Source organism: Phoxinus phoxinus (assembly GCF_949152265.1).
Source record: "Phoxinus phoxinus genome assembly, chromosome: 6".
In the NCBI taxonomy this organism is placed as follows: domain Eukaryota; kingdom Metazoa; phylum Chordata; class Actinopteri; order Cypriniformes; family Leuciscidae; genus Phoxinus; species Phoxinus phoxinus.
The window spans coordinates 19389953-19447197 of NC_136881.1; the positions used below are offsets into that span (position 1 = coordinate 19389953).

Sequence of the window (57245 nt, forward strand, 5' to 3'; positions counted from 1 at the left end):
CGAACTGATTAAATAATTGTATTATTAATTCTGCTACAGTCAATTCTTAAACTAATCCAAATATTTATAATTAATTAAACATTTTACTTCTGAGCTAATTTGCTACACAAGCATGTTTGTACTTTCATGTTTACCATATCTGGTCAACTCTATGTATGCGAGTTATTCAAGGAGTAAAAGCCTTAATTTGGTTCCGTATTCTTGATTCATATGGATTACTTTTAAGGTATCTTTTCGAAGTGTGAAATTTTGGTTGTGTGGACTTTCAATTGATGGAAAAAAAAAGTAAAAGAGGATAAAAAAATATATTGAATAATTTCTGTTCCTAAAACGAATGGAAGAGTAGTCTTCTATTTAACAGCTTTTATTTCATCTGTACTACTTAAAGTTAATTAAGATTCAAAATAGTGATCTCTTTAAGTTAGTAGCACTGTTAAAACTTGGCAAGGAGAGCAACATTCATATGGAGTCAATGCCAGTTTGGATTCAAAGTCAAGAAGAAGAAAAAAGAAGGTTGTGTAGTTTAAGTGTAGAACATCTAGACCCACGGTTTAGTAAAGTCAGACATAATAGAGAGACAGATTAAAAAATGAATTGATTTTTTCTCAGTTGATTTGATGTACTATAAAGCAAAACATATTCCAGATGAGAGACTTATAACATTTTTAATATGTTTTCTATAAGAATGTTTTTTAAAAAACAACAACAAACAAAAAAATAAATTTATACCATGGTGTCTTATTTTCTTAAGTGTCTGTTAGTTTCAGTTTGAGGTTTATCCACCACGGAACAGGTTGTTTAATCTGTCCAGCTCTTTGCAGTTCTCCATGGTCATGAGCTCAGCCTTTCGCTGTAATCTTTCATCTCTGTAGACCTTAGCAGCATACAGCAGGTCTGTTTCTGAAGGGGATGACATGATGAGAAAAATAATTTTATTAGGACCTCAAAGCATATCCCTAGGACCAAACAAAGCATATAAACCCATAGTGGAAAAATAAGATAGTAAAGATGAAATAATGACACATACTTGTCTGTCTTTCCTTCCAGCAGTTGTTGCGCACATTAGAAACATAATCCTCCTCTACATTCTTCTCAATCTTTAGCAAAGCTGAGCCCTTATATTCTGATTTGAAATCTCTGGTGACAAAATAGTCCACATGCAGGTTCTCTGTTTGTCTCTTAACAGTCTGTCCTGTGGACCTATATGTGAAGGAGCAGAGATAAAAACCATTACACAGTTTTAAGGAACAGTATGATTAGAGTTTAAGGGTACAAGTGTATAAATTGTTATAACCATAATATATTTATTCATTTATATATTCTTTCTTAATATTAGGGTAACATGGGGTAAGATGCCAATAACTTAATTCTGTCTGTGATGTTTTTCGTTAGACAATAATGGCCTTTTAAGTAGTGCATTTTCTTAAATTTTGCTAATTTCCTGACCAATAATCTGTGGTTAAGACAGTTAAAAGTGTTTAGCCATTTGGGGTTTTTTTGCCCAGTGGAAAATATACTGCATATGTAATACACACAAACAGTTGTGAAATTTTGCACAAAGAAAGGGGAGGGTAAAGCTTCAATATGACTAAGTCCGATAAGAGTCAGCCTTTTGAACTTTCTAGCACTGCAAAGTGTTTAAAAACCCCATATATAAAGAGTTATTACATGCTGCCTGAAGTACAGTTTGTACGGTGTTGTGAGGCATGTATCAAAGTATTATTGCAAATGATCTAAAGCAGGTTTTCTCAAACTCGGTCCTGGAGGGCCACTGTCCTGCACAGTTTAGCTCCAACACTGATCAAACACACCTGAGCATGCTAATCAATGTCTTCAGGATCACTTGAAACTCACAGCTAGGTGTGTTTGATTAGAGTTGGAGCTAAACTGTGCAGGACAGTGGCCCTCCAGGACCGAGTTTGAGAAACCCTGAAAAAGCATAGATTGTACTGTAGTATGAGGCATGTATTGTAAGGTATTATGACATACGGTCTGGAGTAAAGGCTATAAGGAGGTGTGGACACCATCATCTGGCTGAGGACTGAGACCAAGACCAGCACAACTATCGGCATCAGCTGAATAAACATGGAGTACCCACCCTGAAGAATAGACACCGGCATCAGTCATTATCTGTGAGTTACTTCAAAACAAGAACAACAGAATGAAACATTCAAATAGGGCTGGGTAAAAATTTAGATTTTGATATTTATTTGAACAATCTTGATATTGAATCTTAAAACACCATGGTCAATATTTTATTTTTGGCTATTATGAGTGGCTGTGTAAAAACATATTTCTACAACACTTTCTGTCTTTCAGATATCAATTTGCACTACTGAGCTAACTTCTCTTCATAATGTACCAAATAAGGTTATCTTTATCATTTTTCTCCATTTCAGAGCAACATTGAATCTTCAGTGCTATTATAAAAGAAATCATATTTTTCCTTGAGTTGTGAAAAATAAACAAAACTGTATGTTTGTTTATTTTATACACAAAATAAATAAACATACAATTTGACGTTGAATTAATAGTTTTAAAAGTTTTACTGGTTTGAATCAGCCTGAAACACTGCTCTGTGAGATTTACAGCTTAATCAGCGAGAGCTTTATTTAAAAATCTATTTCATTTGCAAGGAAAACGGACGGGCATTGAAAAAAAGCTTGTGAAATGGAATTCACTCCGTGCACAATATGGCGACCGTTGACGTTCGAACCCTGAGTGTGCGGGCCAGTACTTCCGGTGAAAATTTCCGGTGATCTGACAGCGAGAGGGGGAGACAGCGAGAGCAAGAGATAACAGCGACCGAGTTCCATTACCAGAGAGATAATTTTTCACAATGAATGTTTTTAGGATTCAAGAGAGGCGACTTGCCTTTCAGATGGTGAAAGCCTCAGCACTTCATTGTTGTGTGCCGTTATGTACCGTTTCGTCACGTTACAACAAAGTCAGCTTTCATGCATTCCCCGTTATAAACCTCAATGAACTGAAACAATGTCCAAAATTCCTCCACAACGATGTGAGAGACTGATAAAGTCATACAGAAAACTGCTAAAAGTGGTTCTACAAGCTATTGAATTATTTTTTCACACATGGCTTCTCCATTTTGACTATTTTTGTAAAATAATGACACTGTAATATGTCCTGTGGTGTTGTTCATCTGAGGTTGTATTTACCTAATTTTAGGACCTGCTAAGGATCAAGGGCATTCTAAGAATCCTCTCAGAAAACTCCTAATTTAGCTTAACTTCTACGTAGGAGTCTTAGCTTAAGATTGATTCGGGACTGATCTGAGAGCAACTCTGAGCAAGGAAAATAAAAAAAACTTTCATCTAAGTGAGGAGGCGGGGCTAACCCCGTTGCTATGTATGACAAAATCTTTTGAAGACTGTGATTGGTTGTTTGTCCAAGAAGGGGGGAAAAAAAGAGCGATTTTAAGTATAGGGTCTACACACACACTATATATATATATATATATATATATATATATATATATATATATATACATATATATGTATATACGTAAATATGTATGTAAATACTTTTTTTTCTTTTTTTACCATGCTGTTAATTTCCTATAAGGTATTTGATTACCTTAGAATGATACAAATTGTTCCACTCTTTCCAATTACACTGATTGCTGTCTATTTAAGTGATGGTTTGAATGTTGGTTTTAATGTAGCAAACATGGAATAAAAAACAAGAAGGACGAGAAAGCCCAACTGGACAGGAACAGCGTTTACTGTAAGCCCAGTTAGTTGATGAACACAAGGCCATCCTTAAAGGAAAATGCAGGCCGGGTGTCAAAGCACAGGGCAAGAAGCAGACGTGGGAGCTTATAGCCAGCGCCGCCGCTCCCACCACGCGCATCACTCGCTGTGCGTAGGGCACCAAGAGCTGAGAGGGCACCAAAAAAATAGCCTAATGAAAAATCAATAATTACAATGCCGATATTATTTCAGTATAGAAATACAGACATCCCAAATCTCCCGGAAGTTCCGTGAATCTCCCGCATATTGATAGCGGCTCACTGATGCCTGCGAATTAGTTAAAATCTCCGGAATCTAGAGCGAGTGCGCCCGCGAGACAGAGACTGCTCCAAACCGCGTAGCGCGTGCACGGCAGAGTGGGAGAGAGACCAAGAGACCGCGCACGTGTGCCTCATGAAGCGCATGTAATATCATCCTCTTTTAAGGGTTAAGATGATTTCTGAATTACTTTTTTCTTTAGTAGGATTTTTTATTTAATTTTAAGAGTAAACGCCCTTCACTATATATGGGCCTGATATTCACTAATTTCACTAGGAGCTACTCATAAGATTTTTTATGAATATACGGGCCCAGGTGATTGTTTTTTATGTCCTGATGCCTAAAACCATATAATTCAAATAGGGTGTACTTTCTTTTTCAGATGACTGTATGTTAATGCATTTACACTCGCTTACATTTTAAGAGAGAGAACATCATGTGAATGAATTACTTTGTTAGCGGCTCTTCAACACGACCCCGTCCTAAACAAGTGCTAATCTGTGTGCATTGGCCTGTGTTGTGCATGTCAAATAAAATCAATCATAATTAATTTCTTATGTTTTTTCTATCAGTATTTATTTATTGATCCTCCTTATTAATTTAAAAATACCATTTCTGATTGTTATTAACATACAAAAATGCTTATGTTGTTCATGTTAATTAATATCGTATTTTAATGGAAACTTGCTTTCAGTTATTTGCTTGAGGCAAAAGAAGTTAGACATAAGGACAAACTGAAATTCACAACATTTCAACCATTTCTGCTCATGTATTTGAAGGCTGCTATTGGATCACTGAGGGTAAACGTTGTATTATGCGACAATGCATTACTTTACAGAGAGCTTACGACCTAACAGAGTTAGTTAAAAACTAACCAAGTTAAAAACTAGCTAGTGGTTACCAAGTCTCTAATATTACTGAGAAAGACAGAAAAAAAGATGTTCATACCTCTCCTCTCTCCTCCGTTCTCTCTGCTCTGGTTTGGTCCGTATGGTGACTGTATGTTCGGTCATTAGCGAATTCTTGTGCGTTCGCTGAAAAAACACAAAATCACATATTCAGTTTCCCACACACCTAACCAGACCTGACATATTAAAGGGGCAGAAAGCGATTCCTGAGAAGCACTGTTAAAAGTGGATCGGACCGAGCACCACAACACACTTAAAGCCAATCAGCAGTAGGGGGCGAATACACTCATGATGGGGGAAGAGGGAAAGTGAGCAAGAGGGAGATTTTAAGAAAGAAAGATGGCTGAGAGACATTACAAAAGAGAAAAGGTCAGGGAATATCACTGGAAAAAGAAGGTTTATGATCAGGCAAGAGCTTAGGGAAGAGCATTAATACTACACTGTAAAAAAAATTGCTGCGATTATTTAGCACAACTTAAAATCCAACATTGTTTCAACTTTAAAAAGTATGTGTTCAAGCTTGACTTAAAATATTAAGTTTAGTTAACTTAAGTTTAGTTTGGTTAAGTTGGATATTTAAGTTATCTCAACAAATTTTAACTAATCGCAGCCACATTTTTTACAGTGTAGAAAAGCTTTCCAGGGGGCCAAGATGGAGGCATGAGAGGTGGATGCATTTGCTGATGCTCCTGCCTTATTCAATAAGATATTCCTCATTCAATTAGTGGAGTACATAATGTAATACATTTTGGCAATGTAACCTGAGGTACAATGTATTTAGAAACTTTATGGCCTGATTCTTTAGTAAAAAAAAAAAAAAAATGCTGAAACCAGCGAAGACACTTGAGAAAAAGGATCTACCTGCAGACTATTCAAGCCCATTCGCAACAACTTGAACAAACGAAGGGCAGACTTAATGAAGCCGAGAACAGAATTGCTGATGTCGAGTCTACAGTAGATACAGAAAATGCGCGGATCCAGACTCTCGCATGCCAAGTTTCTTCACTCACCAAACACTTGGATGATCTAGAAAATCGAGGTTGGAGGAAAAATGTACACATCATTGGTCTGCCTGAAAATGTTTAGGGTCCTAACACGACCACGTTTCTTCAGACTTTGATACCAGAGTTCCTCGGTATTGAAACTAAGTCTGGGATGCTTAAGCTGGAGAGAGCTCATCGCATCTCTATGCCGAATGCCGACGCCAAGGGTAGGCCTTATACAATTATTGTTCGCTTCCACAACTTACAGGATAAGCTGCGGGGTTGTGGATCCTAGCAGATGTGCTTATTGTTATCAGGACTTTTCCACAACTGTTCAACGCAAACGGAAAGTGTTCTACGCGGTGCGGCAAAAGCTAAAGCAGATGGAGCCCAGTATGTCATGCTTTACCCAGCTAAACTTCGAGTCACCTCCGGTAAAGTTCCTATAGTCCCCTGAGGGGGTTCTGGCCTTTATTGATTCGACAGATTGAATTCGAAGGAATCATTTTCTGTTGAAAGGAAGTGGAATACCAGATGGTCTTAGGTAGGCCTAAATAGCTTAAAGGGTTAGTTAACCCAAAAATGAAAATTCTGTCAGTAATTACTCACCCTCATGTTGTTCCAACCCCGTCAGACTTTCGTTCATCTTCGGAACACAAGTTAAGATATTTTTGATGAAATCTGAGAGCTGGCTCACTCCTTCATAGGCTGCAAGGTAATTTCATCTGCCAGCCCAGAAATGTTAGTAAATACATCATTAAAATAGTCCAAGTGACTACAGTTTATCAAGCGACGAGAATCCTTTTTTTTGCGCAAAAAAAAAGAAGACTTTAATAAATAAACTAATTTTCTTCTGTGTGGGCCTCTGTCGTGAGTTCACGAGAGCGCCTTGACGCATGTGCGAGAACTAAGAAGATAACACGCACGATAATTTGATGGGAAAGTGTGAAATGTAAGCCATTCATCTTGCGCCATTGGTAACGTTTTCTCGTTGGTTTCTCACGATTCGGACATCCAGGAAATGCAGCTTTAGAACCATTTTAAACACTACATCGAGACCCATCTGCGCCATCTTCTCAGTTCTTGCGCATGTATCGTGGAGCTCTCGTGAACTCACGTCCGAGGCCCACACAGAAGAAAATGAATAAAGTTATTTTTTGTTGTGGTGTTTTGCAAACAAAAAGTATCCTCGTCGCTTGATAAAACTTAAGGTTGAGCCACTATAGTCACTTGGACTATAAGGAGTGAGACAGCTCTCAGATTGCATCAAAGATATCTTAATTTGTGTTCCGAAGATGAACGAAAGACTTATGGGGTTGGAACAACATGAGGGTGAGTAATTACTTAGCAGCCATATCACCCTGTAGCCCAAGACTGGTTGCCCACTGAAGCCAAGCAGGGTTTAGCCTGGTTAGTACCTGGATGGGAGACCTCCTGAGAAAACCAGGTTGCTGCTGGAAGAGGTGTTAGGGAGACCAGTAAGGGGTGCTCACCCTGTGGTCTGTGTGGGTCCTAACGCCCCAATATAGTGACGGGGACACTTCGGATGAGACATTATACTGAGGTCTTGACTCTCCGTGTCATTAAAAATCCCAAATTTGCCCCTAGGCCTCTGTCCATCATGGCCCCCTAATCATCACCATATACTGATTGGCTTCATCACTGTCTCCTCTCCACCAGTAAGCTGGTGTGTGGTGGGCATTCTGGCGCAATATGGCTGCTGTCGCATCATCCAGGTGGATGCTGCACATTGGTGGTGGTTGAGGAGATTCCCCCCTTCCATATGTGAAGCGCTATGAGGTCGCAGAAAAAAACGCTATATAAAATGTAAAAAAAATTATTATTATTATTACTGACAGAATTTTCATTTTTGGGTGAATGGACTTTATGCACAGCTGCACTACTTCCTGAACTTTAGCCAACTCCTTTGTTTCCTGTCTGCCATTATTGGACAAACTGATTAATCCAGGTGGGCCTGACCAACAAAAATAATCAGACACACCTAGATTAATCAGTTTGTCCAATAATGGCAGACAGGAAACAAAGGAGCTGGCTAAAGTTAAGGAAGTAGTGCAGCTGTGCATAAAGTCCATTAACCCTTTAAATATGAAACTAAAACCGCCAGTAGGTGGCGGCAAGTCACTAAGTGAGTTGAGGGAGTCATTCATTAAAACATTTTGTTCAAACAGCTGATTCATTCGGGAAAGAGGGCCATTGAATCATTAAATTGATTAGTTTAAAATGCAGATTTCAGTGAAAAAATCATCACTGTCTGTTGCATTAAGACTCTGCTAAGTGTTGTGAACTTTTCCTTCGCAGCAGAGACCAGGAGACGTTGGGATATCTTTCAAGCAGAAGTTATTCTTTATTGAGGACTTCGCTGAGCGTTGCTGTAGTCATCCAACTCAAGTCTAGTCTAAAACAGTATATTGTAGATTATATACATTCCAAGGGGGAGGGATCTACAGAGAGGTGGCATGTAAATGCAGTAGCCTATATGAGTCAGTTCGTTTACAGAGATTTCCTGATCTCATCAGCATAACAGTGTCATTCAAATGATCCAATCAGCCCAACTAGTCAACGACTGGGCCAGGGACTCCCAGATCCATTAAAGACAAAGGGTGAGATTTAAGTAATCTGACTAATTTAACTTACAATAGAGAGAACAGGACTGGCAGGAATCTCAGCTGATATCTCAACTCAACTCAACTCAACTTTTATTTGTAAAGCACTTTCAAAACCATTAAAATGGACCAAAGTGCTGTCCATGAGCATTAATAAGTTACACAAAAATTACAATAGCTCTAAAAGACACACTAAAAGACACACTAAAAGACATGACACCATTAAATCAAACATATAATCACTCGCAGTTCTCAGACCCATTCAAACGTCATAAGCTTGATGGAATAAGTAAGTCTTCAAGTCCTTTTTAAAAGTATCTATGCTTGGCAAGGATTTCAAAGATAGCGGCAACTCATTCCAAAGTGCAGGGGCCGCCACAGAAAAGGCGCGATCTCCACTGTGCCTCAAGCGAGATCGTGGGACGGTTAAAAGCATGTTCTGAGAAGAACGTAGATGACGTTGAGACTGATAAGGGATTAACATATCCTTTATATATTCAGGAGCTCGATCATGTAATGCTTTAAAAACAAACGTTAACACCTTGTATTGTATTCTAAATTTGACAGGTAGCCAGTGAAGGGTTATCAATACAGGTGTTATGTGATCTCGTTTTCTGGTATTTGTTAAAAACCTCGCTGCAGCATTTTGAACATACTGAAGACGAGTAACCAGTGATTCACTTATGCCTAGATAAAGTGCATTACAATAGTCCAATCGGGTTGAGACAAAGGCATGCAGAACAATCTCCAAATCCTTGTATAAAAGGATGGGTTTTAATTTAGCCAATTTTCTCAACTGAAAAAAAGATGATTTCACGACGCTATTAACTTGACGATCAAAGCGCATTTCAGAATCGAAAAATACTCCGAGGTTCTTCACATAACTCATCTTATTGGACAATAGTCCAGAATTTCCAGCCAGACTATTCCCAAGCTGTTTGTTCCCGAACATAATAAACTCAGTCTTATCTTCGTTTAACTGTAAAAAATTATTTGTTAGCCATCCCTTTACCTCAGTCAAGCACTTGTAAAAATTAGTGAGAGATAAACAACCATCACACTCCAAAGGAAAGTACAGCTGTAAATCATCAGCATACAAGTGATATTTAATATTATGTTGCTTAAAGATGGAACCAAGGGGTAACATATATAACGAAAACAAGGTCGGACCAAGGATTGAACCCTGAGGAACCCCCCAAGAAATATTCGCGGATGTGGAGACATGATTTCCAATTTTGACAGAACATGTCCTGTCATGCAAATAAGAGGAAAACCACTTAAGGGTCACGCCATTGATCCCTACATAATCTCTTAGGCGTTCTATTAAAATTGTGTGATCCAGAGTATCAAAGGCTGCACTTAAGTCTAACATCATTAAGGCGACATTTTTCCCAGAGTCAATACTTAAAAAAATATAATTTGTAACCTTTAATAATGCTGATTCTGTGCTATGTTTGGTCCTAAATCCAGACTGAAAAATATCCATTATGTTGTTTTCCATCAAAAAATCTGTAAGTTGATTATGGACAACTTTCTCTAAGATCTTATTCATAAAAGGCAATTTTGAAATAGGTCTAAAATTTTTCAAATCCTGTGGATCCAAACTCATTTTCTTTAAGACTGGCTCAATAACCGCATGCTTAAACCCTGATGGTACAGTTCCATGATATAGACTACTATTTATAATCAATAGTATATTGGGACCAATAACGTCGACAACCTCTTTAAACAATCGCGACGGGAGAACGTCATTAAGTGAGGTAGTCGGTTTTAAAAGCAGTATTATTTTTCCCAACTGAGCTAGTGTAATAGATTTAAATTTACTTAAGCAATGAAAAGGATTCATTTTATGGATTATAACATTGCCTACAGGCATAATGTTCAATCGAATGAGAGCAACTTTATCAATAAAATATTTTAAAAAACTCTCACACAGATCCTTAGACTGGGTAGGGAAAATATTAACAGACGGACTCAATACCTTATCTATGGTTGAAAATAATACCCTCGGGTTACGTGCATTATGTGATATAATTCGCACAAAATATAAAGATCTAGCGGCTCTAACAGCGTCTTGATAATTTGATAGAGACTCTCTAAGAATATCGTAAGATACTTGCAATTTATCTTTCAGCCACTTACGTTCTGCGTGCCGACAAACCCGCCTCAGATTCCGCGTAATATCATTAAGCCACGGTTCTTTTTTAACTTTTTGACATCTCATTTTAAAAGGAGCAACATTATCCAGGATCTCAGAACAAATATTATTAAAAGAATTAACCAATTCATCAGGTCCCACAACGGGCAAAGCTGTGGGCTCAGTATGCGGGGCCAATTCAGTAAAAGCAGTTGAGAACGCACTGGGTGTAGAAGTAGTGATAACCCTAGACAAGCATGATAAGGAAGGATAACAGTCCATTTGTTGCGGAAGAAAAATTAAACCTTATAGGCATGTGGTCAGAAATGACTATTTCTTCAACACATATATTTTCTATCGTTATCCCCAAAGAAAACACCAAGTCAAGTGTGTGCCCATGATCGTGAGTTGGTCCAGAGACACATTGGGATAAGTTAAAGGAATCTACTAAATTCATAAATTCTTTAGTCATAGGTTTACCAGGACAACAAACTTGAATATTAAAATCACCCATAATCAAAATCCTATATCATCATAATAATCTTAAATGCTAAATTCAATGTACAGAACTTTATCAGTTTATATACTGTTGTATTGGAATCTAAATTAAACATTTAATACATTTGTAATACAACATTTCTCCCTTTGAGAGTTCTAATAACACTCACAAAATAAAAATGTAGACACTTAAAAGTTCATTCTTGTAACCTGTGATCGTTACAGGCACATATATGAAGGTAAAAGAGTAGCACAACTCAAAGAGCACGTAGATGTGAATTTGAGAACTTGTACAATAAATATTCCTACTTCTATGTGAACATTTACACTCACAGCTCCAATGTCATAACCTGTAAACTAATCTGAAGTTGAATGTTGAAATTTGCACTTGCAGACAATAGTTGCAAGTGCACAAGTCAGTTTTGCACCTCATATATCGCGAAAAAAGTAGCAAAAGTCAAGGCGCGAAATTTGAAATTGCAGTGACAGATTTGAGGAGTTGCAAGTGCCTAATTGAGGCTGTACTGCGAATGTGAATGTAAGAATAAATGCAAATATATATTGCATGTTTGTGTCTGTCATTGTATTTCTGTGAATGGCATTTTAAACATTTGTGACTACTTGTCTGCAGCTTCAAATTCAGAATGCAGGTTTGTGACTATTGTCTGCGAGTGCAAATTTCAACATTCAACTTATTTTTTTCAACATTTTTATTTTACAGGTTTTCACATTGGAGCGGTGAGTGTAAATGTTCACATACAAGTACGAATATTTATTGTACAAGTTCTCAAATTCTACGTGCTCTCTCAGAGAGCTCTCTTTTACTCCCATACACATAGCACATGCTCTGTGTTGATTTTCTGTAATTGCATGCTGACACAAGGTAATAGTCTTTTCTGGTTGAAACTGTCATTTTCTCGTGAGAGGCGTGAGTCATTTGCTGAATGAAAACACTTGATACTGTGGATGCATAGATAGTACGCCAGTAGGAGAAACAACAGCAGAATTGCTATTTCTTTGATCCACAGCCAGGGTTTACCTAACAAGTTTTGCTAAGTTTTCATTTTGAAATTCTTGACAGTGAAATAAAGGTAAAACAAACAATATTGAAAATATTGTTTATAAAATGTAACTCACAATGTTAATTTATTGTTAATTTACCTGTTGTATAAAATAAATATCGCATTTGCAGTTGTGCACGGGATAACGGCACTCTTGCTCATGGGATATATTTATTTCATATTATGTTGTTATAATACAATAAGACAAAAACTAATTTGGAGACATACAACTACACACCACACAGTGAAAGCATGAGTGACAAATACAAAGGGTATATAACAAAGTATTGAGATAAACTTTGTTATAGACCAAATCCATATTTTCCACCATAATTTGCTAATAAATTCATTAAAAATCCTTCAATGTGATTTTCTGGATTTTTTTAATCATAGTTGAAGTGTACCTATGATGAAAATGGCAGGCCTCTCTCATCTTTTTAAGTGGGAGAACTTGCACAATTGGTGGCTGACTAAATACTTTTTTGCCCCACTGTATCGCACACCTCTACGCACATAAAGAATGAACTAACAATTAAACTGACATTTACCCATTTTCTTCTCTCATCCTTTCGCATGCAGGAGACAGACATAATATGCTGCCGCGAATGACAAAAATTGTCACATAAACAAGCAAATCCACAAAGAATAATAACAAATAAAATGTACTCAAATTAGATCGTTTTAATTTGGAAAGCATTTAGAAATGTCTAAGGCAAAGTGTCATATAAAATGTAAGACCTTTCATATGTAAAAATAAGACTTAAAAATCTAAATTAAGACTTTAAGGATCTGTGGGAAGCCTGCCGTAACCACTAATTGCCTCAGATCTACACACCAGACAGGGCCGTCCACTTTCGACATTGTTGTTTGCCCTTGCTGTTGAACCCTTGGCAGAAGCGATGAGATATAATTAATTGATTAGAGGGTTTACAATAAGTGACAAACAACACAAGATTTCATTTTATGCTAATGATATTCTGATATTTTTGTCAGATTCAAATACATCAGTTTCACGACTGGTTGAGGTTTAAACTCCTTTGGAAATTTTCTGGTTATAAGATCAATTTTACTAAATCGGTTGCTTTACCATTGGGCAGTCTCACTTCAGGCACAAAATGCTCTCCTCTTTCCCTTTTAAATATTCCATGTCAGGTTTTACCTATAGGGCTTCATATAACCCCTACATTCCAACTTTTATTTAAAAGTAACTTTGCTCCTCTTCTGGAGAAAATTAATAACAATTTACAAAGGTGGAATGCTCTTCCCGGTTCATGGTTGAGAAGAATTGCTATAATCAAAATTTAAATTTCACCTTGTTTAATGTATCCTTTGATGATGATGCACATTTTATTTCAAGCAAAGTATTTAAGGAGCTTAAAGTGTGTATGTCCGGTTAATTTTTTTTTTTAGATATATTAAATAAGGTTTAGATGTCTGAGTGAAAATGTAATTATCATTAAAATTATTACTGTAACTGCCCTACAATAGGCTTTATAGCCATTTCTGTCAAGATCATATTTTTAAAACACAGCTGAGCTGTGACGTCATATGAGGGAGACGTGCCAACAAAGTTCTATTCAAGTATGGAGAGTTTTGAGTCTGAGGAGATCCAAAAAAAACCTCAAACCTACGATGGCCCACAGCCATACCATTTTGAGCCTCCCAGGCGGGAGACAGATGAGGAGCCAAACAGAAATGTAAATAATTCCTATCGAAGAAACATAAATATCTGGTGTGAAGAGAACCAGTTGAGAGTTGGTCAGGTGTCTGGTAAGTATAGGCATAACTTAGAGGTGGAACGGTACATGTATTCGCATTGAACCGAAACGTTACGGGCGTCACGGTTCGGTGCATGAATATACACGGAGAATACACGGCATAATAATAAATAAAACTTGCGTGCAAATTAATTAATGCGGAACTACTGTTAGATACGCAGGTTATTTAGGGACACCTAATCTGTAGCTCTGAAGCTCCGTGCCTATAATGAACAGGCTGCGGTGTCAAGATTGCAATGCTGGAATATGCTGGTTTGTGTGTTGTGTCTGTGAGGGAGAGAGAGAGGGGCGCGGGCGCGATCGACTGCTTCTACTACAGTAGCATACACCGTAGGCATCGCATCAGCTACCAGTCTCACTCGGGTTTTAAATCCCATTTTATAACTCATGAGATCTTCAACCGCGTAGTCCTTCTCATTGAAATAGGCGCTGCAAATGACCGAAGTCTTGGATACCGAAGCAGCACTGAAGTCAGCGCGTTTGGTCCGAACAAAGTTGAACCAGGCACGGAACACAGACCTGCTTTTTGGGAAAAAGTGGACTCTGTGACCGGTTTTAACGGTGTTTTTGCACCCAGCACAAACGCAGTAATTCACCATCGTGAAAATACGCCTGCGTATACTAACTACCTAACTTAAATAACTAAATAAATGTCCTAATCACTCATTCTCTCGCTCTATCACTCGTACAATTATCAACACAACTCAGCGAGCTGGGGAGACGTCTCCCTCATATGACGTCAAACGATTCGTTTGGGGGGAGGGGCAGTTTTAAGTGAGGACTGAAAATAACAAACTTTTTCATCTTATATTCTGACTTTAGGTATCGAAAAACATACAAAACAATACATCAACTTGTCAAACGTGTATTTCCCCTAACTATTTTGTGTTAAACATAATTACAAATTTAACCTGACATACACATTTTAATGGCTGGCTTTCTCGTTTTTTTATGGAGTAAAAGGAAACCAAAATTGAAAATGAACAAATTACATCTCCCTAGTCATAAGGGTGATACCCAATATAATGGTAAATGGACCATCTTGGGTTAGGTGTCTTGCTCATAGACACCACGACACTTCGTCAAGTGGAACCGGGGATAGAACCACCAACCTTCCGGTTTGTGGACAACCTGCATGAACCACTGCCGCCCCATATACAAGATGGTCTCAACTGGCATGTCAGCTTCTTTTTGTGACAGAATGGTTGAAGACTGATCCAGGTTCCTTTTGGCTTGATCTTGAAGCCTCTTCAGAAGCTTTTGTTTATTAGCAATACTAAAAATTTATATATGATAGTCCGATCATACAGAACACTCTTCAACACTGGGTGCTGCCTGAAATAGGATGTTAAGGTTGCATTGAGGTCCACTCTTGAATTGCGTGTTTGTGCATTTTGGGGACGGAGCACTGAAGGGAGGGTGTTTGTTTGTTTTCTGCTGATACTGCACGTACTGCACTTTCAACGGGATAAGAGATTAAAGACATATTTTCAACCCTGGAAAAGGAGGGAGGGTGGGTGTATGGATGGTTCCAGTGCCCTCTAATGTTCTCTAAATACCCACTGGGATGCACGCTACCAGTGCCCAGCTACCACTCCCATCCCTTCTTTTCACAGCCATCCACGCCCATTTAAGTAGTATTTTTCAAAAAGATTACGGGCTAGACTTGAGGGGGGTTTAATGACCCTTTAAAAACACATGCAAATAAATTTATGTGACAATGAATCACTGCACCATCACGTGTGTAAACGCGGGGTAGAGAAAATAATCTAATTTATAGGCCCTACCAGTTTTCAAACTTATACAGGTTTCTTGTGTGTAGCAATATATCAGCCACCACTCCTATATCCCACCACACCTTAAAGGGACACTAAGTATCTTTTTAGGTATTTTATTATCTAAAATCAGTATTTTTATTCATAAATATGTCCTCAATGGTGTACAAATACCTCTGCTAATTATCTGACTTATCCTTATAAATGAAGAATTTATTATCTTTATATACATGGGACGGGTAGGTCCACGGAGGCTTCCATGTAGTTCCGCCATCTTGCAAAACTATAATAGCAGAGAGGGACAAAAAGTACTAAGCCAACGCGTTTTCGTTCAGAGCCAGCCGAAACCAGCAGAAACGCAGGTGCAGCGCAGTGAGAGGCGCTTGAAACTGCACCGGCAAGTTTAAAAGTCTGGATTGCATTGTTATTATGGACCATACATATGCCAAGCCACAGGAGAAGAAAACATCGTCGCCAAAAAAGTCAAAAATAGAACGTAAAATGCGTGGGATTTCCCCCTTTCTGGTCAATGTATCCCTGCCTCTGCTTAATTATTTTTATCCCCGGTGGGGATAAATTTATCCTCCCCTCAAAGTGATCATAGTGCTACTACATAGTGGCGAGACGGATCACAAAACTTATCACGGATCCGTGGTTTGATTAAAGTCAATTTTATTTTAAAATGATTACTCACTCACTCTTGAGCGTCTGGCGCGAGTGATTTCAATGTAAAGACGCGTTTATGCGCGTCTAGAGGTCCTGCGGCACGGTGTTTAGCGCGGCGCGGTAGACACGAGCCTCATTCTACTCCAGTTTGCACGAATGAGGCGAATTGCTACACAGATAATGTATTTTCTATCATTTCACTGTAGCTCAGCATCGCGATGTAAAGTTAACGTTATTGCATGATCACAGTTCATATGTGTGGGGAAAGATAAGCTATTAGAGTAAAAATATTGCGTTAGGCTACTTCAGTTAATAAGAAAAAAGATTTTACAATTCCTGCAAATGCAGTGAAGTTCATGTTCTCATGATTTATTTTTATGAATAACAACGTTTCAAAACCCCCCCTCTGTTTTTTTTTCACAAATCGCACCCTGGGCATAACTACAATATTTCATGTTTTTCACAGTCAGTAATTCATACTGTAATAACATTCGTTTGTTTTTTTTTGTAATGTTGCAGTTTGTTTGAAATAACCCACCTGTTCACCTGAAGGAAAACTCGACGAAGTGCTATTAGAAGACATCCTGTCAAAGCTTTTTGGTACATATCGCCTACCGTAGATGCAACGCGCATTTGAAAAAGCGAGGCGCTGGAGAGCAAAATTAGTTTGAATGCAAAATACAAATTCACCACTAGATGGGAGTAATTCCTACTTATTGTCCCTTTAATGCAATACAGTCCCTCATACTAACCAGAATTTATAAAGTGAATGCTGTGGGAAAAAATAAAAAATGCAAATACAATACGCAAATGCAGATTTTACATGATCTATACAAAATGGCTTACATGAAGGGAAGCCACCTCCAAAGAACATGTTAAAGAGATCTTCAGGTGTAATATCAGACTCAAAGCCTCTATGGAAATCAAATCCTCCATGAGTGCTGCTAGGCTCCTCTCCTCCACATACATCATACTGCCTCTTCTTCTCAGGGTTACTGAGCACTGCATAAGCATTTCCAATCTCTGGAGAAGAACAAGAACAGCATTTTTTGTTTTAGATTTTATGTACATCAATGTATTGAAACAAAATTGGATATGGTGTTTCAGGGACAGCATTACTTTTAAAGGCCTCGGTTGCTCCTGGCGCATGGTTTTTGTCAGGGTGGAATTTCAAAGCCAGTTTTCTGTAGGCCTTTTTCAGTTCCTCATCATTGGCATCTTTTCTGATAGCCAGTACCTCATAGTAATTCTTACACTTCTTTATCCTGAAGACAACAAAAAGCAACAGGGTTTCACTTTATTCTGATAGTCCCTTAACACGTTCTGTTGTCTATACAGTCATGGTCAGAATTAATGGCACCCCTGGTAAATTTGATCAAAATTGGCTGTAAAAAATAAATATTCATTGTTTATCCTTTTGATCTTTCATTCCAAAAATTGCCAAAAATCTAACCTTTCATTTAAGTAAAATAATTGAAAGTGGGGGGGTAAATCACATTATGAAATAAATGTTTTTCTCCAAAACACGTTGGCCACAATTATTGGCACCCTTTTATTAAATACTTTTTGCAATCTCCTTTTGACAAGATAACAGCTCTGAGTCTTCTCCTATAATGCCTGATGAGTTTGGAGAACAACTGACAAGAGATCAGAGACCATTCCTCCATGTAGAATCTCTCCAGATCCTTCAGATACCCAGATCCATGTTGGTGCTTCTCTTCAGTTCACTCCACTCATCAGGTCAGGGAACTGGGACGGTCATGGCAGAAGCTTCATTTTGTGCTCCATAACAAATTTTTGTGTTGATTTTGATGTTTGTTTTGGATCGTTCTCCTGATGGAAGATCCAACCACGGCCCATTATAAGATTTCTAGCAGAAGGCGTCAGGTTTTGATTTTTTATCTGTTGATATTTTATAGAAACCAATCTGAACAAGAAGTCCAGGACCTCCAGCAGAAAAATATGCCCACAACATTAAAGATCCAACGGTATATTAAATTCTACACATGGGGTACTTTTTATCCTTGTGTGCACCAAACCCATCTAGCGTGTTTGCTGCCAAAAAGCTATTTTCTTTTGGTTTCATCTGACCACAGAACCCTGTGCCGTTTGAAGTTCCAGTCGTGTCTGACAACTGAATTTGCTGGAGTTGTCTGACCCCACGACTCAACTAATCTCTGCAATTCTCCATCTGTGATCCTTGAAGACTCTTTGGACACTCAAACTTTCATCCTCACCTTCACCCTCTGCAGTCTGAGGGGTTTTCTGGGTCCTGGAGGTGTTCTGACATGCTCTAAAATTTGTGCTTATTTCTGTTACTTGTGACATTTTCATGGCTAAAGTCTTATTACACTGTATTCAACTCTACTACAATAATATGTCAGCAGCATGTATGTACAATTTTGTAGTTTTGAGATAATAACAACATTTATGCGTGGTTTGTGAACATGACAAAAAAAATGTCACTGAAATAAGGTCATGAAACCCAAACTGATTACAGGGTTCTTGCAGGTTTCAGTCAAATTTAAGACCTTTTTAAGACATTTTAAGACCATAAAGATTTAAATTTAAGACCTACATGACTCATTAATCAGCAAATAACAAATAAAATTAGCATCAATGTGCACTTTTTGTTTACATAAACATTAAAATAATAACATAAAAAAATGATGGTTAGATTTTAAAAGTGTGTCTTGCAACATGTTATCTACTAACATGTACAAGTTCAAATAAAGTTTTGATAAAAAAGGTTTTATAAAAAGATAAACCTCACGTATTTCAGCCTTTAAATTTTTTTTTATAGAATTAATGTGTCAAAAAAAAGATAAATTACTGACATTTACAATGCAGATTAGCTTATATTTTATTATTAATAGTAAGATTTGGTCCGATTTTCCCGTTGCGTCTGTCGTTGCCAGTGGCGGACTGGGACAATAATTCAGGCCGGGAATTTGACTCCACTGCCAGGCCACCTCTGCTGCTGCAGTCACCACCACCATATTCATGTAATCTACTGATAAACTTGTAGGCTAACCCTATTAATGTAACAGGTAGACTACCAGATGCAATATAAATGAATAAAAAAATAACCCTTAAAAACTCACTGTCCACCACCTCTAGCTCAACAGCAGGAGCATTTGCAGCTCTAGTGCTACTGTTGCTTCCTTCGTCACCTTTTCAAAATAAATAAATAAACAAACAAACATTGTAGGCTACATATTGTAGACTAGAAATTAAAAATCTAAATAACTAACACTGTATTATTTTCCATACCATCTACTTGATTGATTTATTATTTAAACAATTTGACCCACTAACACTATTCTGTCTACGTTTTATAAATTTTTATTTATTATATAAAAAATATGTAGACGAAACGAGACTTGAGCACCACTTGCATATTGTTGCTCGTTTGTTGGTTTAATTTTATCTATTGTGATTATCTAAGTGATTTGTATGTAGTGTTCATTTTGTCACCTATTTTTAATTTAGTCTTAGTCTTGTGCCAAATGTCTTAGTTAGTCTTAGTTTTAGTCAACTAAAAGTCTCGTCATTTTAGTCTAGTTTTAGTCAAAAGAAACTCAAGGTATCTTAGTCAAGTTTTAGTCGACTAAAAGTCTCGTTATTTTAGTCAAATTTTAATTAGTCGTCTAATTTTAGTCAAAAGAAACTCAATATTTCTAAGTTTTAGTTAAAACATTTTAGTCTTTTTTTTAAATAACAAATTATTTCTGAGATTATTTCTGATAACCATTTCAGTCAAATAGTGTTTCACACATCTCAAATATTGGTTAAATGTCATAATTACCTGAAAAAAATGTAACAGATTTTTTTAATGCAACTATTTTTTAACATTAATCTGTTCACAACAGATGAATATTCTATCTCCTGATGATGGCAAGTAGAGACGATTGGAGACGAAAATGAAGAGAGATTTTATCTTAGTTTTTATTCTATGCAAAACATTCTCGTCTTTTTTCGTCAACAATAATGCATGTTAATTTAGTCTTAGTCAGCGTTTTTGGACATTGGCGCAGTCTCGTCATCGTCTCGTCTTAGTCATGGAAAAAAAGGTCGTTGACGAACATTTTTAGTCTCGTCTCGTCTGACGAAATTAACACTATTTGGATGAAAGCGTTCGTCTGCCAAATTATTACAAATATAATGTAAATGTAATCTTGACCGACCTGTTCCCTTACTGGCGAACATGACTCGCCAGTAAAGCGAGTAAGCTGCGTCTGTGGCCAGGGCTTTTTTCCTTTTTAAACGCTCTCTCTGCTCCTCCTTTGCGTTTACGCTCCATTTTTTGAACTATTTAGTCAGATATTAGGCAGTGCTTCGTGACGTTGGGTGGGATTGTCATTTTCACTCCGCCATTATGATTCGTCGATTGAGAGATCCGTCAATTAATTCGTAGTTGCACACCAGCCTATCACATGCCAGGCTGATCGTCTGCACCTTTTTTTTTTTTTTTTTTTTTTTTTTTTTTTGGCGGCCGGCAGGCCAGAACGACCGTCAGGCCACCGGGAAATGTCCCGGTGCTCCCGATGGCCAGTCCGCCCCTGGTCGTTGCTATGCAACCATGCTCAACGACAGTAGCTAGCTAATGGATTTCCACTAATAAACGCTTGCTGTAGCCATTATTTATTTACGGAGAAGAGAAAAACACCTGTAATGTTTGGGTGCACGGTGCACCCCCATCCTTCATGTTGACTGAGGTTTCAATGTTGTTACGGAAAGGGTGAAGCGGATTGGTTGGTTCTTGTCACACGACCTGCGGTACGCTTGCAGAATTCTGAAAAGTTGAGCTTTTTTTTTTTATCTCGCTCCGCCTGGAAAAAACGGCCGCATTGCTTCTAATATGAGTGCGCTTGCCGCGCGCCTAAATTTGAAATAACGAACTTGAGCGCGCAAAAGACGCAATATGTGAACGGCCTCTTGGCTACCGCCAATCAGGGCACGAGCTACTGGTAGCTCGCGAGCGACGTGTTGGAGACCCCTGCTACAGCTCCACTTTGTAGGCTACGACTCGATACTTTTTTGCTACTTTGTAATAACTTTGTGTGGCCAGCATTTCAGGAAATGAACGAGGGTAAAACCTTTTTAAGACCTGACTAAATTAAATTTAAGACCTCGGATGAAAATCTGGCCATTTTTAAGACGTTTTAAGGCCTTAAATTTAAAGTTCAGAATTTTAGACTTTATAAGACCCCGCGGGAACCCTGGATTATTGCTTTACAAGACTTTTGAAAATTGTATCACGTAGCCTAGAATATTTGCTCCAAAACTATGTGAAAATCACCCTGAATAATCATTCAGATCAGACAATATATTGATTTAAAATTTGTAAGACATGTCTTGTGTAAGAAAGCTTTATGCGAGTAGGCGTAAACCACCCCATGAATATTGAGTGTTTCACACCTGAGAGAGACAAAGACCCTCCCATAATGGCCCTATTAGGAGCTCTCAGGCACTATCATTTTGAGGAACCTTGCACAAAGAATGAGGATTTTAAAAAATATTTAAAAAAGAATGGCTTTATTTATTTACAACACAAGATAATCCAAAGATACATAACAAATGGCAAAAAAAGCACATTAGGCTATTTAACACACTGAACTAAAGACAGAGACTTAACCAGTCACACACCTTTGTGCCATTCCTGAAACATAGTGCATACCTGTCATTTCCAAGGTGTTTGATTTTTCACTTTACCATGTTCTGCTCATGTGTAAGTCAGCAGGACTGGTACCTAAAAAAACCGAAATAAAAAAACCTGTGAACATAGTGATATCAAGAGAAACTAGGGCTGCACGATTTTGGGAATACATTTTAGATTTGTTCTGGTTAAAATTGCTTTTTAAAATTGACAAAATACACACACACACACACATATATATATATATATATATAGAACACCAGGTTTGTTGTGCCTTGTATGCATATACGTGCAGGGCTGAATAAAATAATAATAACAATAGCAGGCATCATTAAAAAGGAACACTTCAGTAACACTACACTAGAGAAAAATATATTGATTATCATATGTTACTTCAAATGTTTACAATCGATATGACGTTATGAAATGAGATTGGAGTAAAAACCATGAATGTTTGGTGCGTTTTGCTTTTCAAACGCACGTAGCGCGACTGACTCAAACTCAGCACCGAGCAACAGTTCAATGGCAATGTGAAGTTTATGCAACAATAACTATCTAATAAAATTCAGAATTATTTCTTACCTTAAAATCTTTTTTGTCTTCAAATCACGTTCTTCTTCTTCTGATGTAAATCCAATGTAAGCTCACAGCGTGTCTTCCAAACTCGACGACAGTAGAGGACTGATGAAGTTTGCCGCTTTGTTTTTGAGGTAATGAGCGCGTTCGCGTGGCATGTGGACGATGTGCATGTCAATATATTTTGCGCGTGTGGGTGTGGTCACATTAAAACTAATGAGCAAGCGTTAGAGAAACTGGATATCTTGTTGGTTTTATACAAATTACTTAAACAGAAAATATTTGTTTTTGTTTTGAATCAGATCATTTAAAACTACACACTTAAATGTTTATAAAGATATAGAGCTCATAAATGTGTGACAAGTATTCGCTGAGTTTTGTTTATGTTTAGAGATGTGCTCAAGAAAAAAAAGTTCACGAGACGGAGAGGCAGAAAGCACACCCTGTTAAATTTCTTTATTTTACAAAAGCACAACGTTTTGTTTTGATTGTAAGTGGACACATACAAAAGTAGACATCTCACAGATTCTTTTTTCATATTTATTAAGTCTGTATGACCATAAATGACGGAGTATTTTAAGTCTATTCAGCTGCTATGTGAAAAAAATCATGCAAATCACGCCGGCCTGATTGCCGACCCCAGAGGGTTGAGGCAATATAGACACACGTCCTCTTCCTGGCAGATTCGTAACATCTTTAGTTGATTGGAACTTCTTAATTATTGCCCTGATGGTCAAAATGGGGATTTTCAATTATTTAGCTATTTTCTTACAGCCACTTTCTATTTTGTGATGCTCAACAATCTTTTGATGCACATCAGAACTATATTATTTGGTTTTACTCATTGAGATGGATGATTAAGCAGATGCCCTCTGGTAAAGCCCCAGGTTCTGATGGCATTCCAAGTGAGGTGCTGAAGGAAGGTGGACTATCTCTTCTGTGCCTTGTCTTTCCATTCATCAAATGTCCTTAAAACTGGTTATCTTACCAAGACAACTTCAGCAAAGATCAATTAGCTACATTCTCTGAGTAGTAAAGAGTGTCTAACCCAATACAAGGAGGGTATACTAATAAAGTGGCTGGTGAGTGTATACTGTACGCTCCTAGTTTATGGACTGCAAAAAAAGGGGTGATGCAAACCTAACCCCAGGCCTAAACATGTACTACCTTTTGGCTGACTGCGCAAAATTTCATGAGACGCAAGCATGTTAAAGGTCCCAAAAACAACCAGATCTTAATAAAGATGCATTAATTAATAAATAATAGTCCTTAAGAAAATAATAGGAACCATGGCACATTCAGTGCTTTGGCCCTAATACTTTATACACAAGATGACTTGCCTTTGTACCCCTTCAGCTTGCTCCTTAGTAAATCCTTTTGTTAAATCTGCAGTGGAGTCCTGTTTCTGTGCCTCATGTTGGGTTTGGGATCCAGGGTCTGTTCCATTTGATGACTTCCTGCAGTATGCAGTGCTGTTCCCTGCCGAAGTACCATTCCTCAGCAAGGCTTCCAACAACACTGCCAACAAAACACAACAAGGCTGAATATCAGATATTACTGGGAAATTTAAATCCAATTTATGAATAAATAATTACAAATGTCTTATTACATTAGACTAAGAGTTGACAGTCCTCTTTCATGTTGGTGTTCATTAGCTATTCAGCTTTGAATCACAGTAATAAATAACATTGTAAATGCAAATAGAAACATTGTTTGATCAATATGTCTCATGCTCAACCATTAAAGTAGTCTATAAAATAACTATTCTGTTTATTATGAAAATTTCCATTTGCACTGACTCGTTCACTAAGCTGAACAGCCAATCAGAGTTCCATCTTTCACCGACGGTTGATGCCAAAAAAACACGACGGCGTCAGACTAGAGCCAACGCGAAAACTACGTCGGCCGACGCTCAATAACGGTCCGACGTTGCCCAACGGGCCGATCGTTGGCTTGGTGTGTCCCGGGCTGTAGTTATATCAATTACAAAATTTATTATAGATAATTTGTGTCTGCGTGCTGTGCACAGAAACCATACAACAGTATGCATATGTGACAAGTATGCAAAATATAAGTTGAATGTGACAAGTACGCAATTTCGGATGCAGCCGTTGTTTTGATCTAAGCCATTCGTTGTAATCCTGAATAAAACTCCAGTGAGTGACATCAACTTTTCACTGCGGGTGTTATGGTTTAACTGGTGATTATGTTAAGGTTGTGACAAACGGCAGATGTGAACGATCAACCGTAGATCCATCAATTCCGAAAAAATTGCACAATGTTTTCATTACGATTAAACTTTCTTACTACATTATGTTGGTATTGTTTTAAAGCTAACTGTAATGGCAGAAATAAGTTTAAAAAAATATTATATAGTACGACTGTGTTTTAGTCTAAGATTATCTAAGATTACGAGAATAAGGTCATAGCAAATGAGATTTTGAGAATAAAGTAGCCTACTTTGCGCAGGACCGGCACTGGGACAAATTCCTGTGGCCTCATTTGACCATATTAGGTGGATAGGCCTGTAGTGAAGTTGGTTTTAAGTACTTTACGTGAGTTAGCAGGGCTCAATGCTAAGGATTTTTTTCTACTGGCTCGATCGATCCAAAATGTTCACTGTCCCCACCAAAAAATAAAGTAATAAATAAATAAATAAAAATAGGGCTAGATATGATTTAAGTTGTTTTTGATCCATGTAATCTTAATAAATACGGTTATGACACCAAAAACTACTAGCCTAACTCATATACATTTTAAATTTTGTTAAAGACAGTCAGTAATAAAATAAGAACAAAATATCAAATTACAAGCAATAGCACAAATAAATACAACAGAACAAACATATACAAATGAAATAAACATTTCTTTTCAGGTTTTTCATGTAGGTCTAAACTATATTTCCAGGTACATAAATAGTACCGGTACTCATATTTAAAATATCACTGCATAGTCTTCATTGTATAAATATAAATGAACCCTTATTAAAGTTATTTAGTCAAGAGCAGTGAGCAATTTCTTTATAATCTTTAATATTTTGTTTGATTAACATCAAAACAGACATATTAAGTGGGAATATTAGCAGGAATATTAGGCTGTCACTTTAGGAGCCGCACGGATCCTACTGTTACACATGCATTTTATTTCTCACGTTTACGTTTACTTAAGACATAACGGCCTATGTTTATGAGGATACGATACTCGACAAGACAGGCATTTGGACAATTTTGGGCCCTATTTTAACGATCTAAGCGCATGGTCTAAAGTAGGGATGCACCGATATGAACATTTTGGCCGATACGATAACTTAAATTCTTTACATTTGAAAGCCGATTACCGATATATTGGCCGATATGTCTAAATTCAAATTGTGCTATACTTAGACCATAGAAATCTCGAGTATATTCGCTCTGCCAAGAGATTAAATGCTCGACAAGCTCGCATGGCACTGTTCTTTGGTCGCTTTGATTTGACTATTTCCTACCGTCCTGGTTCTAAGAAAAACGTTAAACCCGACGATCTCTCACGTCAGTTTGGCTCGTCAGAAGTCTCTTCAACCAAGGAGGAAATTCTCCCGCAGAGCTGTGTGGTTGGAGCGACTGTCTGGGGGGTCGAAAGACCTGTCAAGCGAGCTCTTTCCCACTCCACCGTCCCACAACGCTGTCCTAAAGATTTACTGTTTGTCCTCGTCTCAGCGCGTCCGGCCGTCCTCCAGTGAGGCCATTCGTCTAAATTGGTTGGGCATCCCGGGCTAAGGGGTACTCTTGCCTCCATCCATCAGAAGTTCTGGTGGCCCACAAGAGAACGTGATATTCGCCATTTTGTTGGGTCCTGACCAAGTCCAGTAATTCTCCGTCCGCCGGTCTCCTCAGACCCCTTCCTATTCTCTCCGTCCCGTCCGTGGTCTCACATCGCCCTAAATTTTATTACGGGACTTCCTCTGTCGGGGGGAATACAGTTATCCTGACGATCATTGAACGCTTCTCTAAAGCTACTCCATGGACACCCCTCTGATGTGGTCTCAGATAGGGGACCCCAATTCGCTTCCCAGTTCTGGAGGGAATTTTGTCGTCTAATCGGGGCGTCCGCAGGTCTCTCATCGGGTTTTCACCCGCAAACTAACGGTCAAACCGAAAGGGCCAATCAGACTATTGGTCGTATTTTGCGCAGTCTAGCATTCCGGAATCTCACATCCTGGTCCGGCTTGACATAATTTCTTACCATCTTCCGCCACAGGGCTGTCTCCGTTTCACGGCTACCAACCTCCTCTATTCCCGTCTCAAGACTCCGAGTCATCCGTCCCGTTCAGGGTATCTGCACATTTTTTAAAGTCAAATTTAAGGCTTTTTAAGACCTGAGGAAATCAAAATTAATACCGTACATTAGGGGTGTGCAATATTAACAAAAATATATCTCGATATTTTCAAAGTTTTGTTGATAATAATTAGATGATATTTTACTGATTTTGTACTGGTACCATGGCTGGTTTAGGCCTGTTGTTTACATTTACATTTACATTGTTGATAGCAGACTCACGAAGATATTCATATTTAACATATTCTATGCAGTGGTCAGTTTACAGTAGTGACTGAAATTAAAAATGTTATTAAGGGGCAATATTTGCCACCTTAAATTGATTTCCAGGGGCATTTTCACCTAAATATGGAAATTATGTCTAAACGTATTTAGAGGTATGCATTACCTTTTATGTCAAATTCTAACATTCTATTAGAATAACACAGTACCACTGTCAAATTAAATAATTAAATTAAAATCCATCCTTGCAGTGCAGAGGTGACACAGAAGCTGCATCCGAACTGGCATTACTATATTTACACTTAATTTGCAATTGCATAAATAAAGCTATTCAATATTTAAATATGAAATTATTTATAATTGTAACATTTTAATTAAAGGGTACTTTAAATATGAAACTAAACCCGCCAGTAGGTGGCGGTAAGTCACTGTCTTAATAAGCGAGTTGTTGGAGTCATTTATTCAACAGATTTGTTCAAACGGCCGATTCATTCAATGAATCAAATGATTCGTTCAAAACGCGGATTTCAGTTAAAAAAATAATCGCTGTCTGTAGGACTACAGTTTCATTATGAAATGCTCGTCGGCGAAATAAAGGCGGAAACAAACAATATTGACAATATAAAAAGTAACACACAATGCTAACTTTATTGTTAATTTACTGTTGTATAAAATAAATAGCACATTTACAATTGTGCACAGGAAAACGGCACTCTTGCTCATGTGACATTCTAATATAACAACATAAATATGATATAAATATAATGAGACAAAAACTCATTTGGGGACATATCTATAACTGCACTGACACATCATGCAGTGAAAGACAAATGCGATGTCAGCTCGCACTCGCAGTGCCTCGTACGTAGTTTAAACAATGATTACAATATCATCATAGTTCATAGACAATCCTAAACACAAAGAATGAACTTACTATTGAACTGACATTTACTCGATCTCTTATCCTCTCGCGTGCAGGAGACAGACGCACTGACGCAGGCTACGCTGCCGTAAATGACGCGAATTGTCACGTGAACAAGCAAATCCACAAAGATAGAATAATAAAAAATAATACGTACGCTAATTAGATAGTTTTCATTTGGAAAGTATTTAGATATGCCTAAGTCAAAATGTCATCTAAAATTTAAGACCTTTCATAGGTAAAAATAAGACTTTTCATAAGTAAAAATAAGACTTTAAGACTTTTTATGGCCTTAAATTTGAAAAATCGAATTTACAACCTTTTAAGACTTTTTAAGGATCCGCGGAGACCCTGCCGTTGGTTCAGGCATTTATCCAACGCTGCAACCGCACATGGAAGAGGGTGAGATCAGCTCTTTGTCAATCAAGAACACGCACTCGACGAGCCGCTAACCGACGTCACGTCAAGAATCCCAAGTATGTTTGCGGTCAAAGGGTGTGGCTTTCCACCCATAATTTGCCTCTCCAATAAATTGGCACCTCGATTTATCACCTTTTAGGACCTTTTCGCATCACCAAGGTCCTTAGCCCTGTTGCTGTAAGACTAAAGTTATCCTCCAATCTCCAACCTCCAACCTCCAATCTATCCTCCAATCTACAGTGGTCCATCCAGTCTTTTCACTTTCATGCATCAAACCCGTTATTCGCATGCCTTCTCGTCCCTCCCGTTCTTGTCGAAGGTTCTCCTGTTTGCAAGGTCCGGACACTGTTGGATATCCGCCCTCGGGGTCATGGTCACCAGTTCCTGGTCGATTGGGAGGAGTATGGTCCTGATGAGAGAAGTTGGATTCCCTCCCGGGACGTCCTGGACCGCTCGCTCATTGAGGATTTCTTCCGCACTCGCCAGACTCCACCCTTAGGAGCGCCAGGAGGCGCTCGTCGAGGGAGGGGTGCTGCCATGAACCAGGGTTAAACTCTCTTCTTTTCTCTCTCTCCCCTGATTACGCACTCACACACACTCAGGCACACATGCACTCACTCACACTCATGCACTCTCTCAGCTGTTTCTCATTACTATCAGTGATTGCGCTGATCATCTGCTCACCTGTTCTCTCTTTCCCTTTGATTATGTTTGATATTTCTAGCTACCTCTTTTCCTGCTTCTTTGCCAGATTATTGTTGTATTGTAACCTTGCTGCTGAAGCCTGTCTCCGGTCCTGCTTCCTACCTCTCGACTGCAGCTGGTTAACGACTGTGACCACTCGCAGACCACTGCTACTCAGCCCAGGGACTCCCTGCTGTTTTCGTTGGATTACTATTCAAGAAAACTTTGCCGTTTACCAGTCTTTTCCCATTTGGTGGCCTACTGCCTTTGTTTCATTAAAGACTGATATTTTACCTGCATTCGCTCTTTGGTCCTCTGTTCTCTCCGTGACACAAATAAAGTAATGGTTTAAAAATATATGAATATGTGAATATAAAGGAAGTAAACACTGTAACAGGGCACTGGTAATTCAGTGCGCACTGGAAATCATATTTTTTCAAATAAAGATAAGGTAACGCTAATACAGCACACAGTGAAAACTACAGTATATGAATATGACACAGTGGGCAACTGGATATAGCACAGCATATTTTAAAATGAAGGATTTAAAGTTTTTCGATCGCGTCTCCTGTGAAGCTGATCTTCTGTTCGCATTCACTCACTTCGCACGGACCGACCGTAACTCTCCGTAATTTATGTAGGCTACAAATGCACACTTCACAAGATATCACAGCTAGATTCGATTAAATCTGCAAGGTTTGTGAAATTAAATGTTTATTAGATATTCAGAGATTTGTTTGAATGATGTATATGCGCATTTGCTGAATGTTGACGGTAAAGGATGAAGTATTTTAGCCTGATTGTTTGCCTTTTCTGTTACAAATAATATAAAAGCAATGCTTTACTTTTTCGCATACCATTTACTTTGTTTACCAGTTCTGTCTAACAAAGTATTAGATATGACTGACAAAGATCGTAAACTAATGAAGACGAAGAACGTGAGTGAGCGTTGTATGATCAGGCACTGCCGTTCTCTTCTCAGGCGCTGGTGTTCTCAGTGCCGCCCGTCAAAATAATAGTCCGGAGCGCCGTCAATTAAATTAAAAGTCCCACTTCCAACACATCAGCCAAGCAAAAAAACTTATCGGCCAATGCCGATGTTTTAAAAAGGCCAAATATTGACCACTAATAATAAGGTTTAATTTTGTTAGCATTAGATAACATGAACCAACAATTAATGAACAATACTTCTACAGCATTTATTGATCTTAGTTAATGTTAAGCTCAACATTTTATAAGACATTTTTAAGATCCAAAGTTGTATATGTTAACATTAGTTAAAGGGTTAGTTCACCCAAAAATTTAAATTATGTCATTAATGACTCACCCTCATGTCGTTCCAAGCCCGTAAGACCTCTGTTCATCTTCGGAACACAGTTTAAGATATTTTAGATTTAGTCCGAGAGCTTTCTGTCCCTCCATTGAAAATGCATGTGCGGTATACGGTCCATGTCCAGAAAGGTAATAAAGACATCAAAGTAGTCCATGTGACATTAGTGGGTTAGTTAAAAAAATTTGAAGCATCGAAAATACATTTTTGTCCAAAAATAACAAAAACTACGACTTTATTCAGCATTGTATTCTCTTCCGGGTCTGTTGTCAATCTGCGTTCACGACTCCGCAGTGACACTGCTGACGTAAGACGCTGCTGATGTGTTCTCGTCCGTGTAGTATTCGGGTTCAAATAAATATGGATGGGCAAAAAAATGCAAGTCTTCCTCTGTGTCGAAATCCTTAGACATGTTTGCGAAGATTGTTTTGTTTACATCGTGCGTCTCCCTCAGACTGTAAATGAAGCTCGGGCGCACCAGATAACACGTCAGCAGCGTCTTACGTCAGCAGTGTCACTGCGGATTCGTGAATGCAGATTGACAACAGACCCGGAAGAGAATACAATGCTGAATAAAGTCGTAGTTTTTGTTATTTTTGGACAAAAATGTATTTTCGATGCTTCAAAAATGTCTAACTAACCCACTGATGTCACATGGGACTACTTTGATGATGTCTTTATTACCTTTCTGAACATGGACAGTATACCGTACATACATTTTCAATGGAGGGACAGAAAGCTCTCGGACTAAATCTAAAATATCTTAAACTGTGTTCCGAAGATGAAAGGAGGTCTTACGGGCTTGGAACGACATGAGGGTGAGTCATTAATGACATAATTTTCATTTTTGGGTGAACTAACCCTTTAATGCACTGTGAACTAACATGAACACAAATATTTAAATACCTAGGTTATTGCTCTTTTTCGTTTATGTTAGTTTAATGCATTTACAAATGAGACCGTATTGTGAAGTGTTACCCAAAAAAAATATTGCCAAATAAAAAAATGTAATAAAACACCTAAATACTGTAAACAAGTCATTGGATAACATAGGGCTGCATTTAAAAGGGTGGTAAAAAAAGTGTGCTTGTGAAGTTTTGGCACAAAATACCCCACAGATATTTTTATATAGCATGTTAAATTTGTCACTTTTTGAGGGTTTGCAAAAACGCACCATTTGTGCCTGGCCCTTTAAATGCAAATGAGCTGCTGCAGAGGGCAGGGTTTCAAGAGCTCGTGTGTGTTAGCAGCTGCTATTACCTCACGCAGACACACTAAAATGACAGAAACCTTTCTGCCTTTTATGTTTAAACGGGAGTCACACAAAGATGGACAGACTCAATTGATGTAGAATGCAACAGGACGTCTCTGAATGGTTAATTGATGAATTTATGTTGCTGATGTGGAGTTAACTATCTTCAATTAGGATATTCTGTCATGATAATCTATAGATTGCTCGTATATGAACTGTTGTGAGATGCACACAGAGTGACTTTCTATTGCAGAGGGCAGGGTTTCTATTGCATGTGAAAAGATGGATGCTAAAGTTTGAGCAGACTCACAAATGTACTCATACAACAACTCTTTCTCTTCTCCACATGGACTGCGTGTTCCCGGGGGCGGGGTTTATGTACTTTTTAGGGTTGGTGATGTCACTAACCCGGGAGGAATGTCGTGTAGTCCATACAAGCCGTTTGTTGTAGTCTTTTTTTTAAAGCAAATATCTTCCTTTGCTTTGAACTTTGAGCGTTGTAACTTTGCAGATGTTGTTTATGCTCAAACAGCAACATTTCACACCAACTAAAGTTAGAAAAGGGAAATCATACTTAACCACACCTTTAAAGCGAGACTACAGGTGAATAGGGTAAAAATTTTAAATAATAGATATCACCATATTTTTTTTATTAAAATGTCACATAAATCAGGCCAGGCAGAAATGATTTATTAACAAATCCTTCTGAAAATATCTTCAGAATTCTGCTAAGTGTATAACTGGAAAGTTTGGTGTACATAGGTGTTACATAGGCTGAGATGTTTATACTGGAGAATGACAAAAAACTCATTTTGAGAAAAGGGCATTTAAAGATTTGTAATGTAAAAATTCATACTTTTTTAGTGGAAACAACTATTTACAGACACAATATCTCATCAAATCATTAGCAACAACAATACAAACCACCTAAATCACATCAAAACTTATAAACACAGCATTTATGGCCTTTAACTGAACAGAAAAACAGTCAAAAACACACATCTAAATGTCAGAGCACGTCACGTGATGCATCTGAACGAATCACGTTGTCAGAAATTTACATCAGCCAATGAGATTTCGCTTATAGAGTTAAAGGGTTAGTTCACCCAAAAATGAAAATAATGTCATTAATGACTCACCCTCATGTCGTTCTAAGCCCGTAAGACCTCCGTTCATCTTCGGAACACAGTTTAAGATATTTTAGATTTAGTCCGAGAGCTTTCTGTCTCTCCATTGAAAATGTATATACAGTATACTGTCCATGTCCATAAAGGTAATATAAACATCATCAAAGTAGTCCATGTGACATCAGTGGGTTAGTTAGAAGTTTTTGAAGCATCGAAAATAATTTTTGGTCCAAAAATAACACAAAATAAGACTTTATTCAGCATTGTATTCTCTCCCGGGTCTGTTGTGAATCCTTCACAGTTACGCTGATGGCGTAAGACGCTGATGACATGTTATCTGGTGCGCCCGAGCTTCATTTATAGACTGAGGGAGACGCACGCTGTAAAAGTGTCTCATCCGCGACATGCACATTTACGCACCATTAAAAAAATGATATCCACGCAAACAATGTAGAATAGCTTGAATATAGCGTGCGTCTTCCTCAGACTGTAAACGAAGCTCGGGCGCACCAGATAACACGTCATCAGCGTCTTACGTCAGCAGCGTCACTGCGGAGTCCTGAACGCAGATTCACAACAGACCCGGGAGAGAATACAATGCTGAATAAAGTCTTATTTTGTGTTATTTTTGGACCAAAAAGTATTTTCGATGCTTCAAAAACTTCTAACTAACCCACTGATGTCACATGGACTACTTTGATGATGTTTATATTACCTTTATGGACATGGACCAGTATACTGTATATACAGTTTCAATGGACGGACAGAAAGCTCTCGGACTAAATCTAAAATATCTTAAACTGTGTTCCGAAGATGAACGGAGGTCTTACGGGCTTAGAATGACATGAGGGTGAGTCATTAATGACATTATTTTCATTTTTGGGTGAACTAACCCTTTAAATGCCCATTGTACTTTCAAGATTGGTTGCTGATAAAAAGTAAATGACCATATTTGGATCCGACAGCATTGTACAGAAGAGAGAGAGCTTTCCAGCGGTGTGTGAGATTAAAGGAAGCAGACAGAGATCGTGGAGCACAGGGTCCCCGCGGATCCTTAAAAAGTATTAAAAGGTCTTAAATTCGATATTTAAAATTTAAGGCCTTAAAAAGTCTTAAAGTCTTATTTTTACTTATGAAAAGTCTTATTTTTACCTATGAAAGGTCTTAAATTTTAGATGACACTTTGACGACGCATCTAATTAGCGTACGTATTATTTTTATTATTAATCTATCTTTGTGGATTTGCTTGTTCACGTGACAATTCACGTCATTTACGGCAGCGTATTAGCCTGCGTCTGTCTCCTGCGCGCGAGAGGATAAGAGAACGAGTAAATGTCAGTTTAATAGTAAGTTCATTCTTTGAGCTTAGAAGAATTGTCTATGAACTATGATGATATTGTAATCATTGTTTAAACTACATACGAGGCACTGCGAGTTCGAGCTGACATCGGGTTTGTCTCTCATGCTTGCTTTCACTCCGTGATGTGTCAGTGCAGTTATAGATATGTCCCCAAATGAGTTTTTGTCTTATTATATTTATATCATATTATGTTGTTATATTAGAATATCACGAGCAAGAGTGCCGTTTTCCTGTGCACAATTGCAAATGTGCTATTTATTTTATACAACAGTTAAATTAACAATGAAGTTAACATTGTGTGTTACTTTTTATAATGGCAATATTGTTTGTTTCCCCCTTTATTTCGCCGACGAGAATTTCATAATGCAACTGTAGTCCAACAGACAGCGATTCTTTTTTAAAAACTGAAATCCGCGTTTTGAACGAATCATTTAAACAACTCGCTTATTAAGACAGTGACTTACTGCCACCTACTGGCGGGTTTAGTTGCATATTTAAAGTACCCTTTAATTAAAATGTTAAAATTATAAATAATTTCATATTTAAATATTGAATAGCTTTATTTATGCAATTGCAAATTAAGTGTAAATATAGTAATGACAGTTCGGATGCCGCTTCTGTGTCACCTCTGCACTGCAAGGATGGTTTTTAATTTAATTATTTAATTTGACAGTGGTACGGTCTTATTCTAATAGAATTGAATTTGAATGTTAGAATTTGACATAAAAGGTGATGCATACCTCTAAATACGTTTAGAAATAATTTCCATATTTAGGTGAAAATGCCCCTGGAAATCAATTTAAGGCGGCAAATATTGCCCCTTAATAATTTTTTTTATTTCAGTCACTACTGTGAACTGACCACTGCATAGATAGAATATGTTAAATATGAATATCTTTGCGAGTCTGCTGTCAACAACAGGCCTAAACCAGCCATGGTACCAGTACAAAATCAGTAAAATATCATCTAATTATTATCAACAAAACTTTGGAAATATCGAGATATATTTTTGTTAATATTGCAAACCCCTAATGTACGGTATTAATTTTGATTTCTTCAGGTCTTAAAAAGCCTTAAATTTGACTTTAAAAAATGTGCAGATACCCTTGGAGCAGCGCGTTGATTTAGAACGCCAACTTTTGTTGAATTTCGGAGAAATAGACGCAAATAGACACAGTGTAGTAAAATAAAGACCTAAATGTGTATTTTGGATTTTTTTTTCACCACAAGTCTGAAAGAAGACATGTTATTAAAGACAAATAGCCCAAAATCTCAAAATTGACCAGTGAAAAAAAAAATGTTTTTGCCTGCCGTGTCTCGCCTTAAGGAAACAAAATGATTGTGTGCCATGGATAAATAAAAAATGGAATCGCCTCCGCACGGAAAATAAGGAAATTAAACCATATTGTTGATAAATAATACTAGAACAAAAAAGTGGTGGTTATTAATAATAACGCATCAATTTTTTAATTATTTTTTATTATTTTTTTAAAGCCTTAAATCTATCATTGGGGTCTATATAACCCCAATCGATGTCTCCGTAGTTAATAAACATGGTTCCCTTCATCTCAGTTGCATACAATTTTGTGGCTTTTTCTAAATTATCTATCTATACACACACAAAACAACTGGGCTTGATTCGGTTGCTCTAAAGGTGTGGAAAAAAATTGTGGAAAAAATTTCAATATGATCCCACATTGAAATGAATGGGAAAATCTAAAAAATTGCACACACAAACACACACAGGTGTGACTGGAATATTATAGAAATTGGCGAATAAAATCAATAATTCCAGTAAAAATCTGAAAATTCTCACACATAAATAAAGGCTTGGTACTAGAGCACTAATGCAATGTGAAATGAACATGATTACACACACATTTGCACACACACAGACACACATAGAGAGAGAGAGAGAGAGGTGTGACTGCAATAGAGAGCATTTTTATAAATCAATAATTTTTGCACATATCTACAGATTTTCACACAAATCTGGTACTAGAACATAAATGCAATGTGGAAAGAACATGATCACAGACACACACACACACACACACACATAGAGGTGTGACTGCAATAGAGAGCATTTTTATTGAAATTGGCAAATAAAATATAAAATAAAATAATTCTTGAATCTAAAAATGTTCACACATAAATTAAGGCCTGGTATACTAGAGCACAAAAGCAATGTGGAATGAACATGATTACACACACATGCACGTGCGCGCACACAAACACACACAGGTGTGTTTACTCTTGTTCCTATCCGCCTATAGCTGTTATTTTTTTGTTTGTTTTTTGTTTATATTTACTTTTTTTTAAAGGTGTTTCTTATTCTAAAGATAATAATTTTATACATTTCGATTATTGAAATAATATGTAATTATAATCAAGTGTTTTCTTTTAGTGTCAACTTATGTGGCATTATTGCAAATTTATTTGGCATTACTGCAAATTTATGTGGCATTATTGCAATAACAAGACACTTCAAAAGACATCAAACAACAACAAAAAATCTAAACTTAGACAAAAATAGGGATTTAATGTATTTTAAAATGTTTAAATGTATATATATTCATAACAAAAGCTGTTATAAAGCAGTAAGTCACATCCAGAAAAACGAATGGATCTCTATGGGCCTCTGCTGGAAGTATATGGCAATTGCACTTTATAGCAAAAACTAGGCTATATTATCTGCAAACAAATTTCAAACCAGCAGATGGCAAAATTATCCATCTAACACCCAGATCAATATCCAGAAACAACTCAGATTTAAATTTGATCATATTAATGTGTTTTTTTAATAAAAAACATGATATTTAATTTGCATGCTAATGGTGTAGTTGAGGAATTTTGCAATAAATAGGTAAAAAAGTACTTCATATCCCCCAAAACATAGCATAAATGTATAGATAAGAAGTAAACGAAAAAAATGATATCATTTTGTATTATTAAAATGTAGTTTTTGTACAATCGCTTTATGCATCTTTGGGGTCATATAGACCCGAAAGATAATAAGTGTAAACATGAAACGAAGACCATAAGAGTTAATATTACAATAATAGTAAACATCTTTAATATTAGGCTTACTGTTTCAAATTACATCATTACTGTTTGAGCAGCGCGCGCTGAACCTGAAGAGAACAAATGTTAAACTGAATCTCTTTGCTAAAAGGTTAATCAACTCAACCGTTGCAAAAGAATGCAACTAAACCCAAAGAATTTACAACTTTTTTTTACAATAGTGTATACATTAATAATGATATGACAGTCTCAATCATAGCTTTTAATGTTTTGCATTGCTGTTTGATCACGTGCGATGAAGCTGAAGAGAACGAGCACCAGGAAACTATAGAACTTTTCTAGCAGGTTGTTTAAATCAACGAAACGCATCCTACGTTAGATTAATGCTAGATTTATATTACATAAACTTAATATTACGACTTATATCTGCACAAGATGACGTGAATGCACAAGGAAACTTGACTGTGCTGGTCAGAACGTGTAACCCAGCTGTTCTGGATGCGCTATTCCCACAACAACACGCTGAAACATGGCAAATAAACCCAGAGAATTCACAACATTTTATTACAATAGTGTTCTCATTATAATGGCATATCTAAAAAATGCTGGGTTGTTTCAACCCAATTTTGGGTAAAATATGGACAAAACCAAATGTTGGGTTAAAAATGTAATGTAAAAATTTAACCCAATGGCTGGGTTTGTCCATATTTTACCCAAAATTGGGTTGAAACAACCCAGCATTTTTTAGAGTGTATGACAGTCCCAATTGTAGTTATAAATATGAATTGCTGTTTGAGCTGCCCACGCTAAAGATAAAGATGATCACTGGTACAATTAAGTGCTTTCTGCGAATTCTCAAGCGAACTTGACAGTGCTTGTCATTGCGGCTTAAATCCATAGCTCTTTCCTCCACAACGCGCTCATCACGCTGAAACACTGGCGAACAAGAATTCACAACATTCTTTTACAGTCGTGTTCTTATTATAATGTTATGAAGCCTATGTCACAGATTTGTGCTGCACTTAACTGTATCTTCCTTTTCCAAGTGATTCCAATCATTCAAAAATATATTATCTATCGGCTTTGATATATCGGCCTTATTTTCTTATCTGATCGATAACATATAAAAATGACCATTTATCGGCCGATATCGATATGTGGTCAATATATCCTGCATCCCTAGTCTAAAGCCAAGGCTTAAAGGAGAACTCCGGTCAATTTTAACATTGAGCTCATTTTTTTGTAAATTTGGAGTGCTGTCAATACAGAGAACAACAACAAAAATCGGTGTTGCCTACACCGTGTTATCCTCTTTTTAAAATGTGCACCCTGTTGACTTCAATGGGACAAGTTTTAAACCTGCTTTTAGCCTCTTAACATCCTTGATCTGTCAAGTGCCCAGCCATGTGAGTGATTCTTTTAGAGTTAACACGGGTGAATCTGACTGCAGTAGATGTGAAAGATATGAATAAAATTGATGTTATTTCAGCCAGCGCAAATACCTGTATTTACATCCTGTTTTTGGTCGAAGTCCAAAGTAGTCGATTGTCGAGTTCACGCGCATAGGTTTAGTTACTTATGATCACGCGCGTGAACTCGACAATTTTTATTTATCTTTTTTACATTGTAATCCTATGATTGTAAATATTTGGCTAGTTTGCGTGCTGCTGCGCGTGTGTGTAATAAGCAGAGTGTACGCACGTTGTGGACCCGCCTATAGGCACACATTACTAAAGCACTCTTTAAATAACAACAAAAATATCACCATTGACCAAAATGAAACCTGGTCTAAAGTCAATAGCGCAGTCCATTTCAGTTGCTTCAAAATAGCAACGCGCCAACAATGCGCCTGAACACCTCGTTTTCAGACCAGCACTCCCATGGGCTCACAAATGGGTGCAAATGCATTTTCCTATTTTCTTAATTAAACAACATGGTGCAGGGCGTGAATATGATAACTGCGTCAGGCTGAAACTAGCAAAAAACACTTGCGTCGCGTATGATAAGGCCCTACGTGTGAATATGTCTGTTCAAGCTCAGGAAGATGTGAATGAGTATTCGTGCGCTGTGAGACACGTCGTTCTGCGAATACCAAACTGAGGGCGTCTACTTGCATTTGAATATTCAAGTTAGCCAGGCTTAAAAACACCCTCTAATTATCAACTTCGGCAAAGATGCAGCCAGTTCCAGTTCCATCAACAGTTGACAGTTCCATCAACTGGCCCAAGTGTGTTTCACGCTGGCCATCGGGCAGTTATTGTCGAGCACTGGTTAGGTAATGTAAATGTATTTTCCAATATGGCAACTGAAGCCATATATTGACGTTGTGTTTTGGTGATTAAACCAAATGTTCTGATTATATGTTTCAAACTTGTATTTTAAAACAATGACTATCTATGTGGAAATTAATATTTATAGCTGTAAATAAAGCATTATATCAGATTTAGCAAGAATGAGTGTTTGTTACGGTGTGACTAACTCATAAAGGGCTTATTTATTTTGTTTATTTATTGACCAACAGCCATATCACCCTGTAGCCCAAGACAGGTTGCCCACTGAAGCAAAGCAGGGCTGAGCCTGGTTAGTAACTGGATGGGAGACCTCCTGAGAAAACCAGGTTTCTGCTGGAAGAGGTGTTAGTGAGGCCAGCAGGGGGTGCTCACCCTGTGGTCTGTGTGGGACCTAACGCCCGTGTAGTGATTGGGACACTATACTGTCAAAAGCGCACCGTCCTTCGGATGAAACGTTAAATCGAGGTCCTGACTCTCTGTGGTCATTAAAAATCCCAGGATGTCCTTCAAAAAGAGTAGGGGTGTAACCCCAGCAACCTGGCAAAATGTGCCCCTTGGCCTCTGTGTTATTAGCCACCCAGCCAAATTTGAATGATAAAAAAAGGCGGCAAGTACATAAAATAAGCTATCAAAAAATTAGCAGTAGTCTCTGCTCTCAAACGCTGGGGGCATGTCTGCTGGCTGCACTGAAACCACGCTCACTCACGAGAAAGCTGCAGTCGCCACACTCAATGATGGCACCAGTTGTCGGCGCGAGGGGAGGATGAAGGCCGAAGCGGGAGATAGTCGGTTTGGCCCCATTCACCAGGAACAGCGGATTATCAGTGAATCCCAGTTGTCTCCGACGAAAGTTTATAAATCTATCCCGTGTAAAATTATCACTACAGAGGTGGGATTTTGGCGGTGATCTTCAGCTCTCCATCAAGGTGGCTCTTCACAAAATTAATCCACCTCTTTCTTGATGGCCCTAAATTTGTTTTTCGGAAATTTAAATAAGGACACCGATCTGTTTTGTAGAGGTCGACCGATTCATCGGTTTTGCCGATATATCGGTGCCAATAGTTGATTGGTAGAACTATCGTTATCGGCAAAAATCCACACCAATAGTTTTTCCGGGTTGCGTCCGTTGCTGGAGCGGCTGAGAAGTGTGCGCAGTCTTTAGAGACTGCTGGCATTATACAGAGCGAGAGCGGCCTCTAGAGGACAAATAACAAACTATTACTGCCTGAGTTGTTTACGTTAACACGTGAGGCAGCGCGCAACACGGAGATTACAAGCTGCGCGGAGAGCGCTGACACTTCAGATGCGCATTTAAAACACAGACAGGGAAACGGTATGAATGCAGAACACTAAAGTACATATTGCCATATCATTATAAAGTAATTCATTTGTTGACTAGATGCTGCATTAGCAGAGAAAGAACAGAAGTATGTTTGCCGTCGAGTCTGAGAGGAATAACATTAGTAACGGCTACCTCAAGCGATTAAAGCAATGTGACAAAAACACACGGAAACCTTACCCAAATGTTTTATGTCGCAATTGTTACCATCTATGTCCATTAGTTTATATCCAGCTGGTCACGTTTATGCATTCATTAGCCGGCGAAGTTGCATATTTAAAGCTAGTGACGTGATTGTTTTCTCAACATTGATATCATAAACGCAATCGATTTCAGTACTTTTTTATCACTACAATACATATTGTTATTTTGTTTAGATATCAAGTGTTCTAAAATATAAGCAGATAAAGTGAGAGACTGTAGCCTAAATGTAGCCTAATATAGGTCTACATTTATGTAATTTTAATGCTCTGGGCTTTGCAGATATTTAAATATGGCCATCTTCTTTAAACATGATTCATATGAATGGTAACACTTTACATTACAATTAGATTACAATTTTAGCATTAACTATAAGGTTAATAAATGTTGAAATCATTCATTGTTAGTTTGTTAATTTCAACATTTACTTACATTTTAAATTGAGTTTAAATTGGTATTTTATCTGTAATGACCTTATTTAATGTACTATGATCTAACATGAATGATCAAGGTACAATTGTATTGCTCAAATATTATTACATGCAGTAAAAACGTATATTGCATAATGCATCATGAAAGCTAGCTGATACATCCTTGTTAACAAATGGGACTTGCAAAGTGTTACCTATAAATGTACATAGGCTGTGTTTCTAGGTTATAGCTAAACCTATTTGACCTGTAATATTTAAATGTTTAAATTATTTTCTTTAGAGTTCGTTCTGTACAACTTCTCATTTTAATATATTCATATTTATATATTTATTTCATTTAGCACATTTCAGTTCAGCACTGTTTTACTTGGAGTGTTATGTTTTTTTTTTAAATCCCAGTACCCATTAAAAAAAAATATCTGTTGAATAATTGGTTATCGGCATGTACGGTCAAACCTAAATATCGGTATCGGTAAAATCCACTATCGGTCGACCTCTACTGTTTTGTACGTGATCGCATCCAGGTAGTACGCATTTCCGTGACGAAGGCATAGCTAGCTAGCAAACTGTAGGCTGTAGTAACTAATAGTACTGATAGTAACTCGCGATTGAGCGGCAAACTGATGTGAATGTGCTCTATTGTTAGGGGAGGGGGCAGCGTCAGTGTCTCCAGTGCGTCATCAAGTAGGGGTGGGGCCAGGAGCTCAGTGGCTCCAGTTAGGGGAGGGAGGGGTGAACATCGAGCCACCGTTTTAGCCAAGGATGACTTAAGCGTTTTTTTGTTAAACATACTTCTGTTGTTACAGGTTATCATCACTTATGTTTTATCTTTACAATGATACCAACATGTAGTAAGGTAAAGTTTAACTTTAATAAACACATAGCGCAGGTTTTTTGGAATTGATGAATCTGCGGCCGATTGTCACAACTTAACACAGTCACCAGTTAAACCGTAACACTGGCACATGATCCGACCTTTAGGGATGAAATATGATTGAAATAATATTAGTTATTGTTTCAACGTTGAAACAACATTGATATATCGTTTAATGCTAAATGGATGTAAAATGTTAACAAGTTTTTACAAGATCTGGGGTGAGTTTACTTTACAACAACACAACTCGCTGCTTAACCCCCTGGGGTCGGCGGTCGCGCCGGCGATACCAGGTCGCTTTTTTTCTTAAAAGTGCAAAAGAGACAAAACAATTGTTTTATCTTACATAAGTGTTATACACCATTCAAACCGGTTAAATGTCTTCTTTTATTTGTATACACATAATAAAAACAAAATGTTTTTTTTTTTGTAAAATAAAGAAAATAAACGATGTGCGTTCTGCGGTCTCTTGCAATGTGAAGTTCATTCTGAAACGCGACAGAAAATGACCTGTAACTCAGTGAATGTTTGTCACACAGACTTGAAACGTATGTCTTTACAACGCTTGGAGTCTCTATTTTTAAATTATGTAAATTATATCAAAAACAAATATTCTCTGTTTAAGTAATCCGTTTGAAAAAAAACGACATGTATAGGTTCTCAAACGGGTCCTAATTAACTCTAATGTGACCACACCCACGTGCGCGCACGAGCATTGACATGCAAATGATCCATGTGGAGGAACGCAAAACTGTAAAAGCCCTCATTACCTCAAAACAAAGAATCAAAAACTCCAGTAACGTACTCCTCTCTGCTTTTCATCGAGTTCAGGAAACTTTGTTTGTGCTGTGCTGTTTTCCTGGGATTTACCTCAGAAGAATTAGAAGAACACGATTTAGAAGAACGTGATTTGAAGATGAGAAGATTTTTAAGGTAAGACATGTTAAACTGATGGCAGACTATAAATGCACATTATGAAATGAGATTGGAGTAAAAACACGAAGCCTAATGTCATACTCGTGTTAACTGTTAAATACTGTGTTGGTGGATATCTGCTCAAACGTAGATGTATATGGTCGTAAAACAATAATGTAGTTTGGAGCGGCTCGCTTGCTTCAGTTAATGTTATCTGCACGTGTTGTGAGTTTGAGTCAGTCACGCTGTGCATTAGGCTTCATGTTTTTACTCCAATGTCATAACGAATTTTCTCTAGTGTAGAGTTACTGAAGTGTTAATTTTTAAAGATTTTTAGGCCGCCTGCTAAAGGCTATTGTTATTATTATTTTATGCAGCACTGCACGTAGCCTATATGCTTACAAGGCACAACAAACCATTATTTATGTTCATTATTTATTTATACATACATATATATATATATATATATATATATATATATATTCAACGTAATTGCGTAATACGTGACGTCACGAACGCGCATCACAGAACAGAGCAAGGCGAGCATTTGTGCTTATAAAACTTAAACTTGTTTATTTATTTTTGAAATGACCGAGCGTTTCGCTAGATAAGACCCTTATTCATCGTCTGGTGTCGTTTAAAGCCCTTTGAAGCTGCACTGACACTGTCATTTGGACCTTGAACCGTTTGGTCCCCAGTGAAGTACATTATATGGAGAAATGTTTTCATCAAAAACCTTAATTTCTTTTCGACTGAAGAAAGAAAGACATGGACATCTTGGATGACATCGGGGTGAGTAAATTATCAGCAAAAGTTTTTTTTAAAGTGAACTAGTCCTTTAAGTAGCCACTTTATTGTGATGCGTATCGTATCGGCAGAATCTTGGCGATGCATAGCTCTACCTGCAACCTTAGCCAAAAAAAAGTGTAACGCCTGCTAATGCTGTGGTAAGCAGGGAAGGAGACAAGAGGTTGCCGTTTTTTCTTTTTTTTTTTTTTTCTTTCAATGGATGTCAATGAAGGAGAAGACTCACTATGCTGAATAAACCGCTTTTGTAAGGAAATAGCAAATCATTTAATGATTCAACAGCCTATCGGCTAGTCTTCAACATGTTTTCGCTTAAAAAATAAATAATTTTGGATTGATTTATGTTTAGTTAACACCAAAAAAAAAAGTCACGGACAAAAGTATGGAGCGAATTATGTGCCATAATTAAACAAACAAATCCAGCATTTTGCAAACAAACTGGATCTGCTTTGCAAAGAAAAACTGGACTCACAAACAACCTTGATCTGCTTTGCAAAGGAAAACTCGACTCGCAAAACAAACTGGATCTGCTTTGCAAAGGAAAACTCGACTCACAAACAACCTTGATCTGCTTTGCAAAGGAAAACTCGACTCGCAAAACAAACTCGATCTGCTTTGCAAAGGAAAACTCGACTCGCAAACAAAAAGAGAGCAATGTTCAAATACAAAGGTCAATTTGAGCGAAAACGCAGTGGAGTAACCAATATTGTGTTTTACAAATATAAATAAATGAGCCTAGATAATATTTTACAAATAAATACAAACCATTCTACAAAAATTGCATGTAACCTAGTTTGAACAAATACCAAATCTAGTGCATACAAATGCATATCTGTCTGTTACGATTGTGAGACACTTGGCTTTTTATGAGATCTCATGGCTCAATTTTCTCACAAATGCAGTTGAGTAACTTCCTCTTCTAAAACAGCAGATGGCGCTAAAATAGGGATCACTAATTTAGTAAATTCGCACTGTCCTATGTAGTTTTTTTTTAAAAAGCAACATAATGACAGAGCTTAGATTCCCCTATCCTAGAGAGAGTGAAATTCACACATGAATATTACGTAAATTGTATTGGCCTATTTTCAATTCAAAATGGTGAAATTAGTCAAAAGTTTATTAGTTTGCCTGATTATTTTAGTTGGTCATTTAACATTTCTATCTTAAAACAGCTGTCAATTATGAAATGTTAAGCTACTTGCATCTTATCTCGCACTTTGTCAGTTCAAAGCAAGACTAAAAACACATCTCTTTGACCTAGCATACACATAACACACTATAGACTTATTTCAATGTTAGGCTGCATTAGGTCAGCCGGAACCGGGAACACTTCCCATAAATCCTGATGTATGGCGTTAACGCTAATATTAGTCTCTCTGTTTATCCCGAGGTTTACCGCAGTCCGCTGGATCCAGGCCGTATCCAGATCTGATGAAGGACCTGCGCCTGGACGCGACAACAACGCAGTCCTGAAGTGTCAGCTAGTCACTCCCCTGTGAAGGCCTCCTTCCCTTTACCTCTATACAGATAAAGCGTTGCCAGGATAATTCCGGTTTGCGTGGCTACGCCAAAGCGATAATAATTATGTATTACAAATTTTAAGGCCAGACTAGTAGTTTGTTGAGGGTTGGTTTTTTAAGGGAAGGACTACATGACTGCGCACATCCTCAAACGCGCATACCTATAGAATTAACTCATAATGAACTCTTCGCATTTTTCAAAGTTTGCTTAGAGATAATGTTTTTATTCAGATAGAGTTAAAACGGTGTCGTGTTAGCGGCCCCTAAAGTTAATAACTAATGATTGTTGCGACGGAAGTGAATCAATCAAAATTAACTTTACCTGGAAAATAACTTTATTCTAGAGCTGCAATAAAGCCAAAACTATCTGTGTTACTTTAATTTCCTATTATCTCTGTAAAGCCGCTTTGGAACAATCTACATTGTTAAAAGCGCTATATAAATGAAGATGACTTGACTTGATGACCATTAACAAATTATCTTAATGCTGTGGAATATCCTTGCAGCACTAAAGTCGAGTTAATACTATATTAGGCAATAATTTCACAACCTTTATTATACACACCTCTGAAAAATACAAAGGTCTAGACCTTGGTGACCTCATAGCTGGCTACAGCCATGGTTGTAGTATGTTCCTAACCAGGCTTGACTTACTACAGGTGAATAATGCAAAATATCACCTGTAGTAAGACATCAAAAACCCTTTATAAAAATAATTGTTTACTGAAGGGAGGTATTGGCACAATTTCACATGTAGTAAGTCAGTCTTACCAATAGGAACCTTCCGCAAGCTTTGGAATTTGAAAATGTCTGTTTTTAAATGTTAAAAGTAATTTTAAGTTTGGTTGCCAGACGTTCCCTTAGGTCTCATGCGCTGTGGAAGCGCGTAAAAGCATTCTTTGTATGCATATGAATGATCAACTTTACGTGGGTTGTGCCTCAGCACGGCACAGCGAGGATGAATCCAATGTTTTGAGGAGAATGTGAGGCTGTCAGTCACCCCGCTAGTGTGGATACTGTCATTCGGAATCACAGATTCTAACTCAGTATGACCAACATAAGAATTTTCGCCAGAAAATGTCATTTGAACAAGTAACATCCACTTTTGTTCTGACCAACTAAGGGGGAAAAAAGCATTGCATTAAATTGCGCTGATTAAATCTAACGATCGCTTAGCATATCTTGTCAAACCATGCAAATTAGCCTATACTTTGTTCTTAAACTGTTAATGTTAACAACATCAGCATTGCGTGAATACATTTAATTTAATGTGTGGCTACCTGTAGTTCAGTTTCCATTTCTGTGCAGTCTAACTTCTAATCATCATACCAACAAATTAATGGAATAGAACTGGTTCTCTTTGAAATACAAAAACACACGTATCTGTAATCAGATGCATATCTCATGGAAAAAGCAGTCTCTGCATCCGTTTTGAACCCCTTCAAAACACGGAGTTCACGCCACCTTTCAAAAGCCCTTCCGATATTTATCCTTGTTTTCGCAGGGGCCCGGGTGCAGTCTCTTTTTTGTCTGTAGCCACTCCGAAGTCTGAAGTCTTTTGCATTTTACATCGGGTGAATTTCCAGTTGTCACTGGTGATTGTCGTTTGAACCTTTCTGGATCCGCCATCAAATTGATTAGTTTAATTATATCAAGTGCTGTGAGAAAAGGCTATAAATCTCCACCTTCAACATCCTCACACGCAATATAGCCTACTAGCCGAGACACCTTTTTTATGTGTACAGATGTGACGTAATGATGCAAAGACATGCTCAAATTTCCCGCGGAAATTCACCAGTACCACTGGAATTAAAACTATTATTACAAGCTTACAGTTTTGAATCGAGCTAAGGCAAGCAGATAGTTTTGAACACTTGCTTAAATTTATTTTGGATAATTTTTAACCCCAAAAAAGTTGCAGCTTTAAATAAAAGAAATCTTTTAATATACATAAATTGTAGTTGTGGTGCTCCTATATTGTTGCCGGTGCTCTTAACTTTTTGAAGTTGGGCACACCAGTGCAACCAAGTAAGAGAGTTAATTTTGAGCCCTAATTGGAGTTGTATTGTTAATGTTGTGATTATTTCGGCAAAAAGTTTACTTCATACATCCAGTTTAACAGCATTTTAACAATGCATTTTTGACACTTTAATTTGCAGAGTTTTAATTTAACTGCTCAGGTAAAGTCCATGGTATAGGCTAGGCCTAACTTAATTCAGTAACAACCAGAATTAAAAAAAAAAAAAATTCAGCCAGACTGTCCAAGTTATAGAAATGTATCTTTATACTTGCAGGTAAAACTTCATATTACAATGATTTATCTATTTCCATGTTTCTTGGTCTGGAAAATAATCATTTTAAAATTCCCTATTATTTCATTCATTAAACCTAATAGTATATATAATTATTTTATCAATTAAATTGCACATAAATATGTTAAGCAAAATAAATGTGTTTATGTCCTAAAATAATTTTTGTATTTAATTCAGGCAACAAAAAAACAACAACTCAAAGAAACTCAACATACAAGTGCTCCTTATACTGTCCCTTAATTCCCTATAAAGAACCAAGATTGTCCCTTAATTTCCTTTGCTGAAGTTGGCAACCCAACATGTTTGTGTCATGTTTTCTGTATTCAGTCATTTTACCTGTTATTTCATGTTTATGTCGCAACCCTCTGCTAGCCTGTTAATGACGAGTTTATTAAATTGTATACTGCATTAATTGATAATCTATTATTATATGTTTAAGTTCTCCATATGTTGTGTATTATTAGCGTTTAAGTATATTTCTTGCTTTTGAAAATAACATTTAAAACATAAACAGATATTCAGCTAGCTTCTATCTGCTAAACTAGCTCGTGTGCCGTTTGTAAATAAGACATTAATCATTTACCTTTTGCTTTCTTTGTTGGATACAGTTTTTCTGCTTTGTAGAGGAATTTCATAGCTTTGTCTTTATTGCCATCTTCGAGGACTTTAACAGCGATGTTTAAACATTTTTCAGCTTCATCCCGGTTTCCTTCCATCATTTTATCAGCTGACCGGACAAACAGCAGTTTGCAATTCAGAACAACACTTTCGCTTTCCAAGAAATACGCAAATAAAATCGTAAGTTTCCTTATTTATCATCTATATAATAATGTTTCAATGTGGCTAATGCGTATAAGGCGTTAAATAAATAAATAAATAAATAAACTAAATAAATAAATGCCATTATGCTTTTTTTATTTTTTATTATACAATACTAAGAGTAGCCTACTATTATTTATTTTTTTTACAATATTTAGCTAAATTACAGCTTCAAGTTAATTATGCAGACAATATAAGATAAGACAAATAAAGTAAAAATGAAGAATTTTCTTTTAAAAGTTGCCTTTTATTTATTAATATTAGGCTACACGTAATATGTAAAAAATGTAGATTGCTTAAAAGCGTTAAGTGCACTGTAAAATCAAACAATTCTAACTAACTTTCTCAATGTCTTAACTTAATTGTAAAAATCTAGTAATATATACTTTTCACATACTATGGTTTGTTTACTCAGAAAACCCAAGTAAATATTAATTGATTGGTTTGAGTTTGGTTTTTGAGTCGGTGAAATTCTTAATGGACTTTTCACTCATTTCGTCCACCCATTTATTTTTCTCTGTTAGCATTCACTCATTTCCCAAAGTCATCTTGAATGTTGAATTGTCAACACAACTGAAAAATTTGAGAGAACATCACTTAAGCTGACTTCATAAATTGATGTTGATTTTCCTAAAATGTTTTTAGTCACCATTATGGCGATTAGCGTTCCCTTTGGTTGAGAACTTGGAACTTCATATGTATTATTATAATTTGCTTCTCATTGATGCAGCAATGCAACAAGAAATCATTTATTTGGATTCAAACCTATGTATGTTTGTAAACCTGCGCTGCACACTGAACAAAGAAAAGAGAGAGTTTCACATCCATGTGTAGTTTAGCGTGCATGTGGCTAATCATTTTATGTTTGTGTGTAGAGTTAATACGCAAAAACAATTCTTGGAAGAGTTAATATAGTTTTGAATGATGTTATTGACGAAGAAATTGTGTGTAGGCCTAAGCAATTTGAAGAAACAATAGCTCTCAGTTGATTGTGGTAGTTCAGTATAAGCTAATCAGTACCATTTTTTTCGGCTATTTAGGTTTATAATTAATTTTAATAATATATAATGTATAATTCATTCTAAAGTAAAAGTCATGGTAACCCAACATTATTCTAAAGTGTTACCCAGCGAGGGTCTGCCTCGCTGTGACTGCTGCTGCTGTGAGTCTGTTTGCTTCGAGGCTGTAAGCTCCGTCTAAGCCTCGTATTAGCTTATTTCTTTCTGTTTTGAACCATCATTTACTATCATTTCTAGTTGTTTATACTACTAAATACAGCTTACCCAAAATCTCAGATTAACCTGACATTTCTAGCTTCCGTTATTAGTAGCACAACACGCTAGTAACTCACTAGCCTGTTAACGCACCACCCGTGCGCTCCGTTATTTATTTTTCTCTCGCGCGCCCGCGCCTTTGAGTTTGTAAAAGCCCAGGTGAGTAAGAATCAGTCAACAAACACGGTGAGTAATGTCTTGTCCTGTTATTGTCACCTGCACTTCATGTCACATGTTTACCATAGCCTTCTCTGTCTGCAATATAGGATTTATGTGTGATAAATGCAAGGAGACAGTCAGGCTGACGGAGAAGATTTCAGAACTAGAGACACGCATCCAAACTTTAATCGAGAATAGTAAGAAGAGTGCTAGAGCTTTAGATACTATTTTGGATGCGCCTAGCCTAGTGAACTCTCTACAAGATTCGGTTCCGGCTGAAGTAGAGCCCGTGCAGCAGGGCAGATGGGTGACAGTGAAGGGATCGCTCTAGTCGCGGATCAAAAAAACACTTTTCCGTTCCGATAACAAATCGATTTGCTGATTGTGCCCTGGTAATTGGTGATTCGATCACACGGAACGTGAAAATAGAGACACCAGCCACCATAGTCACATGTTTGCCAGGAGCCAGAGCGCCTGACATCAAAGCAAATTTAAAAGTGCTGGCTAATGCTAAACGTAAATTCTCTAAGATTATTATTCACGTCGGCACTAATGATGTTCGACTCCGCCAGTCGGAGATCACCAAAATTAATATTAAAGAGGTGTGTGAACTCGCAACGATGTCAAGCACTGTAATTTGCTCTGGCCCCCTTCCTGTCCGCAGGACTGATGAGATAGTTAGTAGATTGTGTTCACGTTCACTCAATGGCTGGCTGTCGAAGTGGTGTCCGCGAAATAATATAGAATTCATAGACAATTGGAAAAGTTTTTGGGGCAAACCTGACCTGTTGAAAAGAGATGGTATTCATCCCTCCTGGGATGGTGCTGCTCTTCTCTCTAGTAAGTTGGCTCATAGTCTTAGAGATAAAACATGACAATCTGGGCCTCAGGTCAGGAAGCAGACAGACTGGCTTAACCGACCGTCTGCTAGCGGCCTCACGTCACCAAGGTGAGATAAATCCCATCACATAGAGACTCTTTCACCTAGATATCATCATATAGAGACTGTGTCTGTTCCCCGAATTTGGAAATCCAAAAAACTTTCAAACCTATCTAAGGTTAAAAATTTAATTGATGTTCTGTCACGGTTCATAAATCCATTGTCTCTTTCTTGTATCGTGTTCTGTTGTTATGTGTGTGTGTGTGTGTGTGTGTGTGTGTTGATTGTGTGGGCGTGCCGACTCATTTGCACTCATCAGCAATCAAGTTCATCACTCCCGTCACCAGCTGCAGCTCATCTCATCACTGTGTATATATACTCACTTCCTTCCCATCTCCTTTGTCAGATCGTTGTTTGTGGTTACCCGGTTGTGTTCCAGTCTGCGTGTTGAGTCTTGTGCCTGCCTTGTTCCGTTCATGTTCCTGTGGATTCCTGGATTTATTGTCATCGTTGGATTCATCTCACCGCACGTCTGCACTTCATCACACTGGGTTCATCTGACCATCGGGGTCCCTGCGCTACCACCCTGGTTCTCCTGAACTTTGTCCACTTGTTTATTTCACTCAATAAAGAGTTATCACTTGCAATTGCTTCCGCATTTCTATCGTCACAGAACGATCTGACCAAGAGCATGTAAGCAGCGAGTGGATCTTCAGATCCGATGGAGGCATTTATGAATCAATGCATACAGAGAATGGATACCCAGGAGAGGAATCTCAACGAGACAGCTCGCGCTGTTCAGGCTCTGGTGGCGCAGGTGTCCGGGCTCACCCAGAAGTTACAACATCCCCAAGTGCCCACTGCGCCACCCGCACCGCCGATTCCCCCACCACCACCAGCGGACCCATCCCAGTCAGAGCCTCGCCTGCCCGTTCCTGAGGCATATTCGGTTGAGCCAAATTACTGTCGATCTTTTCTCACCAGGTGCTCAATGCACTTCTCTCTGCAGCCCAAAACGTTTCACGACGAGAGGACCAAGGTCGCGTTTGTGCTGGCGCTGCTGACTGGGAGAGCGGCGCTTTGGGGAACGGCGGTGTGGGAAAATCAGGAAGAATGCTGCTCCTCGTTCCAGAGGCTCTCCGAAGAGATGAGACAGGTTTTCGACCGCGCCGTGTCTGGAAGGGAGGCTGCTAGAGTGTTGGCTGACTTACGTCAGGGAGAAAGATCTGTGTCTGACTTTTCAATCGAGTTCCGAACTCTAGCAGCTGAGAGCCAATGGAACGAGGAGGCGCAGTGGGACATGTTCCTGCATGGGCTGGCTGACCGCGTCCAAAAGGAGATCTACGCCCTGGATCTTCCACCCAAGCTGAAGGATCTCATTGCACTTGCGATGAGAGTGGATGCTCGTCTGTCTCGAGCTGACCGGCGTCAGCAGACGAGTCGTTTTCCTGGAGGGATCGAGGGACAACGCTCCGGAAGCAGGGACGCGGTCAGCCCCGTCAACAATCACGAGCCCATGCAGGTGGGTCGAGCCCGGCTTTCCCGGGAGGAGAAGGAGAGGCGGAGATCCCTGGGCCTTTGTATGTACTGTGGAGGAGCGGGACATTTTGCCTACAACTGTCCGTTAAAAGGCCCAGCCCGGCAGTCAGTATGAGGCGACTGTCGGGTGGGATCTCTGTCGAAAGGACCTCATCCACATCTACTCTCCTTCCGGTAAGGCTCCGATGGTCAATGCACTTCCACGACTGTCGAGCACTTCTGGACTCTGGGGCTGAAGGTAATTTCATGGACTACACTTTTGCACGCAAGTTTCAAGTTCCCCTCAAACCCCTCACGCACCAGATTGCTGTACACGCACTCAACGGTCAAGAGCTCCCCACAATTTCACTGGCCACTGAAGACATCACCCTCATCACATCAGGCAATCACACCGAAACCATCTCCTTTTACATTCTGGACACTCCCCTCGCACCCATCGTCCTTGGTCACCCTTGGCTCACCCGTCACAACCCCAGAGTGGACTGGCAAACTGAGTCGGTGTCGGCGTGGAGCAGTTTTTGTCATAAGTCTTGTCTAGTGTCTGCCTGTCCGTCTGTTTCTGTCCCTGTGTTTCAGGAAGAGGCAGTGGATTTATCTAACGTGCCCGCGGAGTACCGGGACCTGAAGGAGGTGTTCAGTAAGTCTCGGGCTGATTCTCTTCCTCCACATCGTCCCTATGACTGTGCTATAGAGTTATTACCAGGTACGTCTCCGCCTAAGGGCAAGTTATATTCACTCTCTGTTCCAGAGAGAGAGGCCATGGAGAAATACATTTCTGATTCTCTAGCAACGGGGTTCATCCGCCCTTCCTCTTCTCCAGCGGGGGCGGGATTCTTTTTCGTGGGTAAGAAGGATGGGTCGTTGCGACCTTGTATTGATTACCGGGAGTTGAACAACATCACGGTAAAAAATACTTATCCTTTGCCGTTGATGTCTTCAGCCTTCGAGAGGTTGCAGGGAGCATCTATCTTCACGAAATTGGATTTACGTAATGCTTATCATTTGGTCCGCATCAGGGAGGGGGATGAGTGGAAGACCGCTTTTAACACCCCCAGGGGGCACTTTGAATACTTGGTTATGCCTTTCGGCCTTTCCAACTCCCCAGCGGTCTTCCAGGCACTTGTTAATGACGTGTTGCGAGACATGGTCGATCAGTTCATTTATGTCTACCTGGATGACATATTGATTTTTTCATCGTCTCTCCAGGAACACGTGCAACACGTCCGACAAGTGCTTCAGAGGTTGTTAGAGAATGGGCTTTTTGTCAAGGCGGAGAAATTCGCTTTTCATGCACAGTCTGTTCCTTTTCTAGGTTACATCATTTTGGATGAGGGAATGCGCATGGATCCTGAAAAAGTTAAGGCTGTGGTGGATTGGCCAAGTCCAGATTCCCGTAAGGCCCTACTGAGGTTTCTGGGGTTCGCCAATTTCTACCGACGTTTTATTCGTAATTTCAGCCAACTAGCCGCACCTCTGACTGCCTTGACCTCCCCCAGAACGACGTTCAGGTGGTCAGACGCAGCCTCGGCTGCGTTTGCCAAACTGAAGAGCTGCTTTGTTTCAGCCCCCATTCTGATAACCCCTGATCCTTCACGTCAGTTCGTGGTGGAGGTCGATGCGTCAGAGGTGGGGGTAGGTGCAGTGTTATCCCAGCGCTCTCCTTCAGACGACAAGATGCATCCTTGCGCGTTTTTTGTCACATCGTTTATCCCCTGCCGAGCGCAATTATGACATTGGCAACAGAGAGTTGTTGGCAGTCAAGTTAGCATTGGAAGAGTGGCGCCACTGGTTAGAAGGGTCGGGGGTACCTTTTATTGTCTGGACCGATCACAAGAATTTGGAATACATTCGGACTGCTAAAAGATTAAACTCCAGGCAGGCTCGGTGGGCTCTTTTTTTCGGTCGTTTTGATTTTACTCTCTCGTACCGCCCGTGTTCCAAAAACATCAAACCCGATTCTTTATCTCGTATTTTTGACCGTTCCGAACGCCCGTCCACTCCCGAGTGCATTTTACCAGAGAATCTATTTATCTCTTCACTCACATGGGAGATCGAATCGAAGGTCTAGAAGGCCTTAGAAGGGGTAACGCCTCCGACTCGTTGTCCACCGAATCGTTTATTTGTGCCGGAGGATTTACGGTCCAGCGTTATTCAGTGGGGTCATTGTTCCAATGTGGCTTGTCATCCAGGAGTTAACCGTACTCAATTTTTAGTCAAGCAACGATTCTGGTGGCCTGGTATGGCTCGTGACGTTCACAGTTTTGTCTTGGCTTGCTCAGTCTGCGCCACGGGTAAGACTTCCAATCGACCTCCTGATGGGTTACTTCAACCGCTGCCGGTGCCTTCGAGACCTTGGTCCCATATCGCTCTAGATTTTATCACCGCCCTCCCACCCTCCCAGGGTCACACGGTAGTTTTAACCGTGGTGGACCGGTTCTCGAAGGCGGCCCATTTCATCCCCTTGCCCAAATTACCCTCAGCCAAGGAGACAGCGTTGATTGTCGTTGATCACATCTTTCGGTTACATGGCCTTCCGACAGATGTGGTTTCTGACAGAGGACCCCAATTTGTGTCCAAATTTTGGCGAGAGTTTTGTAAACTACTGGGGGCGACTGTCAGTCTGTCCTCTGGGTTTCATCCCCAGAGCAATGGTCAGACTGAGCGAGCCAACCAGGATTTGGAAAGAACGTTGCGATGTTTAGTGTCCAAGAATCCTTCCTCCTGGAGTCAGCAGCTGTCTATGGTGGAGTACGCCCACAACACGTTGCCAGTGTCATCCACGGGCCTATCACCGTTTGAGTGTAGTGTAGGGTACCAGCCACCTGTTTTCCCTAGTCTGGAATCCGAAGTCGCGGTCCCCTCCGCCCACGCCTTCGTCCAGAGGTGTCACCGCACTTGGACTAGAGCCCGTGAGACTTTACTCCAAGTGGGGGCGCGCACCAAGGCCAAAGCTGATCGCCACCGGCGTAGGCCTCCCGTATATGTCGTCGGTTCCAAAGTGTGGCTTTCTACTAAGGACATTCCGCTCCGCTCCGTCTCTAATAAACTTGCACCCAAATTCATTGGCCCGTTTTCTGTCACTAAAATCATTAGTCCGGTGACAGTCCGCCTTAATCTTCCCCCAGTGTACAGGAGGATTCATCCCGTCTTTCACGTGTCCAAAATTAAGCCCGTTTTTTTTTGCTCGTATTAATCCGCCAGCCCCGGTTCCCCCCCCGCCGCGACTCGTAGATGGGGAACCTACTTATTCGGTCAATCGTGTTCTGGACTCAAGGCGAAGGGGACGTGGATTTCAGTACTTGGTGGACTGGGAAGGTTACGGTCCTGAGGAGAGAAGTTGGGTACCTGCGAGAGACATCCTGGATCACTCCCTTATCGATGATTACAATCGGCAGGTAAGGGAGCCTGGGAACGCCAGGAGGCGTTCCTAGGGAGGGGGGTACTGTCACGGTTCATAAATCCATTGTCTCTTTCTTGTATCGTGTTCTGTTGTTATGTGTGTGTGTGTGTGTGTGTTGATTGTGTGGGCGTGCCGACTCATTTGCACTCATCAGCAATCAAGTTCATCACTCCCGTCACCAGCTGCAGCTCATCTCATCACTGTGTATATATACTCACTTCCTTCCCATCTCCTTTGTCAGATCGTTGTTTGTGGTTACCCGGTTGTGTTCCAGTCTGCGTGTTGAGTCTTGTGCCTGCCTTGTTCCGTTCATGTTCCTGTGGATTCCTGGATTTATTGTCATCGTTGGATTCATCTCACCGCACGTCTGCACTTCATCACACTGGGTTCATCTGACCATCGGGGTCCCTGCGCTACCATCCTGGTTCTCCTGAACTTTGTCCACTTGTTTATTTCACTCAATAAAGAGTTATCACTTGCAATTGCTTCCGCATTTCTATCGTCACATGTTCAACAAATAAAAAACAGATATAATACGGATGAGCAAATGATAAAGCTTGGGTTGCTGAATATTCAATATCTTACTTCGAAAGCGCTAATAGTTAATGATATGATTTCAGAGTATAAGCTAGATGTGCTGTGTTTGACAGAAACCTGGCTAAAACCAAACGATTACATTTTGACTGTCACCGTCCCACAGGTGGGACGTTTGCCAGTATATTTTTAAAACAATAATATCTTAGTAAAAACCTTAAGTAATATTGACAAACTATATATCATTTGAAAGCTTACAATATCTAGTTTTCATATTTGGTGACTGATTTTCAAAATAAATTACAGAGGAGCTGTAATTTATCAATTTGCAACAATAATATTTTCATACTCCTAAGGTGTTCAGTCCTTTATTTTGAAATAGTGATGAACATGAAAAATCATGAAAAAAATTGTATAAACCTCAGTTTGTTTTCATGCCAAGAGTTCAAAAGATAGCATTTGTTCAATTATTTTAGAAAAAAAAGGTCTGAAAATGTTTTAGAAATAAAGAAAAAACATATATGGAAATGGAGGCGCCCTTATATGGGCAGTAATGTCAACTAGTGAAAAAGTGTGGTACTCGATTGCTTAAAATTTAAAAC

At 38.6% G+C, this 57245-nt stretch overlaps 1 protein-coding gene across 1 annotated transcript; it reads right to left on the reverse strand.

The window, feature by feature from the left end:
* Window positions 1-356: 356 nt before the first annotated feature.
* dnajb14 (DnaJ heat shock protein family (Hsp40) member B14) lies at window positions 357-48797 on the reverse strand. Its single transcript, XM_079615972.1, has 8 exons — window positions 48622-48797; window positions 24034-24211; window positions 17578-17723; window positions 17305-17481; window positions 4977-5062; window positions 1990-2099; window positions 1028-1200; window positions 357-900 (listed from the first exon to the last, which is right to left on the reverse strand). The coding sequence occupies exons 1-8, from the start codon at window positions 48755-48757 to the stop codon at window positions 776-778; spliced, it is 1131 nt and encodes a 376-aa protein (XP_079472098.1). The 5' UTR covers window positions 48758-48797; the 3' UTR covers window positions 357-775.
* Window positions 48798-57245: the final 8448 nt, after the last annotated feature.

Excerpts from the sequence above, each read along its gene's own strand:
- dnajb14 (XM_079615972.1), bottom strand. The coding sequence starts at position 48,757 with ATGATGGAAGGAAACCGGGATGAAGCTGAAAAATGTTTAAACATCGCT. Across the intron at positions 24,212-48,621 it reads TCCAACAAAGAAAGCAAAAG|TGTTGTTGGAAGCCTTGCTG; the intron begins GTAAATGATTAA and ends TTTTGTTGGCAG. Across the intron at positions 2,100-4,976 it reads GAACGGAGGAGAGAGGAGAG|GGTGGGTACTCCATGTTTAT; the intron begins GTATGAACATCT and ends TCTATTCTTCAG.